Raw genomic sequence first — 71,879 nt, forward strand, 5'->3', positions numbered from 1 at the left:
CACTGCTCAACCCACTCATCTACACTTGGAGAAACAAGGATGTGAAGAGAGTGCGGAAAAGGATTCTACAACCTCAGAGTGAGGTAAAATCCTAAGAAGGATAGACGTCATAAAAAAGCCAGATAGTCTCTGCCTGTCTCCTGGGCCAACCCCATGCACAACTCAGTAAATACTGGCAGGTCTGTTTCCAAATGAGTGTCCATGAGCTCCAAGGAAAGAGTTCCCATCTGTCAACATCAACCAGCCTGATGTCTGGAGAAACTCTTCCAATTAGAAAGTGCTCTGTTCTGAAATCTCAAGTACAGCAACACTACTCCTTTTTAACACTTCCTAAATGTCTTGTTCTCAGTGGAAAGAATGAGTCTGCATATCTGTAGGAGGGTAAGTAACACCATCTTTTCAAATAGCTTTCTTTCTCTTAATGCTTATTTGTTTTGAGAGAGAATATGTGTGAGTGAGCGAGGAAGAGGTAGAGAGAGGGGGAGAGAGAGAGGATCCCAAGCAGGCTCCATGCTGTCAGCACAAAGTCTGACTCAGGGCTCTACCTCACAAACCATGAGAGCGTGAACTGAGCTGAAATCAAGAGTCAGATGCTTAACCAGCTCAGCCACCCAGGCGCCTCTCAAATCACTTTCTATAACAGCTCCCCTTTACCAGATAGCATACAAGAAAATTTGGTGGAAAACTTTTGTAGAGATCCCAACAAGAGTTTTAAATAATACTTCATTGGATTCATTACATCTCATTCACAAACCTATGTTTATTTACTTGAGAGAGAGAGAGAGAGTGTGTGTGTGTGTGTGTGTGTGTGTGTGTGTGCCTGAGCAGATCAGGGGCAGAGAGAGAGAGAGAGAGGGAGAGAGAGAGAATCCCAAGCACATTCTGAGCTGTTAGCACAGAGCCCAATATAGGGCTCGAACTCACAATTTGTGAGTTCATGACCTGAGCCGAAATCAAGACTTAGAGGCTTAACCCACTGAGCTACCCAGGTACCCCATCATACTCAAATTATTATGATCTCTCCAGTCTCTGAGTGTCTCAGTTGCTCTCTCCTTTCTCAAACACCTTATCACCCTAAAATTTATCATATTCTTACCTCAGCAATGCCCTCACATCTGTATTCAATTATTCATTAATAAAACAATTTCAGGGGCACTTGCCTGGCTCAGTTGGTGGAGCATCTGGCTGTAGATCTCGGGGTTGTGAGTTCCAGCCTCATGCTTGGTGTAGAGATTATTTAAAAATAAAATCCTTAAAAGAAATAAAATAAAATAATTTCAACCTCCCCATAACACATTTCTTTCACTTATCTCAATTAATTCATGACAAATATGAATCAATATGCTTTTATATTTCTTATACATGTATGAACCAACTCCATTTGTTTAATTTCACTATCTCACTATATGCTTTGGAAGGTTAGAGGCAACCTTCTTTGAAGTTATATAGAAAAGAAAATTTTTCTATCAAATCTGATTCAAATGAACTGATGAAGTTCTGAACAGGGTACCATCCTAGACTGTCTTCTGTGACCTGGGGAAGTTCAGAGAAAGTTAAGTGTTTCAAAGATGCTTCCCCATAAGCAAAGCTTTTGTTTCCATTTCCAAAATGTTGGGCTGAGAAGTTAGTTTCTGCTCAAATACATAAAACAAAGAAGGCATATTGGAAAGGAGGAACTTAAATTTAGTTTAGGAAATATCTATTTTCAAATAATATGGAAAGAGAATAAAGTAGCAGTATAAAACTGTTTCAAGTCTGTTAGTTAACTGGAATCCACGCCTCTTTATTACAAAAGATCAAAAGTAGGCATCACTAGACAAAAAAGAAGTTATCTATGGCTTTGGTAGATGTCTAAAACAAACTCTATAGGGGACATTATGTATTTTGGATCGGCAGTGAGGATCATCTTTGTACTTAACTCTTAGTGCAAATTTTTGTTCAATCCTGGCTCTGTTTAGATGTATCTTGGGCATTTAGAGCCTAATATTTATTGATCAATATACAATAGAAGAAGGTCTCTAACCTTCCAAAGCATATAGTGAAGCTCACTTTCCACACACACACACAGACACACCCCAAAATTCTGAAATGTGACAAGTTCCATTTGTTATAACTTTTTATACTTATCTTTCTGGGGAAAAGTTATGAAAAATATCAGTAAATCAGTAAAATCAGTCATCAGTAAATTAATTTCCTGTCACAGTTTAGTTTTTGATATTAACCCTAACTTTTTTTTTCTGAGAAAAGGATAAAATATTCATGTTAATCATCAAGGAAACTCAAAAACTTTCAGGGGAAAGTGAACAATAGCTTTCAGAGGATACTCAGGAGGCCCCTGACAAAAATGGAGGTTTATTTCTATGAAGGAATTTTTGGACCACACTTAGTATTGATTTACAATGGGAAATATCAAAGAGTAAAAGCAACTGGTTGTTCAGAGAACTGGAAGAAGATTATTGGGAATACACTTACACCTTGAATATAAACCAGAAACTCATATATGAATGGTATGCAACACATTTTTCCTTTAATTTTTATTTTTAATTAATTTATTTAAAATCACATTAGTTAACATACAATGTAGTAGTGGTTTAAAGAGTAAAACCCAGGGATCCTGGGAAGATGGTGGTGTAGGAGGATGCTGGGCTCACCCCACATCCTGCTGATCACTTAGATTCCACCTATACCTGTCTAAATAACCCAGAAAACCGCCAGAAGACTAGCAGAATGGAGTCTCTGGAGCCAAGCGCAGATGAGAGAACCATTGAAGAGGGTAGGAAGGGTGGTGAGGCGGTGCATGATACATGGACTGACAGGAGGGAGCTGGGACGGAGAGGCATCCAGCTGGCAAAGCAGAGCCCCAAAGTCTGGCTTGCAAAAGCAGAGGGGCCAGATGGAGTGTGTTGGGACAGCAAGCGGGACTTGACATCTGGAAGGTTATAAGCTAACAGCTCTGCTCGGAGAGTGGGAAGCCTGGAGGACAACAGGAGGGAGAGTTGTTGAGCCCTGGACCACAGAGCTCAGCTTGGTGGGGAAAAAAGGCGCTCGCCAGCGCCATCTCCCTTGCCCATCCCCCAGCCAAAATCCCAAAGGGAACCGGTTCCTGACGGGGAAATTGCTTGCACCACGCAAACTCCCAACGCTGTTCTTCTGTGGATCCATCTGAGGAGCAGGTCTGACTCCCTCCCGGTGCTGTAGGGGCCCTCCCAAAGCAGATCTCCAAAGGAAAAGCGAGCTGAGCCTGCCCCTCCTGCCCCTGTGCACCTTGCTGATCTACCCCAGCTAATACACCAGTTCCCCAACACCACAAGCCTGGCAATGTGCAAGTAACCCAGAAAGGACATGCCACCCCACAGTGAATCCCGCCCCTAGGAGAGGGAAGAGAAGGCACACACCAGTCTGACTGTGGCCCCAGAGGTGGGCTGGGGGCAGACATCGGGTCTGACTGCAGCCCCACCCACCAACTAAAGTTATTCAAGACAGCACAGGGGAAGTGCCCGGCAGTTCCGCACCACTCCAGGGACTATCCAAAATGATGAAACGGAAGAATTCCCCTCAGAAAAATGTCCAGGAAATAACAACAGCTAACGAACTGATCAAAAATGATTTAAACAATATAACAGAAAGTGAATTTAGAATAATAGTCATAAAATTAATTGCTGGGCTTGAAAACAGTATAGAGGACAGAAGAGAATCTATTGCTACAGAGATCAAGGGACTAAGGAACAGCCAGGAGGAGTTAAAATTGCTATCAATGAGCTGCAAAATAAAATGGAGACAACCACGGGACGGATTGAAGAGGCAGAGGAGAGAATAGGTGAACGAGAAGATAAATTATGGGAAAATAAGAAGATGAGAAAAGAGAGAGATAAAAAAAATCCAGGAGTATGAGAGGAAAAGTAGAGAACTAAGTGATTCACTAAAAAGAAATAATCTACACATAATTGGTATTCCAGAGGAGGAAGAGAGAGGGAAAGGTGCTGAAGGTGTACTTGAAGAAATAATAGCTGAGAACTTCCCTGATCTGGGGAAGGAAAAAGGCATTGAAATCCAAGAGGCACAGAGAACTGCCTTCAGACGTAACTTGAATCGATCTTCTGCACGACATATCATAGTGACACTGGCAAAATACAAGGATAAAGAGAGAATTCTGAAAGCAGCTAGAGATAACATGCTCTAACATATAAAGGGAGATCTATAAGACTCGTGACCAATCTCTCTATTGAAACTTGGCAGGCCAGAAAGGAATGGCAGAAGATCTTCAATGTGCTGAACAAAAAAATATGCAGCCGAGAATCCTTTATCCAGCAAGTCTGTCATTTAGAATAGAAGGAGAAATAAAGGTTTCCCACACAAACAAAAAAAGAAGGAATTCGTCACCACTAAACCAGCCCTACAAGAGATCTGAAGAGGGATCCTGTGAGACAAAGTACCAGAGACATCACTACAAGCATGCAACCTACGGACATCACAATGACTCTAAACCCATATCTTTCTATAATAACACTGAATATAAATGGACTAAATGCGCTAACCAAAAGACATAGGGTACCAGAATGGACAAAAAAAAGACCCATCTATTTGCTGTCTACAAGAGACTCATTTTAGACGTGAGGAAACTTTCAGATTGAGAGTGAGGGGATGGAGAACTATTTGTCATGCTACTGGAAGTCAAAAGAAAGCTGGAGTAGCCATACTTAGACAAACTAGACTTTAAGTTAAAGGCTGTAACAAGAGATGGAGAAGGGCATTATATAATAATCACAGGGTCTATCCATCAGGAAGAGCGAACGATTATAAATGTCTATGTGCCAAATACAGGAGCCCCCAAATATATAAAACAAGTACTCACAAACATAAGCAACCTTATTGATAAGAATGTGGTAATTGCAGGGGACTTTAACACCCCACTTACAGAAATGGATAGATCATCTAGACACACGGTCAATAAAGAAACAAGGGCCCTGAATGATACATTGGATCAGATGGACTTGACAGATATATTTAGAACTGTGCATCCCAAAGCAACAGAATATACTTTCTTCTCGAGTGCACATGGATCATTATCCAAGATAGATCACATACTGGGTCACAAAACAGCCCTTCATAAATATACAAGAATTGAGATCATACCATGCATACTTCAGACCACAATGCTATGAAGCTTGAAATCAACCACAGGAAAAAGTCTGGAAAACCTCCAAAAGCATGGAGGTTAAAGAACACCCTACTAAAGAATGAATGGGTCAACCAAGCAATTAGAGAGGAAATTAAAAATATATGGAAACAAACGAAAATGAAACTACAATGATCCAAACGCTTTGGGATGCAGTGAAGGCAGTCCTGAGAGGAAAATACATTGCAATCCAGGCCTATCTCAAGAAACGAGAACAATCCCAAATACAAAATCTAACAGCACACCTAAAGGAAGTAGAAGCAGAACGGCAAAGACAGCCTAAACCCACCAGAAGAAGAGAAATAAAAAAAAATCAGAGCAGAAGTAAACAATATAGAATCTAAAGAAACTGTAGAGCAGATCAACGAAACCAAGAGTTGGTTTTTTGAAAAAATAAACAAAATTGACAAAACTCTAGCCAGACTTCTCAAAAAGAAAAGGGAGATGACCCAAATAGATAAAATCATGAATGAAAATGGAATTATTACAACCAATCCCTCAGAGATACAGGCAATTATCAGGGAATACTATGAAAAATTATATGCCAACAAACTTGACAACCTGGAAGCAATGGACCAATTCCTAAACACCCACACCCTTGCAAAACTCAATCAGGAGGAAATAGAAAGCTTGAACAGACCCATAACCAGCGAAGAAATTGAATCAGTTATCAACAATGTCCCAACAAATAAGAGTCCAGGACCAGATGGCTTCCCAGGGGAGTTCTACCAGACGTTTAAAGCAGAGATAATACCGATCCTTCTCAAGCTATGCCAAAAAATAGAAAGGGGAACACTTCCAGACTGATTCTATGAAGCCAGTATTACTTTGATTCCTAAACCAGACAGAGACCCAGAAAAAAAGAGAGCTACAGGCCAATATCCCTGATGAATATGGATGCAAAAATTCTCAATAAGATACTAGCAAATCGAATTCAACAGCATATAAAAGGAATTATTCACCATGATCAAGTGGGATTCCTTCCTGGGATGCAGGGCTGGTTCAACATTTGCAAACCAATCAATGTGATACATCACATTAATAAAAGAAAAGATAAGAACCATATGATCCTGTCAATCGATGCAGAAAAAGCCTTTGACAAAATTCAGCACCCTTTCCTAATAAAAACCCTCAAGAAAGTCAGGATAGAAGGAACATACTTAAAGATCATCAAAGCCATTTATGAAAAGCCCACAGCTAACATCATCCTCCATGGGGAAAAACTGAGAGCTTTTTCCCTGAGATCAGGAACACGACAGGGATGTCCACTCTCACCACTGTTGTTTAACATAGTGTTGGAAGTTCTAGCATCAGCAATCAGACAACAAAAAGAAATCAAAGGCATCCACATTGGCAAAGATGAAGTCAGGCTTTCACTTTTTGCAGATGACATGATATTATACATGGAAAACCCGATAGACTCCACCAAATGTCTGCTAGAACTGATACATGAATTCAGCAAAGTTGCAGGATACAAAATCAATGAACAGAAATCAGTTACATTCTTATACACTAATAATGAAGCAACAGAAAGACAAGTAAAGAAACTGACCCCATTCACAATTGCACCAAGAAGCATAAAATACCTAGGAATAAGCCTAACCAAAGATGTAAAAGATCTATATGCTGAAAACTATAGAAAGCTTATGAAGGAAATTGAAGAAGATATAAAGAAATGGAAAAACATTCCATGCTCAGGGATTGGAAAAATAAATAATGTCAAAATGTCAATACTACCCAAAGCTATCTACACATTCAATGCAATCCCAATCAAAATTGCACCAGCATTCTTCTCAAAACTAGAACAAGGAATCCTAAAATTCATATGGAACCACAAAAGGCCCTGAATAGCCAAAGTAATTTTGAAGACCAAAGCAGGAATCATTACAATCCCAGACTTGAGCCTCTACTACAAAGCTGTAATCATCAAGACACCATGGTATTGGCACAAAAACAGACACATAGACCAATGGGATAGAATAGAAACCCCAGAACTAGACCCACAAACGTATGGCCAACTCATCTTTGACAAAGTAGGAAAGAACATCCAATGGAAAAAAGACAGTCTCTTTAACAAATGGTGCTGGGAGAACTGGACAGCAACATGCAGAAGGTTGAAACTAGACCACTTTCTCACATCATTCACAAAAATAAACTCAAAATGGATAAAGGACCTGAATGTGAGACAGGAAACCATCAAAACCCTAGAGGAGAAAGCAGGAAAAGACCTCTCTGACCTCAGCCGCAGCAATTTCTTACTTGACACATCCCCAAAGGCAAGGGAATCAAAAGCAAAAATGAACTACTGGGACCTTATGAAGATAAAAACCTTCTGCACAGCAAAGGAAACAACCAACAAAAAACTAAAAGGCAGCCAATGGAGTGGGAAAAGATATTTGCAAATGAGATATTGGACAAAGGGCTAGTATCCAAAATCTATAAAGAACTCACCAAACTCCACACCCAAAAAACAAATAACCCAGTGAAGAAATGGGCAGAAAACGTGAATAGACACTTTTCTAAAGAAGACATCCGGATGGCCAACAGGCACATGAAAAGATGCTCAACGTCGCTCCTCATCAGGGAAATACAAATCAAAACCACACTCAGATATCACCTCACGCTAGTCAGAGTGGCCAAAATGAACAAATCAGGAGACTATAGATGCTGGAGAGGATGTGGAGAAACGGGAACCCTCTTGCCCTGTTGGTGGGAATGCAAACTGGTGCAGTCACTCTGGAAAACAGTGTGGAGGTTCCTCAAAAAATTAAAAATAGGCCTACCCTATGACCCAGCAATAGCACTGCTAGGAATTTACCCAAGGGATACAGGAGTACTGATGCAGAGGGGTACTTGTCCCCCAATGTTTGTAGCAGCACTTTCAACAATAGCCAAATTATGGAAAAAGCCTACATGTCCATCAACTGATGAATGGATAAAGAAATTGTGGTTTATATACACAATGGAGTACTATGTGGCAATGAGAAAGAATGAAATATGGCTCTTTGCAGCAACATGGATGGAACTGGAGAGTGTTATGCTAAGTGAAATAAGCCATACAGAGAAAGACAGATACCGTATGTTTTCATTCTTATGTGGATCCTGAGAAACTTAATAGAAACCCATGGGGGAGGGGAAGAAAAAAAAATAGGTTAGAGTGGAAGACAGCCAAAGCATAAGAGACTCTTAAAAACTGAGAACAAACTGAGGGTTGATGGGGGGTGGGAGGGAGGGGAGGGTGGGTGATGGGTATTGAAGAGGTCACCTTTTGGGATGAGCACTGGGTGTTGTATGGAAACTAATTTGACAATAAACTTCATATATTGGAAAAAAAAGAAAAGAGTAAAACCCAGTGGTGGCGCCTGGGTGGCTCAGTAAGTTAAGCATCCGACTTCGGATTGGGTCACGATCTCATGGTCCATGGGTTCAAACCCTGCATCGGGCTCTGTGCTGACAGCTCAGAGCCTGGAGCCTGCTTCTGTCTCTCCCTCTCTCTCTTCCTCTTCCCCTCCCCCACTTACAGTTTGCCTCCCTCTCCTCAAAAAAATAAACATTAAAAAATGAAAATAAAGAGTAAAACCCAGCAATTCATCACTTACATATAACACCCAGTGCTCATCCGAACAAGGGCCCTCCTTAATGTCCATTGTTCATTTAGCCCATCTCCCCAACCACCTCCTTTCCAGAAACATTCAGTTTGTTCTCTGTATTTAAGAGTCTCTTATGCCTCCATCTCTCTTCTTATCTTATTTTTGCTTCCCTTTCCCTACATTCATCTGTTGTGTTTCTTAAATTCCACATATGAGTGAAAACATATGAGGGGCGCCTGGGTGGCGCAGTCGGTTAAGCGTCCGACTTCAGCCAGGTCACGATCTCGCGGTCTGGGAGTTCGAGCCCCGCGTCAGGCTCTGGGCTGATGGCTCGGAGCCTGGAGCCTGTTTCCAATTCTGTGTCTCCCTCTCTCTCTGCCCCTCCCCTGTTCATGCTCTGTCTCTCTCTGTCCCAAAAATAAAAAATAAACGTTGAAAAAAAAAATTTTTTTAATGTTTAAAAAAAAAAAAAACATATGATATCTGTCTTCCTCTGACTCACTTATTTCATTTAACATAGTACACTCTATTCCATCCGCATTGATGCAATTGGCAAGATTTCATTATTTTTTATTGCCAAGTAGTATTCCATTGTGTGTATATGTGTGTGTGTGTGTGCGTGTATACACACACACACACACACACACATACATATATACCACCTCTTCTTTATACATTCTTTAGTTGATGGACATTTGGGCTCTTTCCACAATTTGGCTATTGTTGATAGAGCTGCTATAAACATTGGGGTGCATGTGCCCCTCCAAATCAGAATTTTTGTAGCCTTTGAATAAATAATTAATATTTCAATTGCTGGCTTAGGGTAGTTCTATTTTTAATTTTTTGAGGAACCTCCATACTGTTTTCCAGCATGGCTACACCAGTTTGCATTCCCACCAACAGGACAAAGGGATTTCCCTTTCTCTCCATCATCACCAATATTTGTTGTTTCCTGTGTTGTTAATTTTAGCCATTCTGAGTGGTGTGAAGTGATATCTCATTGGGTTTTTATTTGTATTTCCCTGATGATGAGTGATGTTGAGCATCTTTTCATGTATCTTTTTGCCATCCAGATGTCTTCTTTGGAAAAGTGTCTATTCATGCCTTCTGTGTATTTCTTCAGGAATTATTTGTTTTTTTTTGGGTGTTGAGTTTGATGTCTTATATATTTTGGATAATAACCCTTTATCTGAGATGTCATTTGCAAATACCTTCTCCCATCCCCTCTGTGACTTCTAGTTTTGTTGATTGTTTCCTTCACTGTACAGAAGATTTTATTTTGACGAGGTCCCAATTGTTCATTTTGTTTTTATTTCTCTTGCCTCCAGAGACACATCTAGTAAGAAGTTGCTATAGACTAAGTCAAAGAGGTTGCTGCGTGTTTTCTCCTGTAAGATTTTGATGGTTTTCTATCTCACATTTAAGTCGTTCATCATTTTGAATTTATTTTTGTGTATGGTCTAAGAAAGGGGCCCAGTTTCATTCTTCTGCATGTCACTGTCCAATTTTGTCAACACCATTTGCTAAAGAGACTTTTTTTTCCCTTTGACACTCTTTCCTGCTCTGTCAAATATTAGTCGGCCATACATTTGTGGGTCCATTTCTGGTTCTCTATTCTGTTCCATTGATGTATATGTCTGTTTTTGTGCCAGTACCATACTGTCTTGATGATTATAGCTTTGTAATACACCTTAAAATCTGGAATTGTGATGCCTCCAGGCTTGATTTTCTTTTTCAACATTACTTTAGCTATTCAGGGTCTTTTCTGGTTCCATACAAATTTTAGGATTGTTTCTTCTCATTCTGTGAAGAATTCTGGTGTTATTTTAAAGATTTCATTGAATGTGTAGATTGTTTTAGGTAGTATCAACATTTTAACAATATTTGTTCTTCCAATCCATGATCATGGAATGTTTTTTTTTTCCTTTTTTGTGTGTCTTCTTAAGGTTCTTTCATAATCATTCTATAGTTTTCAGCATACAGGTACTTTACCTCCTTGGTTATGTTTATTCCTAGATGTCTTATAGGTGTCTTATGGGTTTTGGTGCTATTGTAAATGAAATCAATTCCTTGATTTCTCTTTCTGATGCTTCACTGGTGTTTAGAAATACAACCAATTTCTATATGTTAATTTTATATCCTGCTACTTTGTTGAATTCATGTATTAGTTATAGCAGTTTTTTGATAGAGCGTTTTGGGAATTTTATATTGGGCATCACATCATCTGTGAAAAGTGAAAGTTTGACTTGTTCTTTAACAATTTGTATGCCTTTTATTTACTTTTATTGTCTGATTGCTGAAGCTAGGACTTCCAACAAAATGTTCAACAACAGTAGTGAGAGTGGACATCCCTGTAATGTTCTCGATCATAGGGGAAAGCTCTCAGTTTTTCCTCATTGAGGATAATATTGAGATGTTGAGGTACATTCCTTCTATCCCTGCTCTTTAAGGCTTTTTATCATAAAGATAAAAGTGCTTTTTCTGCATCTATTGAAGAGTAACATGGTTCTTATCCTTTCTTTGATTCGTCTGGTGTATCACATTGATTGATTTGTGAATATTAAGTCGCTCCTGAAGCCCCCGAATAAATCCTACTTTAAATTTACTGTTGAATTCAATTTTCCAGTATTCTGTTGAAAATTTTGCCTTCATAAGAGAAAAAAAAAGATGGAGAAAAAAAGAGAAGAAAATGGGGCGCCTGGGTGGCTCAGTCAGTTGAGCGTCTGACTTCAGCTCATGTCATGATCTCACAGTTCATGAGTTCAAGCCCCACACTGAGTTCTCTGCTATCAGTACAGAGCCCACCTCAGATCCTTTGTCCCCCTCTTTCTATGCCCCTCACTCACTCATGCTCTCTCTCTCTCTCTATCTCTCTCAAAAATGAATAAAACAAAACTGGCACACCACTGTGGAAAACAATATGGAGTTTCCTCAAAAAAATTAAAAATAGAACTGCCTTATGACCAAGCAATTGCACTAGTAGATATTTATCAAAAGGATACAGGAATGCTATTTTTTTAATATTAAATTTATTATGAAATTGGTTTCCATACAATGCCCAGTGTTCATCCCAACAGGAGCCCTCCTCAATGCCCATCACCCACTTTCCCCTCCCTCCCACCCCCCTTCAACCCTCAGTTTGTTCTCAGTTTTTAAGAGTCTCTTATGGTTTGCCACCTTCCCTCTCTGTAACTTTTTTTCCCTTCCCCTCCCCCATGGGTTTCTGTTAAGTTGCTCAAGATCCACATAAAAGTGAAACCATATGGTATCTGTCTTTCTCTGTATGACTTATTTCACTTAACATAACACTCTCCAGTTCCATCCACGTTGCTACAAAAGGCCATATTTCATTCTTTCTCATTGCCACGTAGTATTCCATTGTGTATATAAACCACAATTTCTTTATCCATTCATCAGTTGATGGACATTTAGGCTCTTTCCATAATTTGGCTATTGTTGAAACTTCTGCTATAAACATTACAGGAGTGCTATTTTGAAGGGGTACATGCACATGAATGTTTATAGCAGCACTATCAGCAATAGCCAAAATATAGAAAGAGCTCAAATGTCCATCAACTGATGAATGGATAAAGAAATTATCCACACACACACACCCAATGGAATATTACTCAGTGATCAAAAAGGATGAAATCTCGGGCCACCTGGGTGGAGCAGTCAGTTGAGCATCCGACTTCAGCTCAAGTCATGATCTCACAGTTCATGGGTTCAATACCTGCGTAGGGCTCTCTCCTGACAGCTCAGAGCCTGGAACCTGCTTTGGGTTCTGTGTCTCCCTCTCTCCATACCTCTCCCCTGCTTGTGTTCTCTCTCTCTCTCTCTCTCTCTCTCTCTCTCTCTCTCAAAGATAAACATTAATTAAAAAAAAATAAAATCTTGCCATTTGCAAGTACTTGTATGGAACTAGAGGGATTATGCTAAGCAAAGTTATTCAGTCAGTGAAAGGCAAACATCATTTGACTTCACTCATATGTGGAATTTAAGATACAAAACATATTAGCGTAAGGGAAGGGAAGCAAAAATAATTTAAAAACAGGAAGGGGGCAAACCATAAGAGACACTTAAATACAGAGAACAAACTGAGGGTTGCTAGAGCATTTTGGGTGGGGGGATTGGTGAAATGGGCAAGGAGCATTAAGGAGGACCCTTGTTGGGATAATCACCAGGTGTTATATGTAAATGAAGAATCACTAAATTCTATTCCTGAAATCATTATTATACTATATGTTAAGTAACTTGGATTTGAATTTTAAAAAATAATTTAAGTAGAATAAAATCTTATAAAATAAAAAAAATGAACAATACATTTTAAAACAAAGAGAGGAAAAAAGTTTTATCTGTTGGTACCTAGGGGGTGATAGCTATGATGGTCTGAAAGAGAGGCTGGCTGTGTAGGCTGAGTCAGTCTTGCTCCAGTAAATAAGTAGCTGTCAGGCAAGGTTTGGTGTAAGCGGGTCCTACCTTCACTGGGGGCTCCTGTGCCTCTCTCTGAAGTCCCACTGTGTTGGTGTTGGGGGATAAAAAGGAACCACCCCAATCTCTCATCACGGACCATGGATCTCATCCCCCACTCTTCAGGCATCCCTCACAGAATACTAAGAGTGTCAGCTTGCCCTGAGCCACAACTCTCCTGTGCTTTCTCCTTGACACACACAGCTAGGATTCAAAACCCAAGGTCTTAAAGATTGACACAGTGCGGATCAGCTCCCCTTCTCTGGGATAGGCCCTCTCTACCCTGTGGGTGAAAGGCCTTTTCCTAGCACCTGCATGATCTTTTGTCTTTGGGGAGGCAATAAACCCTCTTCCAAAAGTATTCCTAGAAGAGGATTGTTCTCTCCCAGTTCATCCTGAAGATTTCTACATCACACAATGCACTCCCTCCTTCTTCCCAGGAGTGCACTCTTCAACTTAGCTCTGGAGAAAGTCACACACTTCCAGAACCTCCGAGTTTGGACTCCACCACTGTTTGCAAAAACTGGGATACCCAGTACTTCTTTCTACCCAGTTTGTGGTCCAGAGAGGTTTTCCTCTTGTGCTAACTCAATGCCTCACTATCTCAACCCCTGTTTCTTTCTCTCCCCTTTGTCTCTCCACAGAAGGGGTTACCTCCCCTCCACAGGTCTGTCACTTTCTCTCCCACAGCTCACATCTGCACACCTCACTCCTGCCATGCTGTCTTCCTCCAACTGTGGAGATCCTTCTGCCACTCTGCAGATCAGCTTCCTGGGTGTTCTGAGTAATATGACCTCAATACAGCTGTCTTTGAGCCCAGGATACCCTGACTTCTCTGCCGTCTTAACTCCCCTCTATGCAACACTTTTTAAAAACCCACAAGAGATGTGCTCTTATAGAAAAAAAAAGAATCAGGAAAGGTAACAGAAGATTAGAGTATAATCCTTATGCCCATGAGCTAATGCTTTCTCTGCCTTTGCAAAGTCTCCCTGGAATTTCAAACATCCTTAGTCCAGAAGGAATCAGCAGAGCCTCAGTTGATATCACCACCTTCTGTAAGAGTCTTATTCATTCACCTACATCCATCTCCACCGTAAGAGCATTTCTGTTGTATAATGAGAGTTCAGGATTCTACACTTAGACTCATTAGATGCATTTCTTTGGCTGCTACTCTGCTATAAAAAAGCCTATGATTCTTTTCTTAGCTTTCTTTGCTTAGTCTCTAGGTAAAAAGGTTTCTACCAGGCACTTTGCTTGGTCTTGATAATGAAAATATGCTTATAAATCATAGTTAAAATAGATTACATCTGCCCATAACTCATCTCAGATGTTAGACAACTTTTCTAGAATGACTTTCAGAGGATGAGGTTGTCTTCACATTATCTGAAAAGTCTTAGAGTGATTTACCATGGCTTCCTGCTATGGCCTAAATGTTTATGTTGAAACTCTAACCCCAAATATTATGGCACTGAGAGATGGGGCTTTTGGGAGGTAATTCAGTCATGAGAATGGAGCCCTCATGGTGGGGTTAGTGCTCTTATAAGAAGAGACATGAGAGAGACTATATCTCTCTCTCTGTCAATATCTCTCAATGTTGTTGCTGTGTGAGCATACAGTGAGAAGGCCGCCATCAGTTATCCTGGCCAGACTGGATCTTGGACTCCCCAGCCTCTAGAGCCATGAGAAATAAATGATTGTGAAGCTACCCAGTCTACAGTATTTGTATTTGTTGCCCAAGCAGACTAAGACACTCCCTATACAAACACTATAACAGCCTGTCTCCCATGTGGCTGGGACACAGTCTGGTATATCCTGAGATATGAGGGGCCCAGAGGATCAGTCTAACACCAGAGTAAGGAGATATATATCTCCCATCCAAGATAAAAGGAAGTTTCAGGAGGTAAAACATGAAGTCTTACAATAAACCAGTGGGAACTGAGCAGTGCCTCAGACTATACTGTGACACCACACTGCAAGAAAGAAATGAGAAGATAGGCATGTGTAACAAGTCACTTGGTGTCTTAGTGACCAACAGAAACTAAAGTGACCTGCAATGATCTTCATTTTGATATGTTTATATGTTTATGCATTTTTTTAAGAAAATATCTTATTTGGGTGTGTGAAATCTTTACAGAGGTGCCTGCCCTCTAGGAAATTACTGCCTCATACTGTACATACTTAGAGGCTAGAAAACCCCCAAATAATATTAATAAAGTCAGCCTCCACAGCAATCCCAAAATTGTTTTATTTTATTTTATTTTTAATATGAAATTTATTGGGGCGCCTGGGTGGCTCAGTTGGTTAAGCGGCCGACTTCGGCTAGGGTCATGATTTCGCGGTCCGTGAGTTCGAGCCCTTTGTCGGGCTCTGTGCTGACAGGTCAGAGCCTGGAGCCTGTTTCAGATTCTGTGTCTCCCTCTCTCTGACCCTCCCCCATTCATGCTCTGTCTCTCTCTGTCTCAAAAATAAATAAACGTTAAAAAAATTTTAAAAAGACAGAAATTTATTGTCAAATTGGTTTCCATACAGCACCCAGTGCTCATCCCAACAGGTGCCCTCCTCAATGCCCATCACACACTTTCCCCTCCCTCAGTTTATTCTCAGTTTTTAAGTCTCTTGTGGTTTGGCTCCCTCTGTCTCTAACCATTTTTTTTTCCTTCCCCGCCCCCATGGTCTTCTGTTAAGTTTCTTGGGATCCACATAAGAGTGAAAACATATATATTTTTTTATTTTTTAAGTTTATTTTGAGAGAGAGAAATAGTGAGTGGGGGATGGGCAGAGAGGGGGAGAGAGAGACAATACCAAGCAGGCTCCACACTGTCAATGCAGAGTCCAATGTGAGGCGGCTGAACTCACGAACCCTGAGATCATGACCTGAGCCGAAGTCGTATTCTTAAACGACTGAGGCCCCCCGGCGCCCCAGAAACACAATTTTAAACATGTAAGATGGGTATAAAATTTGCCAAAGGTAATTGAGTTTATTCTTAAAGGGGAAAAAAAAGGATTTCTGTTACTGCTGTTGCACAAAGTCTAAATCACTATTGATTGAAACCTAGCAGCTGTGGAGTTCAGTACAGCCATAAAGACTAAATCCACTGCAGATGTAAATGTTGCGTGTTTCAGTCCTCCACCACCTTGCATTGTGGGCAGCACATGTCTGCATTGTCTGAAAGACTTCCGTAGACACTGCAGCTAAATGATTGTCTGATTGCTTTTGCATTTAACACACTAGCATGAGGATTTTTACATCTAAATGCTAGTTGATAGACAATTTCAGCTAGCCGCATATTGTATGTGTGAGGTGCATAAAGACTTTTCAATCATTCATTTCCACTTATCAACTAAAATTGTGTTTAGTATGTGAATGTTTTTGAATGTATAGCAATAGGATGTTGCACTGGGGGCAATTCATCATGCAATATAATAAAATTAATTTTTACCTTCCCCCTCCCCCACAAAAGAAAGAGTCTCACTATATGCACAACACACAAGAATAGGTTTCCAAAGCTTTTCTGGCAGAGTGATACTTTTGAAAGAGTACCTGAAAAGCACACATCCTATCCTGTTTTCTTCTTGAGTGTTTCTCGCACTTTCCCATAGTGTACTCATAAAAGCAGAGAGAAGTGAATGATGGGAAACTTATCATAATATACAGCAGTGCAAAGCATGCAAATTAATTGAAGTCTTGGGTTTCATTACAAAATTTTGTCTATGTTTTTCTATCTATTATGCCGGTTTATCATAATGGAAACATGCTTTCATTTAATTATCAGTTGAATTATTTAAGTATTTTCTCCTAAAACATCTAATACTATTGACACTTCTGGGAAATTCACCATGTTCATCTTGTGGTTTTACAGAACTGTGATACTGAAAATTCTATGGGTCCTCAGTAGAGGACCTACCTGCCTGCCATATGATCCCCATATTTAGTGGCTTATATTAACAACCATTTCATTATACGTGACTATTTTGTGGGTTAGGACCTTGAGCAGAGCTCAGTTAGGAGATTATTCTGCTCTATGTTGTGTCTACCGAGGTCACTAGGTGGGAAAGTCTGGTCAGGTGGGTCTAGGATAGATAGCTCCACTTAGGAATGGAGAACTGGCTGGAAGCCTGACAGAGGTAGAGCTGTAGACGACAGCATCCATCCACAGTCTCCTTAACATGGCTATCTTAGGATAGTTAGCCTTTTCACCTGGTGACTTACAGACACAGAAAGAATGTTAATTAGCTGGAAGCTGCTGGATTTCTTATCATCTTGCCTTAGAAGATCTAAAATATCACTTTTGCTCATTCTAATAGTCTTCATATATCACTGCACGGAAGAGAAAATATTTTTAAAATTTTTAATGTTTATTTCTTTTTGAGAGAGAGAGGCAGTGTGCTAGTGGGTGAGGGGCAGAAAGAGAGGGAAACACAGAATCTGAAGCAGGCTCCAGGTTCTGAGCCATCAGCACGGAGCCCAATGCAGAGCTTGAACTTATGAACCGCGAGATCATGACCTGAGCCAAAGTTGGACATTCAACTGACTGAGCCCCCCGGGCACCCCAGAAATAGAAAATACTTTGAGATATCTTTAATCTAGCACCTCTGTTTTGAGAAACACAGTCCTCAGTCCTCTCAAATGTGTTCTAAAATGAGGTTGGGTTGTGACATAGCTGTGTGTATGAATTGACCCTCTTCAGGGTCATGTCACATTGCTTTCACTGAATTGTGTCTGGACCTGTTCCATTAGGCAAAGTTAGAAGAGAAAGCTCTTATATATTATTATACATGCTCACGAAGTTAGTTCTTTTTATTTTTTTTTATTTCTATTTTTTATTTTTTTTTTGAAATTCACATCCAAATTAGCATATAGTGAAACAATGATTTCAGGAGTAGATTCCTTAATCTACAATAATCTAATCTAATCTACATGTGTAATGCCCCATTTAGCCCATCTCCCCTCCCACACCCCCTCCAGTAACCCTCTGTTTGTTCTCCATATTTATGAGTCTCTTATGTTTTGTCACCCTCCCTGTTTTTACATTACTTTTGTTTCCCTTCCCTTATGTTCATCTGTTTTGTCTCTTAAAGTCCTCATATGAGTGAAGTCATATGATTTTTGTCTTTCTCTGACTGACTAATTTCACTTGGCATAATACCCTCCAGTTCCATCCATGTAGTTGCAAATGGCAAGGTTTCATTCTTTTTGATTGCCGAGTAATACTCCATTGTATATATATACCACTTCTTTTTTATCCATTCATCCATTGATGGACATGTGGGCTCTTTCCATACTTTGGCTATTGTTGATAGTGCTGCTATAAACATGGGGGTGCATGTGTCCCTTCGAAACAGCACACCTGTATCCCTGGTATAAATGTCTACTAGTGCAACTGCTGAGTCGTAGGGTAGTTCTATTTTTAGTTTTTTGAGGAACCTCCATACTGTTTTCCAGAGTGGCTGCACCAGCTTGCATTCCCAATGAAGTTAGTTTTAAAGGGCTTTTAGCTGTTACCCAGTGGCTGCTCTATGGCAACCCAGGGAAAAATTTCTTTGTGGTTTTGGAAATAGGAATAGTCATGGTTCTTTCACAATTCTGAAATCAAATGCTGTAGCTCTGTGATTTATATTTTCTTATTGCCTTTACTCTCAGAAAGACTTCAATTTCCCTTTTGTCCTAATTGTCATACATTTATTATCATTATTATTATTATTAATTATTATTATTATTATTATTATTTATTGTTTCTGCTAGGTTATATTAGTATCTGACATGCTCATGGCAAGGAGGTAAAAATGAGTACATTAAATGTAATAAATACAAAAGGTGACAAAAATGCAAATATAGAGTCCTAGTATCATGACTCTGTTCTGCTAAAGGAGGCAGACAATATGGACTTTAGTGCTGGTCTCAGTTCCTAGAGTGGCCATGACCAAGTTATTGCAACCTCTCCAATAGTCCAGTTCTTATATGACAATGGAAAGTTATAAAAGAGCTCACATCATGGGAGTATATTAAATAAGATGGCATACACAAATACACTTAATCTAGTACCTACATCTTGGAAGGCTTCTACAAATATTACTTGTTACAATGACCTTGAAATTGTTAGTTAAAATTTTATTGTCCCTAACTTTGATTGTATCCATATCTTGTATTCTCAAGTCCAGCATTGGCTTTTTAGATAAGATATTATGCTATTTGACTCTAATATAGAGTCTTACACGTTCAAAATAAATATGCTTGCTTTCAGCCAATAGAGTGGAAAACTTTCTATAGAAGAAAACCTGAACTGTAGAAAAAACAACAACAAACACATCACGTAAGTCACAGGAAGAAGAAAGCAATCCCCTTAATTTTGGGAATTTTTTTAAATTTACATAAAATTTATGGAGATTTAAGTATATGGAGACAAACAAAATTATTATAAGTAATATAAGATTACATTTCAGGTTCATATTATGCACACTTAGGAGTAATGAAAAAGGAAGAGGGAAGATCAGAAAGAAACAAGTGGGAGGGAAAAAAGGGGGGCAAGAATTAGGAGAGTAGAAATTAAGTAATTTGACAAAAACTTACTGCACACCAATTGTGTTTAAATGATTCCTAAAAGTATATGGTGTCTTAGAACTAAAGACTATTGGGAGACGTGGGATTTTAGGCACCATGACCACACAGAAGGCAAAATGTTTTGACAGAGGACTTGAGGGGCTCCCAAATGTCTCTAAAAACTTAACTCTGGCTGTGGACTTCTTAATCACACAATACATTTTCCCAGGTTTCTGTAACCAATGGACATTGTCACATCTCAGAGCTTAATATGCAGAGCCTCCAGATCCTTGACAGGAGCTTTCTCAGGGCTCCCTTTACATCCTTGTTCCTCAGAGTGTAGATAAAAGGATTGAGGGTGGGGGTGATTATGGAATAGAAGAGGGAGATAAACTTGCCCTGTTCTTGGGAGTAGCTGGAAGAGGGTTGCAGGTACATGTAGATGGCTGGCAGGTAGAAAAGGGACACCACCACCAGGTGGGAGGAACAGGTCCCAAAAGCTTTGTGCCTTCCCCTGGAGGATTGGATCCTGAGCACTGCTCGGGCAATGAAGCCATAGGAGAAAAGGATGAGAGCTAGGGGAACCAGCACAAAGAAGGCTACCAGCACAGCCAGTGTGGTATCATTCATGGCTGTGTCAGCACATGACAACTTAATCATGGCTGGCACCTCACAGAAGAAGTTGTTCAGCACCTGCCGCCCACAGAAAGGCAGCTGCACTGTCAGCACTACCTGAACAAGGGAGTTGCCAAAGCCACTGAGCCAGGCCACAGCCACGAGCTGTTGACAGAGAGGACGATGCATGATAACGGCATACCGGAGAGGCTCACAGATGGCCACATAGCGGTCCAGCGCCATAGCAGCCAAGACAATGCACTCAGTGCATCCCAACCAGTGGAAAATTGCATACTGCATTGTGCAGCCACCATAGCTGATGGTCTTACTGGAGTTCCCCATGTTGACCAGCATCTGAGGGACTGTGGTGGTGGTATAGCAGAGGTCGAGGAAGGATAGGTGCCCGAGAAAGATGTACATGGGGCTGTGGAGCTGAGAATCCAGTCGAGACACCAGGATGATAGCAATGTTCCCCAACATGGCCAGAATGTAGGACACCAGGAGGATCACAAAGAGAGGGAGCTCCAGCCATGGCCTGTCAGAAACACCTAGAAGGATGAAGTCTTTAGGGGGTTCCCACAGAATGCTGTGGTTATGACCTCTCATGTTGAGGCATGTTTTTGGTGCCTGTGATGAGTCAAGAAAGTCAAAGTGAATAAAACCTGAGAGCATGAGATAACTGTCTTCCTCATGCCTGTGCCTGAGCTTTCCTACAGACGTTGCATCCTGTCATCTCCATAGAGACACTGAGACATGGGGAAGTCGGGATCAGGAGGCACAGCACATGCACATGGGTTTTGCTCTGCCTCCTATGCTCTGTGACCTTGATTATGCCATTTAATCTTTCTGAACTTTGATTTCTGCATCTGCGATGCAGGGAGAAAATACTTCCCTCAAATGCAAAGTTTTGGAGATGATAGATCAACATGATGTTTGTGAATGTACACCATAAATAACAATTTTCTTCCAATTTGGTCAAAGTCTGTCATATCTCCCATAACTATCAGAATGTTTGACCTCTCTCTGCAAACTCACTGACAGGCAATTGACTTCTTTCTTAGGTTTTCTTCCTTTGCCCTTTGGAAGTGTTGGTAGGAGGGAGGTGAGAAGTGGCATAAAGCAAGATAGGAACACACTTGACTCACCTACTAAGGCTTGCATCTGTCTCTGTTCATCATGAACAGGTGCTCTTTGGCTTTCTGCACATGCTGGTCTCTCTCCCATGGTCACCCACACATAGGCAGCACTATCACTCACTTTGCAGTAAAAAAAAAAACCTCAAAACAAGCAAAACACAACACAACACAACAAAACAAAACATAAAAACAAACAGAAAAAAATCACATACCAAGATCCTTCGAGACCCTGGAGTGAAGGAGTTAAGTCACTGCAGGGGTTGACTTGGTCCAGGCACCTAATAAGACCCCAGAGCATAGGGAGAAATATATTGCACCCTGTCAGGAACATAGCCCCTGGAGTTGGCTACTGAAGGTTCTGATTGCCTCCAGAGCCAACACTTATTGGGCAGTTTGAGTGACGTTTGGATCTCCCTGTACAACCTCTTTACCAAGCAGCTGTTTCCTCTCCTCGTTGGAGCACACAGTTGATTTGATGTCTGGATTCTGTATCTTTTAGAAAGCAACTGGATTTCCACCTGCTGATGCATGGGGCCTTTCCACTGAGCTTCATCAGGCCCAACCTCCTACACTCTTTGTAGGACTGTGCACTTTCCAGGATGCAGGGTGGTATAGTCCAGGATGAGACTGAAAAGAAGTTAAATCCTGTGTGTGAGTAATTTATGAAAGATTCATTTTTAGTCCTTTATTTGATACTTTATGCATAGACTATAATATTCATGGAGATCTATTCAGTGGTGCTGCAATAAACAAGTGCCCCCCTTCCCCTCCAAGTCTTGCATTCTTAAGAACCCTGGTGTTACTTTGGGGCACCTGGGTGGCTCAGTCAGTTAAGCACTTGACTTCGGCTCAGGTCATGATCTCATGGTTCATGAGTTTGAGTCCCACACTGGGTGAGCATGAGCCCCACTTCTCTCTCTCTCTCTCTCTCTCTGCTCCTTACTTGTACTCTCTCTCTCAAAAACAAAACAAAACAAAACAAACACCCCTGGTATTACTTGAAAACAACTCAAATTCTAGGATTTAAATGTTCTTGTGGAATACCCAATTATTACACTTCTTCCCACTGTTCTGTCGAAAGTACTTCTAAGGTGAATCTTACACAATGCAGTTATTTTATCTCTAATGGGAGCTCAGGGCACCATTTTTGATTTAGTGGGCTGCGCAGGGAAAATCAGGCTATCCCACCTTTTAAGATGAAAAGTGATCACACCATCTCCCTTTCTTCGATTTCTCATTCCAAGGTTTTTTTCTCAGAGTCTACACTGGACAAGAATGGGAAAAGTTATAAGGATGGTGAGGACAGATATAAAAGGATGGAAGAACCAAAGAAGATGGATGGGTAGGTATAGGTCATAGTTAGTAATTAATGCAAATTATTGGGCACTCACTATGAGCCAGGTGCTGTGATAACAACTTTATGTGATTATCTTACTTAGTGCTTTAACGGTTCGGTAAGGGAGATGTTTTTACCGCCATTTTGCTGTTGAACAGAGTGGCTTGGGGAAGATGACTGGTCTACTTTACATTACCTAAATAGCAGCAAGTGATAAAGCCAAGATTGAAAGCTAAGCTCTTGCTCATAATCATTATTCTCTTTGCTTTAAAAAAAAAGCCGCTGGTGACCTGGAAAGCAGCAACAGTATCCATGCACATGACTGAGATGAAGAGAATGACAGAAACAGGAGAGTAATGTCATCCAAGGGAAAGTGGTGAGGGGACTGAAGAGGAGGCGCTTCCTCTAACTTCTGGTTCAGTGCACCAGGCACCCATGGGCACACACACAGCTGGTGGCCTGCAAAGCTAGACATCAGCCCAACCTGACCCTTCTCTGAATTTGATGGCTTGTGGTCCAGCCCTTTCCATTTAGAACCCTGCTTTGGATCCAGTCTCTGGACCCCCTTGACCTCCTTCTATCTTCCTATCACCCTTATAGAAGTGTTCTCCAAGGCACTGCCTCGCTTCCCTGGATAAACACAATAATTTCCACATCTGTCACAATTACCCTCAGAGTCCTTCCAGATCTGTGTCTCTAGCTGTCACTTCTTCACTGATATCTAATCTCCCTTTTGACATTGTTTTTTTTTTTAAGTTGATATATTTATTTTGAGAGAGAGATAGAGAGTGCGCAGGAGAGTGTCAGAGAGAGAAGTGGAGAGGGAGAATCCCAAGCAGTCTCCATGCTGTCAGCACAGAGCTTGACACAGGGCCTAATCTCATGAACTATGAGATCATGACCTGGGCCAAAATCAAGAGCCAGACGCTCAACCGACTGAGCCACCCGGATGCCCCTCCTTTCTGACATTGTCAACTGGTGCATCCCAAACTTAACCTGTCAGTTGTTCCTCTAACTTCAGTCCAGCACCTTCATTCTCATTCTTGATTGCCTCTGCATCAGTTACCCTGACTCAGAGTGTTCAGATTATTTCTGTTAATGTTCCTCATTGTCTACATTTTATCCACGGCATTCTTATTGACTTTACTAGTCTAAGGTTATAGTACAAGCTATCTGCATCCTTGCCACTGCCATCCTTGGCCAGGATGACCATCTGGACCCCACTTAGAGCCTGATAATTGTCTTCCCATAGGCAATTCCTTCCTTATCCAGCCCATTACTCCACTTACAAGGGAACCATCTTTCTAAGACACAGGTCTTAAAAGCAAATATATCTCTAAGTGTTTCAATTACTTAAAAACTAAACAACCGTCTTCTTAAACAGTTGTGTGGTAAGAGTAGGGATTATATTCTTCTTTCACTCAATCCTCTGCAGTTTCTTCTGATCACTGTCACATCCCTATCTGTTAGCAGCTGCCCTGAGATATTTCAGTCACAGAACTTACCCGATACCTACTGGTAGGCCAGGGAGATTTTTGAACACATTGATAAAACCCTGTGATCTGTATCATTCTGTGTATGATATATAATCCTCATTATGCATCTATACCTATGTCTGTGTATATACATGCATGTATATAATACATAATCCTCATTGTGTATCTATATCTATACCTATATCTGTGTATATACATGTATGTGTATATACATACATACATACATACATACATCTTGTTTTCATGTATATATTATCATAATGCCTGGTGCTGGCTGTGGACTTCCCCTTGGAGATGAACAGAACATATTATCTACAACAGAAAAGAAAATCTGGAAATAAGCTTATGAGGTGGGAGAAGAAGGACTAGACCATGGGGTTTTATTGCCTATTAGTCCAAGAGATCCCTTTCTTCAATCTAACATTCAGCCTAAACTTTCCACCACCCAGATAACCAGGTGAAGGACCTATTTAACTGTCCAGGTCATAATCAGGATTAAACTGCAAGATATTGAGTCTTGGGGTAAGGCTTAATGATGGAAAACATTTCTCTTCACTGATACTAGCAGGTGCTCTTTCATCACACACACCAAAAGTACTTTTCTCAGGGTTTGTCTATGTTTCTGGTTCTTTCCCAATGACATGCTTATTTCTTGGGTAGAAGGTCAATTAGAATAAAATCAAGAAGTGAACTGGCCCAGTGAGGAAGAGTCTAAACGCATAACTTCAGCCCTGCCCTCTTCAGATTTGCTCTGCTATCATCCACCAGCCCCTTGCATATAATCAGTGGCCAGGTGTACCCACACGCTTGCTCATCCTGTCTAGACCTTTGCTTATTGTGGGTCCTCCTACCAGGAATGCTGTCTCACATCACATAGTACAACTCAGCTTCTGCCTCTTTCCAAAACCATCTTCACTGATTACTCACTGGATCATCTGTAAGCTCCCATGTACAAAGGGGTTTGAGGGGCATTGATAACCATATCCACACGAGGGGGCTGAGGTATAACTTTTCAAAATGCTTTAGTTCTAGAGATTAGACAAGTATTTCACAACAAGAAGTAAAAGTAGATGGGAGATAACTCAGCAATGAGTGAGCACCCGTCACCTCTCAATCTGTATACCAAGAACTATGTATGCCATTTCATATCCTCCTTCAATAATGATGGGAAAACTGAGAAATCTACAAAGGTTAGGAACATCCTTTTCACTCAGGTCAGCACAACACTATGACTTCATGTAGAAAGATATTTAAGCCCCCTGTTGCTAGTTTATATGGAAGGAAGTTACCTCCCTCTAGACCCTCAAGATGTCTTAACCCTGGATGCATGATACCTGCTTTCAAAGTATCAACAGTCCTGTTTCATATCGTGACTTTTTGTTAAACACCCCTCTTGCACACACCTGCTTCCCCACCCGCATTCCACTGCCTATTTTTGTTCTTTAACTATTTCAATTTGCTGCTAAAATTCACCTCAAAGCTTTCTTTCTCTGGGGGCTGGTAATATTTGGCTTTCTCACTCTATTCCTCTCTGTATAAGGCCATGCTTGGCTTAATATTGTTTTTGTGACTATAACTCAGCTTTGTCGAAAATATTGAACAGCAGTAGAAATGAGCCTCAGGGCCCTCATCACTGTGAACAACATTCACGCTTCTGATGAGTACTGGACAACTGGTATACCTACAGGCAGGAGCAGCCTGTTCTGTTCCTGACTGTCTTTTCTAGCTTGAAGTACACCATTTTACATATGCTGCTTAATGTGTGGCCGCTACTCACTGACTCACCTGTCCTCCATCTCATGTCCCCGTGGTCTCCAACATAGACCAGCATTCATGCTGAGGACTAATCACTCATATCCATGGTTCTCTGGCTTCTACAGAGGGCTTGGTTAAGGACATGAGGCTTTATTAGCTTCTGGTGGTCTTGTCTGAAGAGGAACATTTACGGATGAAGTCATTGGAAAAGCTTTTTGTATTTCAGAAAGACAAAACGTGTCTTCTCTTATAAGGCTCCTGGGACTTTGCCCTTTCTTGAGTTTTACCCTCTGAGCAAGTGTGGAGAGATTATTCTCAGTCCAGAAGAAGAGTCTGCTCACTGGGAAAACTCAGTGCTTTCTGGTCTTTATCCAAGTAACAAATGAGATTAGCAGATATGCTCTAGCTATGGTCCCCTGGCCACAGAAGAGCTAGCTTATACGTTTATGTGGCAGAGGTTACTTCCAAAGAGAAGTTTCTTAGGTGACAAGCCATCCCCGTGTCCTGCTCCCTGCTCTTTTCAAAATAACCATCAGGATAAACTTAACCTCATTCTTTCCATTTATTTCTATAAAGACTCTGTTCTTTCTCCCAAGACACTTAGAGTAAAACCTTGCCCTCCTCTGCTGAGAAGTTATCCCTGATGTTTTGTTTAATTAGTGTCTGAGGGGTTAGCTGGTAATTGATGTATTGTGCGAGCATGAAATACTCGCAATTAAGGGTAAATCTTCGAATACCAGAAGACCAGAGGAAATAGACCAATAACGGGAAATGAGGACTCTGGATTTTTAACTCCTTAGGGAAGGTGGGTGTTGCCATAAAGTCAGAGTGGAAGAGTAACTTGTATAGCATGTAATTCAATTAGAGTGTCGGCACTGCACAGACTTCAGCACCAAGGTCAGCCACTCACTGTGTGTCTTTGGACAGATTACATATCTTCTCTGGGCAACATTCATGAGATCAGAAAAGTATAGGAAGCAATAGTACTGGCCTTCACACTCTGTTACAAGTGTAACATGAGTTGTCGTTTGTTTGTTTTTGTTTTGTTAAGCACTCAGGATAGTGAACGGCATAGGGTAATAACTTTGATTTTTTTCTGACTACTACATATGGCTCAGCCACCTATTCCATTCATCACATGGAAGGGATGGCCAGAAAGCCTGTTGGTAGATGATCAGCATGAAGTGGTGCACGTGTTAATTCACGTTAATTTATTCATGTGTATAAAAGCTAGTGCTAGAACCCATCATGGATAATGACACCTTTGGGCAGTCATTTCTCCTCTGTAGATTTTGACTTGATCATCTTTGGGTAGTTCTAGATGTTGGAGTGGGAATACGATGAGATCATGGCAGTGGTTTCATTTTTATGTTCTAGGAGTTTTAGGAAGCATTTTGTCTAACATTATAGGGAGAGGAACCCTGACTCAAAGGAAGACAAGGGACATTGTGCTTGGGGGATGAAGTGGGAAAATTCTCTGACAACATTGCTCTGCTGTGTTCTCTACCTGAAAGAGCAGGGTGTGAGATGTGGAATGTCTTGGGAATTGTCTTGATGTCCAGTTGGGATAACTTCCAGAAATTCTGAGGCTTAAACGTCTGTGAATTTGGGGGAAGAAAAAGAGATGAACTAGACAGTTTTATGCCATAAAGTGCGGCAATCGTGTAGATGGAAACTCTCGTGACTGAGATGAAAACAGGGTCCCTTTAGCATTATGTTGATCGTCACCTTCCTTACCTCCTTTCAGATATCTTGGCTTCTGCTTATTGTCCACAGTCCCTGTCACTCCAGGAGGCAAGATGCCCTGTGAAGGAATTGAATTTTCCAGTTTCCCTGATAGGGGAAGACAATAAGATGAATGAGATGCTGGGAAAGCTGGCAGAAGATACTTGTCCATCTTTCTTCATTTTCATACATGCAATGTAGACTTGATGGCTGGAGGCTTAGCAGTCATGGGTGACCTTGAAGCAAACTTGAAGGTGAGGGCTTTACACTAAGAATGATGGAGCATTGAGAGGAGTCAGGGCACCTGATCATCATGGATGTGCATTACCTGTTGACCCCCAGGTTTCCTGATGTGAGAGTGATAACCTTCAATCTTGTTTACAGCACTGATTTGGGTTTTATGTTTTAAGAGGCTGAAAGTAACCCTGACAGATCAAGAAGATTTCCTGAAATTTCGTTATTTTTTTAAATAATAATTTTCTTTACATCCAAATTAGTTAACATATAGTATAATAATAATTTCCTGTGTAGAATTTAGTGATTCATCACTTATATATGACACCTAGTGTTAATCACTACAAGTGCCCTCCTCAATGCCCGTCACCCATTTAACCCATCCACCCACCAACTCCCCTCCAGCAGCCATCAGTTTGTTCTCTGTATTTAGAAGTCTCTTATGGTTTGCCTACATCTCTTTCTCCCCCTTTCTCCTATGTTCGTCTGTTTTGTTTGTTGTATTCCACATATGAGTGATATCATATGATATTTGTCTTTTTCTGACTGATTTATTTTGCTTAGCAGAATACACTCTAGTTCCAACCACATTGTTGCAAATGGCAAGATTTCGTTCTTTTTCATCATCAAGTAGTATTCCAATATATATATATATATATATATATATATATATATATATATATCACATCTTTATCCATTCATCAGTCGATGGACATTGGGGCTCTCTCCATACTTTGGCTACTGTTGATAGTACTGCTATAAACACTGGTGTGCATGTGCCCCTTTGAAACAGCATTTTTGTATCCTTTGGCTAAATTTCAAGTAGTGCAATTTCTGGTTCATAGGGTAGTTTTATTTTTAATTTTTTAGAAATTCAATTTTTGGGAGCACCTGGGTGGTTCAGTTGGTTAAGCATCTGACTTTGGCTTAGGTCATGATCATGTAGTTCTTGAGTTCGAGCCATGCATTGGGCTCTGTCCTGACAGCTTGGAGCCTGGAGCTTGCTTTGGATTCTGTGTCTTCCTCCCTCTCTTTGCCCCTCCCCTGCTCACGTTTACTCTCTCTTTCTCAAAAAATAAACATGAAAATTTATTTTAAAAAAAGAAATTTATTTTTTTAAGTTTATGTATTTTTCAGAGAGAGTGAGTGGGGGAGGCGCAGAGAAAGAGAGGGCCAGAAGATCTGAAGTGGGCTTTGCAATGACAGCAAAGACCTTGAGGTGAGGTTTGAACACATGAACTGTGAGATCATGACCTGAGCCTAAGGCAGATGCTTAACCAACTGAGCCACCGAGGAGCCCACTATTTTTATTTTTTTAATATGAAATTTATTGTTAAATTGGTTTCCATACAACACCCAGTGCTCATCCCAACAGGTGCCCTCCCCAACACCCAACACCCACCCTCCCCTCTCTCCCACCCCCCATTAAACCTCAGTTTGTTCTCAGTTTTTAAGAGTCTCTTATGTTTTGGCTCCCTCCCTCTCTAACTTTTTCTTTTTTTCCTTCCCCTCCCCCATGGTCTTCTGTCAAGTTGCTCAAGATCCATATAGGAGTGAAAACATATGGTATCTGTCTTTCTCTGTATGGCTTATACACTTATAACACTCTCCACTTCCATGCATGTTGCTACAAAAGGCCATACTTCATTCTTTCTCATTGCCACATAGTATTCCATTGTGTATATAAACCACAATTTCTTTATCCATTCGTCAGTTGATGGACATTAAGGCTCTTTCCATAAATTGGCTATTGTTGAGAGTGCTGCTATAAACATTGGGGTACAAGTGCCCCTATGCATCAGCACTCCTGTATCCCTTGGGTAAATTCCTAGCAGTGCTATTGCTGGGTCATAGGGTGATCTATTTTTAATTTTTTGAGGAACTCCACACTGGTTTCCAGAACAGCTGCACCAGTTTGCATTCCCACCAACAGTGCAAGAGGGTTCCTGTTTCTCCACATCCTCACCAGCATCTATAGTCTCCTGATTTGTTCATTTTAGCCACTCTGACTGGCATGAGGTGGTATGTGAGTGTGGTTTTGGTTTATATTTCCCTGATGAGGAACGACGTTGAGCATCTTTTCATGTGCCTGTGGCCATCTGGATGTCTTCTTTACAAAAGGGTCTATTCATGTTTTCTGCCCATTTGTCCACTGGATTATTTGTTTATCAGGTGTGGAGTTTGGTGAGCTCTTTATAGATTTTGGATGCTAGTACTTTGTCCGATATGTCATTTGCAAATATCTTTTGCTATTCCGTCGGTTGCCTTTTAGTTTCATTGATTGTTTCCTTTGCAGTGCAGAAGCTTTTTATCTTCATGAGGTCCCAATCATTCACTTTTGCTTTTAATTCCCTTGCCTTTGGGGATGTGTCGAGTAAGAGATTGCTACGGCTGAGGTCAGAGAGGTCTTTTCCTGCTTTCTCCTCTAGGGTTTTGTTGGTTTCCTGTCTCACATTCAGGTCCTTTATCCATTTTGAGTTTGCTTTTGTGAATGGTGTAAGAAAGTGGTCTAGTTTCAACCTTCTACATGTTGCTGTCCAGTTCTCCCAGCACCATTTGTTAAAGAGACTGTCTTTTTTTCCATTGGATGTTTTTTCCTGCTTTGTCAAAGATTAGTTGGTCATACTTGTGTGTGTCTAGTTCTGGGGTTTCTATTCTATTCCATTGGTCTATGTGTCTGTTTTTGTGCCAATACCATGCTGTCTTGGTGATGACAGCTTTGTAGTAGAGGCTAAAATCTGGGATTGTGATGCCTCCTGCTTTGGTCTTCTTCTTCAAAATTGCCTTGGCTAATCAAGGCCTTTTGTTGTTCCATACAAATTTTAGGATTGCTTGTTCTAGCTTTTAGAAGAATGCTGGTGCAATTTTGACTGGGATTGCATTGAATGTGTAGATAGCTTTGGGTAGTATTGACATTTTGACAATACTTATTCTTCCAATCCATGAGCACGGGAAGTCTTTCCATTTCTTTGTATCTTCTTCAGTTTCCTTCCTAAGCTTTCTATAGTTTTCAGCATACAGATCTTTTACATCTTTGGTTAGATTTATCCCTAGGTATTTTATGCTTCTTGGTGCAATTGTGAATGGAATCAGTTTGTTTATTTCTTTTTGTTGCTTCATTATCAGTGTATAAAGGTACAACCAATTTCTGCACACTAATTTGGTACCCTGCGACTTTGCTGAGTTCATGTATCAGTTCTTGCAGACTTATGGTGGGGTCTGTTGGGTTTTCCGTGTCGAGTAATATGTCCTCTGCGAAAAGTGAAAGTTTTACTTCATCTTTGGCAATTTTCATGTCTTTGATTTCCTTTTGTTGTCTGATTGCTGGTGCTAGCACTTCCAACCTATGTTAAACAACATCGGTGAGAGTGGACATCCCTATCGTGTTCCTGATCTCAGGGAGAAAGCTCTCAGTTTTTCCCCATGGAGGATGATATTAGCTGTGGGATTTTCATAAATGGTTTTTATGATGTTTATTTTGTTCCTTCTATCCTGACTTTCTCGAGGGTTTTTATTAAGAAAGCATGCAGAATTTTGTCAAACGCTTTTTCTGCATCGATTGATAGGATCGTATGGTTCTTATCTTTTCTTTTATTAATGTCACGTTCATTGATTTGCAAATGTTGCAAATGTTGAACAAGCACTGCAGCCCAGGAATGAATCCCACTTGATCATGGTGAATAATTCTTGTTATATGCTGTTGAATTCAATTCGCTGGTATCTTATGGAGAATTTTTGCATCCATAGTCACCAGGGATAATGGCCTGTAGTTCTCTTTTTTTACTGAGTCTCTGTCTGGTTTAGGAATCAAAGTAATGCTGGCTTCATAGAATGAGTCTGGAAGTTTTCCTTCCCTTTCTATTTTTTGGAACAGCTTGAGAAGGATAGGTATTATCTCTGCTATAAATGTCTGGTAGAATTCCCCAGGGAAGCCGTCTGGTCCTGGACTCTTATTTGTTGGGAGATTTTTGATAACTGATTCAATTTCTTTGCTGGTTATGGGTCTGTTCAAGTTTTCTATTTCTTCTTGTTTGAGTTTTAGAAGTGTATGGGTGGTTAGGGATGTGTTCGTTTCTTCCAGGTTGTCCAGGTTTTGGCATATAATTTTTCATAGTATTCCCTGATAATTGCTTGTATTTCTGAGGGATTGGTTGTAATAATTCCATTTTCATTCATGATTTTATCTATTTGGGTCATCTCCCCTTTCTTTTTGAGAAGCCTGGCTAGAAGTTTATCAATTTTGTTTATTTTTTCAAAAAACCAACTCTTGGTTTCATTGATCTGCTCTGCAGTTTTTTTAGATTCTATATTGTTTACTTCTGCTCTGATCTTTATTATTTCTCTTCTTATGCTGGGTTTGGGGTATCTTTGCTGTTCTTCTTGTACTTCCTTTAGGTGTGCTGTTAGATTTTGTATTTGGGTTTTTTCTTGTTTCTGTAGATAGGCCTGGATTGCAATGTATTTTCCTCTCAGGACTGCCTTCGCTGCATCCCAAAGCTTTTGGATTGTTGTATTTTCATCTTCATTTGTTTCCATATACATATATTTTTAATTTCTTCTCTAATTGCTTGGTTGACCCATTCATTCTCTAGTAGGGTGTTCTTTAGCCTCCATGCCTTTGGAGGTTTTCCAGACTTTTTCCTGTGGTTGATTTCAAGATTCATAGCATTGTGGTCTGAAAGTGAGCATGGTATGATCTCAACTCTTGCATACTTATGAAGGGCTGTTTTGTGACCCAGTATGTGATCTCTCTTGGAGAAGGTTCCATGTGCACTCGAGAAGAAAGTATATTCTGTTGCTTTGGGATGCAGAGTTCTAAATATGTCTGTCAACTCCATCTGATCCAATGTATCATTCAGGGCCATTGTTTCTTTATTGATCCTGTGTCTAGATTACAACAATACCCCATTGTTGTAAGTGGGGTGTTAAAGTCCCCTGCAATTACCGCATTCTTATCAATAAGGTTGCTCATGTTTGTGATTGTTTTATATATTTGGGAGCTCCCATGTTCGGCATATAGACATTAATAATTGTTAGCTCTTCCTGATGGATAGGCCCTGTAATTATTCTATAATGCCCTTCTCCATCTCTTGTTACAACCTTTAATTTAAAGTCTAGTTTGTCTTGGGGCGCCTGGGTGGTGCAGTCGGTTAAGCGTCCGACTTCAGCCAGGTCACGATCTCGCGCTCCGTGAGTTCGAGCCCCGCGTCAGGCTCTGGGCTGATGGCTCAGAGCCTGGAGCCTGCTTCCGATTCTGTGTCTCCCTCTCTCTCTGCCCCTCCCCCGTTCATGCTCTGTCTCTCTCTGTCCCAAAAATAAATAAACGTTGAAAAAAAAATTTAAAAAAAAAATAAATAAATAAAGTCTAGTTTGTCTGATATAAGTATGGCTACTCCAGCTCTCTTTTGACTTCCAGTAGCATGATAAATAGTTATCCATCCCCTCACTCTCAATCTGAAGGTGTCCTCAGGTGTAAAATGAGTCTCTTGTAGACAGCAAATAGACGGGTCTTTTTTTATCCATTCTGACACCCTAAGTCTTTTGGTTGGAGCATTTAGCCCATTTACATTCAATGTTATTATAGAAAGATATGGGTTTAAAGTCATTGTGATGTCTGTAGGTTTCATGTTTGTAGTGATGTCTCTGGTACTTTGTGGTCCTTGCAATATTTCACTCACAGAATCCCCCCTTAGGATCTCTTGTAGGGCTGGTATAGTGGTGATGAATTCCTTCAGTTTTTGTTTGGGAAGACCTTTATCTGCCCTTCTATTCTGAATGACAGACTTGCTGGATAAAAGATTCTTGGCTGCATATTTTTTCTTTTCATCACATTGGAGATTTCCTGCCATTTCTTTCTGGCCTGCCAAGTTTCAGTAGATAGGTCTGCCAGTAGTCATATGGGTCTCCCTTTATAAGTTAGAGCCTGCTCATCCCTAGCTGCTTTCAGATTTTTCTCTTTATCCCTGTAATTTGCCAGTTTCACTGTGATATGTCATGCAGAAGATCGATTCAAGTTACATCTGAAGGGAGTTCTCTGTGCCTCTTGCATTTCAATTCCAGTTTCTTTCCTCTGATCAGGGATGTTCCCAGCTATGATTTGTTCACATACACCTTCAGCCACTTTCTCTCTCTCTTCCTCTTCTGGAATTCCTATCATAAGGATATGGTTCTGTTTGATTGCATCACTTAGTTCTCTAATTCTCCCCTCATACTCCTGGATTTTTTTATCTCTCTTTTTCTCAGCTTCTTCTTTTTCCATAATTTTATCTTCTAATTCACCTATCCTCTCCTCTGCCTCTTCAATCCAAGCTGTGATGGCCTCCATTTTATTTTGCAGCTCATTTATAGCATTTTTTAGCTCCTCATGACTATTTCTGAGTCCCTTGATCTCTGTAGCAATAGATTCTCTGCTGTCCTCTATGCTTTATTCAAGCTCAGCGATTAATTTTATGACTATTATTCTAAACTCTTGTTCCATTATATTGCTTAAATCGTTTTTGATCAATTCGTTAGCTGTTGCTACTTCCTGAAGTTTCTTTTGAGGCGAGTTCTTCCATTTCGTCATTTTGGGTAGTCCCTGGGGTGGCGCTGAACTTCAGGGAACTTCCCCTGTGCTGTCTGGAGTAACTTGTGTTGGTGGGCAGAGCCACAGTCACACCTGATGTCTGTCCCCAGCCCACCACTGGGGCCACAGTCAGACTGGTGTGTATCTTATCTTCCCCTCTCCCAGGGGCAGGACTCACTGTGGAGTGGTGTGGCCCCTGTCCAGGCTACTTGCACACAGCCAGGCTTGTGGTGCTGCTTTGCTGGGATCTGTCGTATTAGCTGGGGTAGATCTGCAAGGTGCACAGGGGTGGGAGGGGCGGGCTTAGCTCACTTTGCTGTGGGTGGTCCCCTGCAGGAGGGGCCCTGTGGCTCCAGAAGGGAGGCAGACCTGTCAGAGGGATGGATCCACAGAAGCACAGCATTGAGTGTGCGGTGCAAGCAAGTTTGGTGATGGGAACTGGTTCCCTTTGGGATTACAGCTGGAGGGATGGGAGAAGGAGGTGGCGCTTGCCAGTGCCTTTGTTCCCCGTTGAGCTGAGCGCTGTCTTCCCGAGGCTCAACAACTCTCCCTCCCGGTGTCCACTCACCCTCTGGCTCTCCAAGCAGAGCTGTTGACTTTTAACATTCCAGATGTTAAGTCCCGCTGGCTGTCAGAATTCACGGAGTCAGGCCCCTCCACTTTTGTAAGCCAGGCTTCAGGGGCTCTGCCTTGCTTGGGGAGCTGCCCCTCCACCACCCCAGCTCCCTCCCGCCAGTCCGTGTAGCATGCACCACCTCCTTGCCCTTCCTACCCTCTTCTGTGAGCCTCGCATCTATTCTTGGCTCTGGAGAGTCCATTCTGCTAGTCTTCTGGTGGTTTTCTGGGTTACTTAAGCAGGTGTGGGTGGAATCTAAGTGATCAGAAGGACGAGGTGAGCCCAGCGCCCTCCTTTGCCACCATCTTCCAATTTCTATGTTTAATTTTTTTGAGAAACTTCCATACTGTTTTCCAGAGTGTCTGTACCAATTTACATGCCCACCAGCAGTGTTTTCCTTTTTTCACCTCCTTGCCCACATCTGTCGTTTCTGGAGTTGTTAATTTTAGCCATTCTGACTGTTGTGAGCTGGTATCTCACTATGGTTTTGATTTGTATTTCCTTAGTGATGAGTGATGTTGAGCATCTTTTCACATGTCTGTTAGCCATCAGTGTCTCTTCTTTCAAAAGTGTTTGTTCATATCTTTTGTCCATTTCTTAACTGGATTATTTGTTTTTTTGAGTGTTGAGTTTGATAAATTTTTTATAGATTTTGGATACTAACTCTTTATCTAATATGTCATTTTCAAATATCTCCTCCCATTCTGTCAGTTGCTGGTTAGTTTTGTTGATTGTCTCCTTTGCTGTGCAGAAACTGTTTATCTTGATTAGGTCCCAGTGGTTCACTTTTACTTTTGTTTCCCTTCCCTCCTGAGACATGTCAAGAAGTTGCTGTGGCCAAGGTCAAAGAAGTTGCTACCTGTTTTCTCCTGTAGGATTTTGATGGTTTTCTGCCTCATATTTAGGTCTTTCATCCATTTTGAATTTATTTTTATGTATTGTATAAGAAAGTAGCCCAGGTTCATTCTTCTGCTGGTCACTGTCCAGTTTTCCTACAACCTAGCAATTGCGCTACTAAGTATTTATCCAAAGAATACAAACATTCTGATTCGAAGGGGCACATGCATTATAGCAGTGCTATCAACAGTAGCCAAATTATGGAAAGGTCCCAAATTCCCAAATGCCCCTTTTATCCCAAATGGATAAAGAAGATGTGAGATATATATATATATATATATATATATATATATATATCTCACATATTTATCTATATCTATATATACACTCCTTGGTGATGAAAATGGTGATACACACACACACACACACACACACACACACATATACATACACTACTTGGTGGTGAAAAAGAATGAAATCTTGCCATTTGCAACAATGTGGATGGAACCAGAGGGTATTATGTCAAGTGAAATAAATCAGTCAAAGAAATACAGATATTATTTCACTTGTATGTGGAATTAAAGAAGCAAAACAGATGAGCATAGGTGAAGGGAAGGAAAAATAAGATAAAATCAAAGAGGGAGGCAAACCATAAGAGACTCTTAACTGTAGAGAACAAATTGAAGATTGTTGGAGGGGAAGGGAGTGGAGGAATGGGCTAAATGAATGATGGGTATTAAAGAGTGCATTTGTTGTGATGAGTACTGGATGCTGTATATAAGTGATGAATAATGGGCTTCTACACCAAAAGGCAAGACTACACTGTATGTTAACTGAGTTGAATCTCAATTAAAAAAAAAAATTTGAGCCTCCATGGTGTTACTAGAGTGATACAGAAAAACCGACACTAATTATCACATGACTATAGAAATACAATTGTGAGAAGGATTAGAAAAGAAAGAAAAGAGCAAAAAGAATAGTTCAAACAGGACCTAAGCCTAAGCTGGAGAGGTGGTGGGCAGAATGGAATTTTGTTGCCCTTCAGTACCTTCAACCTGTTCCAAAGAATGGCAATACCCCCACATGGTATCTGTGTCATACAATTCATTGATTGATATGATTTCTGAAGTGTTACCTGCCCACTTTCCTGGATTTACAGGCAAGATATTTGTTCTGGAATAAACACAAGATTATTAGATTATAATTCAGTAGTTTCTATGATTTGGTTTCTTTGGAATCTATTCTAATCAATTAAAAGAAAAAATAAGCAAATCTGATGTGTCTCAGTAATAGCCACACAAGTAATAAGTCATCAGATACTATATGTGGATTAATATCCAATTTCAGGCTATTTTATGCCAATAACTTGGACATGAATAAGTGCCTATGCTGTCATTTCTGCAAGGTGGTATAGATGCATAAAGAAGTGTTTAGCTGTTTTCTTTTGCTTTGTTTTTCAATAAATGAAATTTATTGTCAAATTGGTTTCCATACAACACCCAGTGCTCATCCCAAAAGGTGCCTTCTTCAATACCCATCACCCACCCTCCCCTCCCTCCCACTCCCCATCAACCCTCAGTTTGTTCTCAGTTTTTAAGAGTCTCTTATGCTTTGGCTCTCTCCCACTCTAATCCCTTTTTTTTCCTTCACCTCCCCCATGGGTTTCTCTTAAGTTTCTCAGGATCCACATAAGAGTGAAAACATATGGTATGTCTTTCTCTGTATGGCTTTCCTTTTGTTGTCTGATTGCTGATGCTATAACTTCCAACACTATTTTAAACAACAGCAGTCAGAGTGGGCATCCCTGTCCTGTTCCTGATCTCAGGGGAAAAGTTCTCAGTTTTTCCCTATTAAGGATGATATTAGCTGTGGGTTTTTCATAAATTGCTTTTATTAAGTTTAAGTATTTTCCTTCTATCCCGAGTTTCTTGAGGGGTTTTATTAAGAAAAGATGCTGATATTTGTCAAATGCCTTTTCTGCATCGATTGACAGGATCATATGGTTCTTATTTTTTTCTTTTATTAATGTGATGTATCACGTTGATTGATTTGCGAATGTTGAACCAGCCCTGCATCCCAGGAATTAATCCCACTTGATCATGGTGAATAATTCTTTTTATATGCTGTTGAATTCGATTTGCTAGTATCTTATTGAGAATTTTTGCATCCATGTTCATCAGGGATATCGGCCTGTAGTTCTCTTTTTTACTGGGTCTCTGTCTGCTTTAGGAATCAAAGTAATGCTGGCTTCATAGAATGAGTCTGGAAGTTTTCCATCCTTTTCTATTTTTTGGAACAGCTTGAGAAGGATAGGTATTATCTCTGCTTTAAACGTCTGGTAGAACTCCACATGGGAAGCCATCTGGTCCTGGACTCATTTGTTGGGACATTTTTGGTGACTGATTCAATTTCTTTGATGGTTATGGGTCTGTACAAGCTTCCTATTTCCTCCTGATTGAGTTTTGGAAGTGTGTGGGTGGTTAGGAATGTATCCATTTCTTCCAGGTTGTCCAATTTGTTGGACATAATTTTTGGACATAATTCCATTTGTTGGAATAATTTTTCATAGTATTCCCTGATAGTTGTTTGTATTTCTGAGGGACTGGTTATAATAACTCCAATCTCATTCATGATTTTATCTACTTGGGTCATCTCCCTTTTCTTTTTGAGAAGCCTGGCTAGAGGTTTATCCATTTTTTTTTTTCAAAAAACCAATTCTTGGTTTCGTTGATCTGCTCTACAGTTTTTTTAGATTCTATATTGTTTATTTCTGCTCTGATCTTTATTATTTCTCTTCTTATGCTGGGTTTAGGCTGTCTTTGCTGTTCTGCTGCTATTTCCATTAGGTGTGTTGTTAGATTTTGTATTTGGGATTTTTCTTGTTTCTTGAGATAGGCCTGGATTGCAATGTATTTTCCTCTCAGGACTGCCTTCGCTGCATCCCAAAGCATTTGGATTCTTGTATTTTCATTTTCTTTTGTTTCCATATATTTTTTAATTTCTTCTCTACTTGCCTGGTTGACCCACTCATTCGTTAGTAGGGTGTTCTTTAACCTCCATGCTTTTGGAGGTTTTCCAGACTTTTTCCTGTGGTTGATTTCAAGCTTCGTAGCATTGTGGTCTGAATGTGTGCATGGTATGATCTCAATTCTTGTATATTTATGAAGGGCTGTTTTGTGACCCAGTATGTGATCTATCTTGGAGAATGTTCCATGTGCACTCGAGAAGAAAGTATATTCTGTTGCTTTGGGGTGCACAGTTCTAAATATATCTGTCAAGTCCATCTGATCCAATGTATCATTCAGGGCCCTTGTTTCTTTATTGACCGTCGGTATAGATGATCTATCCATTTCTGTAAGTGGGGTGTTAAAGTCCCCTGCAATTACCACATTCTTATCAATAAGGTTGCTTATGTTTGTGAGTACTTGTTTTATATATTTGGGGGCTCCTGTATTCGGCACATAGACATTTATAATTGTTAGCTCTTCCTGATGGATAGACCCTGTGATTATTATATAATGCCCTTTTTCATCTCTTGTTACAGCCTTTAATTTAAAGTCTAGTTTGTCTGATATAAGTATGGCTACTCCAGCTTTCTTTTGACTTCCAGTAGCATTATAAATACTTCTCCATCTCCTCACTCTCAATCTGAAGGTGTCCTCAGGTCTAAAATGAGTCTCTTGTAGACAGCAAATAGATGGGTCTTGTTTTTTTATCCATTCTGATACCCTATGTCTTTTGGGTGGTGCATTTAGTCCATTTACATTCAGAGTTATTATAGAAAGATATGGATTTAGAGTCATTTTGATGTCTGTAGGTTTCATGCTTGTAGCGATGTCTCTGGTACTTTGTCTCATGGGATCCCCCTTAGGATCTCTTGTAGGACTGGTTTAGTGGTGACGAATTCCTTCAGTTTTTGTTTGTTTGGGAAGACTTTTATCTCTCCTTCTATTCTAAATGACAGACTTGCTGGATAAAGGATTCTCGGCTGCATATTTTTTCTGTTCATCACATGAAAGATCTCCTGCCATTCCTTTCTGGCCTGCCAAGTTTCAGTAGAGAGATCGGTCACGAGTCTTATAGGTCTCCTTTATATGTTAGAGCGTGTTTATCCCTCGCTGCTTTCAGAATTGTCTCTTTATCCTTGTATTTTGCCAGTGTCACTATGATATGTCGTGCAGAAGATCGATTCAAGTTACGTCTGATGGGAGTTCTCTGTACATCTTGGATTTCAATGCCTTTTTCCTTCCCCAGATCAGGGATTTCTCCTGAATCATTTCTCAGCTATGATTTCTTCAAGTATACCTTCAGCACCTTTCCCTCTCTCTTCCTCCTCTGGAATATCAATTATGCGTATATTATTGCATTTTATCACATTACTTAATTCTCTAATTCTCCCCTCATACTCCTGGATTTTTTTATCTCTCTTTTTCTCAGCTTCCTCTTTTTCCATAATTTTATCTTCTAGTTCACCTATTCTCTCCTCTGCCTCTTTAATCAGAGCCGTGGTCATTTCCATTTTATTTTGCAGCTCATTGATAGCATTTTTAGCTTCTCCTGACTGTTCCTTAGTCCCTGTATCTCTGTAGCGATAGATTCTCTTCTGTCCTCTATATTGTTTTCAAGCCCAGCGATTAATTTTATGACTATTATTCTAAATTCACTTTCTGTTATATTGTTTAAATCCTTTTTGATCAGTTCATTAGCTGTTGTTATTTCCTGGAGATTCTTTTGAGGAGAATTCTTCTGTTTCATCATTTTGGAAAGAACTGCAGGGCGCTTCCCCTGTGCTGTCTTGAATAACTTGCGTTGGTGGGTGGGGCCGCAGTCAGACCTGATGTCTGCCCCCAGCCCACCACTGGGGCCACAGTCAGACTGGTGTGTACCTTCTCTTCCCCTTCTAGGGGCTGGATTCACTGTGGGGTGGGGTGGCCTCTCTGGGCTACTTGCACACTGCCAGGCTTGTGGTGCTGGGGATCTGGCATATTAGCTGGGGTGGATCAGCAAGGTGCACAGGGGCAAGAGGGGCAGGCTCAGCTCACTTATCCTTCAGTGATCCATTTCGGGAGGGGCCCTGCGGCACCGGGAGGGAGTCAGACCCATCGCCAGAGGGACGGATCCATAGAAGCACAGCGTCGGGTGTTTGCAGGGTGCAAGCAAGTTCCCTGGGAGGATCTGGTTCCCTTTGGGATTTTGTCTGGGGGATGGGTGAGGGAGATGGTGCTGGCAAGCGCCTTTGTTCCCCACTGAGCTGAGTTCTGTCGTCCAGGGCTCAACAACTCTCCCTCCTGTTGTCCTCCAGCCTTCCCGCTCTCCAAGCAGAGCTGTTAACTTATAACCTTCCAGATGTTAAGTCCTGCTTGCTGTCCAAACACACTCCATCTGGCCCCTCCACTTTTGCAAGCCAGACTCGGGGTCTCTGCTTGGCTGGTGGGCTGCACCTCCACCCCGGCTCCCTCCCCCCAGTCCATGTAGCGCACACCGCCTCTCCACCCTTCCTACTCTCTTCCGTGGGCCTCTTGTCTGTGCTTGGCTCCAGAGAATCCATTCTGCTAGTCTTCTGGCAGTTTTCTGGGTTATTTAGGCAGGTGTAGGTGGAATCTAAGTGTTCAGCAGGATGCGGTGAGCTTAGCGTCCTCCTATGCTGCCATCTTCCCCTCCATCTGGGCTGTTTAACTGTTAATGAAAGAAAAAAATGAAGGATTGCTTCAGAGGGAAAAGTGTCTCAAAAATTAAATTTGATTTATAAGGTCATTTTCAGGTTACCCAAACAGGAAAAACCAAATGGGGGAAAAATTAGAGTTTTATAACATAAGATTTGAGAATGAAGAAATATAAGCTAAAGAAATTTAAAGACTCAAGATTTTTAAAAGGACAAAAAGAGAGTAAGAGGCTAGTATAAAATCAAATAATGCTCTTTAAGAGAGACATATTGTGCCAGACAGATTGTGATGACAGATTTTCATTTATGTTTGTGAAACACTATATTTTTTATTTTTTAAATTTATTTTATTTTCTTTAAATGTTTATTTTTGAGAGAGAGAAAGAGAAAGTATACAAGCATGGGGGGAGAAAAGAAAGAGGGAGACAGAGGATCTAAAACAGGCTCTGGTGACATCAGGGCTCAAACCCATGAACTGTGAGATCATGACCTGGGCCAAAGTCAAACGCCACACACCACAAGGAAGATTTGCTCATCAAGTAGCTGTTTATCTTCCAGATAATGTTGTTTTCACAGTTCCTACGATTAGGACCACAAAGCTTCCATCCTGCCTCATCCCTCATTCTAAAGTTAAATGATTAAAATTCCCAAAGGCTGCATGAGTATTCCAAAGAAACTGAACGACCATGTTTGAGAGATACTGAGGGAGGTATGCTTCAACTTTCCAATGTTTTTTCCTCCAAAAGGCATCTGAAAGCTCAGAAGCCAAGTTAGGACTTTGAGAACAAAAATGATTTTGTCTGTCAGCTACTTCCTATAAACGCATCCAGTGGGAAGTATGCCAGTCACTCTGTGGGACTGGAGGACAGAGGACTTTCTCCACCTAGTTTCTCTGTTTCATCTGTGTCTCTAAGCTTCCTCAGCAGGGCTGCTTCACCTTGGCTGCAGCGACTGACTTCCATTTCCACACCTGCAGAACCAGCCTTTTCTACCCCTTAAGGACAGCACGAGCCACCCAGAACAGCGCTCCCTTCCCAGAGGCTAGGACTCAGCTCCCCAGGGGCCTCCTCCAAACATCCAAGTTCTAATAAAGCCAACTACCTGTTTGCTGCAGTCACTGTCCCCATGAAAGCTTTGTGTTGTTTTTCTCTTTTCAGAGAGCCAATCCCTAACATTTTTATGTTAAATTCCTTCCATTAAAACAGTATAGTTTCTGTCACATGGCTGTGTTCTTACTGATATACCTGTATGTTGTTTAGATGTTGATATCACTGCTCTGAAGTATCAAAAGGTACTACTCTTACCTGAACTCTTTAATTAGAATACGTAACATAGTTTCAGGTGCAGAAAGATGCTTAATGAAAATGAGTTCACAGTAACACAGACATTCTTGGACCTGAGGCATCAATAATAAAACAGTAAAACCGTGGATTGCAAGTATCTTATTCTGTGAGTGTTCCAGAAGATGAGCAAACATTGCTAATAAATTTTAACTTGATAAACAAGGAATGTCTTGCAATACAAACAGTACATGACACCGAATATCACAGGATCACAACGGAGCCAGTGGTTCTTGAAATTCGCTTTGATATACAAGTGCTTTGGATGACAAGCATGTTTCCAGAGCGAATTATGCTTGCAAGCCAAGGTTTTACCGTAATTCCTAAAATGAGGCTTGCGTGTCTGTTAAGGTAATTCCTGATACAGCTAAGCAACACATCATGAAGTTGAAAACAGGTACCTTCTGCCCATTTATGGTCACAGAACTAAGTTTTCTATCCTGGGAGGAAGGGTTCCAGGGACTCCATTCCAAAGTAAGTCCTCTAATCCACAGAGAATGCTATCCAGTAGAATGGAAACTGAAATTGAGCCTTTAACCCATGAACCTATTTCTGACACTTACCCCTCAAAGATGATGGAAGAAGAAAGAGAAGAAAATAGACTTCACTCTATCCTAGGCCTGCTCTGAATGCAACAGTAACCCTTTTAAATCTCAAAGTAGCAAAATGAGACAGATATAATTATTATCTGCATTTTTACATATAATGGAAATTTGAGTGACTTACTCGTGGTAAAACAGTGAGTGAAGCATTTGGGACCCTACATACTTGCTGGCCAATTGTTCACCCCCAATAATGTGTTCAATAATCCAGCCCAATGTTGACACTAACTCTGGAGTTACCACGGAGCCTGTAGGTGTAAGGGTCTCAGTCCCACAGGACGTCCCCCCACTTCAGATGCCAGCTGAGAGTCTCAGAGGCCACCCACAATTTTTGCATGATTTAGCTGTAAATTCTGGCTTTCCCACAACCCATCCTTAGGTTTGATGATTTGCTAAAAGAACTCACACAACCCACAGAAAAGTGTTATGCTTATGAGTACCATTTTCTTATAAAGGATACAACTCAGAAACGGCCAAACGGGAGAGACGCATAGAGCAAGGTTCAGCTTCAGGATGGAGGATGCAGACCCTCCATGTCCCATCCCTAAGGAGCAGGTGCATCACCTTCCCAGCACATCATGTGGGGACCTCTGCCAAGACTCAGTGTCCTGAGTCTGATGGGGAGTTGATCACATAGGCATGATTGATTAATCCACTGACTTGTGACTGGCTCTCCTCCAGCCCCTCACCCCTCTTCAGAGGTAGGGGATAAGGCAGAAAGTTTGGTCTAATCACATACTTATCTTTCTGGTAGGGCCAGCCCCTCCCTTAAAACTACACAAGGACCCACAGTAAGTTACATTAGCATAAACCCAGGTATGGTTGAAAGGGGTTTTTAATGAACAACAAAAGACACTCTTCTTAGGAAATCTGAAATGTTTTTGAAGTTCTGTGCCAAACACTAGAGATAAAGACTAAATATTTTTATTATACCACAGACCCTGACTACAGAAGGTTCCTCTTACACACTACAAGGTCTTGAAATAAAGAGGACCAGAAGGTATGAGAGGGGGCAAATCCAACCACAGGGAAGTAAAGAGCATCCCTATGGGACCCAACCTATACCTGCCTAGAGCATGAGAGATACACCTGGGACAAACTAGCACAGGTGCCAGAAACAGAGGGGAAGAAGAGACAGTCATCCATCCGTGGACTTCCAGGCCATGAGGCTCCAGTGAGTAGCATGTCACAATGTTCCTACTGAAGAAAATGTCAACACCTGAGCTGAGAGGCTTGGAGTAAATCCTAGGAGCTCAAAGGTCTCCAAGAAATAAATCTCTCACCCCTTTAGGCAGGGATTCACAGCTGTCTGTGGCTCGACTCCAACAATCCAGAAGACTCAAGGGCCTTGGTTGTTTCCATCCTGATGCTCAGCTCCCACTGGGCACGGACTGGCAAGAAATCTGTAATCCATTCTTTCTCCAGAGGTCCTGGCAGACCTGAGGTCTCAAGTGCCCACCTCGTGCTCAGGAGGTTTACACTCTGTGGCCACTCTGTTGCTCCAATTAGAAAGGTAACTAGGGGGCGCCTGGGGGGGGGGCTCAGTCAGCTGAGCATCCGACTTTAGCTCAAGTCATGACCTCATGGTTTGTGAGTTCGACCCTCATGTCAGGCTCTAGACTGACAGTTCAGAACATGGAGCCTGCTTCAGATTCTGTGTCTCCATCTCTCTCTGCCTCTCTCTCTGTCTCAAAAATGAATAAACATTAAAAAAAATTAAAGGTGAATGGAATTTGCAGAGAGGGAGGCTGAGGATACATATTGGGGCTGCCAACTTCCTGGATTTCCTCCCCTCCTCCCCCAGCTCCACCTGCCTGGGCTCTTCATGCCAGACTTGCAAGGCACCACCCTCTCCTCTCTTGAGATTATATTTTTTAAGTAAGCTCTACGTCCAACATGGGGCTTGAACTCATGTCCCCAAGATCAAGAGTTGCATGCTCTCCTGACCAAACAGACAGGAACCCCTAGATTGTAATTTTTAATGGTGAAAATAATAAAGTAGCGTCTCTTTAAAAAAAATAATAATAAAATGATACAATCAACTCCCACACTGACACTTTGTGCTGTTCTCAATTATTAGCAATTTTTTGCACTTGACAGATTTTTTTTTAATTTTTTAAATGTTTTTATTTATTTTGAAGGAGATAGAGAGAGCATGTGCGGGGAGGGGGGGTACAGAGAGACAGGGAGACACAGAATTCAAAGCAGGCTCCAGACTCTAAGCTGTCAGAACAGAGCCTGATGCAGGGCTTGAACTCACGAACCATGAGATCATGACCTGAGCTGAAGTCGGATGCTTAACTGACTGAGCCATGCAGGCACCCCAGAATTCTTTTTTAATTTTCAGAAATACATTAGCTGTATTGCTTTGTTTCAAATTTTTATTTAAATTCCATTTAGTTAACATACAGTGTATTATTATTTGCAGGAATAGAATTTAGTGATTCATCACTTACATATAACACCCAGTGCTCGTCCCAACATGTGTCTTCCTTAAGGTCCTTCATTCATATAGCCCATCCCCTGGCCACCTACCCTTCAGCAATCCTCAGTTTACTCTGCATTTAAGAGTCTCTTACAGTTTGAAGAAGTAGTGTTTTATAGAAGAACTTGAACTGGAAGAAAAATGGAGCAAGCTACCACCATCACTGCTGACATGTAGATTCTAGGAAGGTGAACTTCTATTAGAGTAAGAGGCAGGAGGGGCGCCTGGGTGGCGCAGTCGGTTAGGCGTCCGACTTCAGCCAGGTCACGATCTCGCGGTCCGTGAGTTCGAGCCCCGTGTCAGGCTCTGGGCTGATGGCTCAGAGCCCGGAGCCTGTTTCCGATTCTGTGTCTCCCTCTCTCTCTGCCCCTCCCCCGTTCATGCTCTGTCTCTCTCTCTGTCCCAAAAATAAATAAAAACGTTGAAAAAAAAATTTAGAGTAAGAGGCAGGAGAGCCAGGCCAGGTGTGGCCAGTGAGACCCACTCTCAGTGCAGGCACTGGACGCATGGAGTGTTCAGCTTCACTCTGGGATCAAACCACCACATGTCTGAGCATAATAACTGGGGGAACAGGCCTACTTGGACAGCCCTGACTTTATGCAAACTCCTAGTCTCTTTTACCCTCACCTGCTCTTCCTACACTTGATGTCAATTCTACTTCTGATCGCCCAGGTAATGAGGTTACTTTCTTGACCTCCTATTTGGTTTATTGGTTTATTCACACCCATTCACCAGGGTATTTCTATTTTTGCAACAATATCACCACGGTATTTTTTCTGGTTTTCTTGAAACGTAACTGACATATAACATTCATTGTATAACTTTAAGGTATATAACATAACAATTTAATATATGTATATATTCCAAAATTATTACAATAAGAATAATTAATAAGCAACACCACACATATTTATAATGTTTCCTTATGATGAGAACTTTTAAGATCTACTCTTAACCACTTTCATATATGCAATACAGTATCATTAACTGTAGTCCCCATATTGTATATTACATCCCTCAAACTGATCTATCTATACATGCAAGTTTGCACCTTGTGATCACTAGATTTTAATGGGTATGGCCTCATAAAAGTTGTAACATCTGGTATGGAAAATCTCCTTGGGTGTTTTTCCCTTTAAAGTGTCTCTACTTGGGGGTGACTGGGTGGTTCAGTTGGTTAGGCATCCAATTTCAGCTCAGGTCATAATCTTGTGATTTCTGAGTTTGAGCCCCACCTCAAGCTCTCTGCTGCCAGCTCAGAGCCGGGAGCCAGCTTTGGATTCTGTGTCTCCATTACCTCTTCCCCTCCCCTACTTGCACTCTGTCCCTATCTCAAAAAATGAACATTAAAAAAAATTTTAAAGTGTCTCTACCTGAATCCTTTCACATGTGTATGTATTTTAAAACATCAAGTTGTAAAAGGGAACCAGTTCACATCATGGAACTTGCTTGCACCGTGCAAACACCCAATACTGTGCTTCTGTGGATCCATCCCTCCAATGGGTCTGCCTCCCTCCCAGTGCTGAAGGGCACCTCCCGCAATGGACCACAGAAAGCAGAGAGCGGAGCCTGCCCCTCCCACCCTGTGCACCTTGCAGACCCACCCTGGTTAACATGCCAGATCCCATCAAAGCAGCACCACAAGAGTGGCAGTCTGCAAGTAGTCCAGACAGGGTCCACACCACCCCACAGTGAGTCCTGCCCCTGGGAGAGGGGAAGATAAGGTACACACCAGTCTGACAGTGGCCCCAACAGTGGGCTGGGGAGAGACATCAGGTCTGACTGCAGCCCCGCTCCCCAGCACAAGTTACTCCAGACAGCATGGGGGAAGAGCCCTGCAGTTCCCCGCCACTCCAGAGACTATCCAAAATAAAGAAATGGAAGAATTCTCCTCAAAAGAAACTCCAGGAAGTAGCGACAGCTAACGAACTGATCGAAACAATTTAACCAATGTAAAAGAAAATGAATTTAAAATAATAGTCATAAAATTAATCACTAGGTTTGAAAAAAGTATAGAAGACAGCAGAGAATCTATTACTACAGAGATCAAGGGACTAAGAAACAGTCAGGAGGAGCTAAAATATGCTACAAATGAGCTGCAAAATAAAATGGAGGCAACCACAGCTTGGATTGAAGAGGCAGAAGAGAGTATAGGTGAATTAGAAGATAAAATTATGGAAAAAGAAGAAGCTGAGAAAAAGAGAGATAAAAAAATCCAGGAGTATGAGGGGAGAATTAGAGAACTAAGTGACAATATTAAACGAAATAATATATGCATAATTGGGATTCCAGAGGAGGAAGAAGGAGGGAAAGGTGCTGAAGGTGTACTTGAAGAAATCATAGCTGAGAACTTCCCTGATCTGGGGAAGGAAAAAGGCATTGAAATCCAAGAAGTACAGAGAACTCCCTTCAGATGTAACTTGAATCGATCTTCTACACGACATGTCACAGTGAAACTGGCAAAATAAAAGGATAAAGAGAAAATTCAGAGAGCCGCTAGGGATAAACATGCTCTAACATAAAAAGAGAGACCGATAAGACTAGTGACAGATCTATCTACTGAAACTTGGCAGGCCAGAAAGGAATAGCAGGAAATCTTCAATGTGATGAACAGAAAAAAATATGCAACCAAGGTCCTTTATCCAGCAAGTCTGTCATTCAAAATAGGACAGATAAAGGTCTTCCCAAACAAACAAAAACTGAAGGAATTCATCACCACTAAACCAGCCCTACAAGAGATCCTAAGGGGGATCCTGTGAGACAAAGTACAAGAGACATCACTGCAAGCATGAAACCTACATACATCACAAGGACTCTAAACCCATATCTTTCTATAATAACATTGAATGTAAATGCATTAAAAGTTCCAACCAAAAGACATAGCGTATCCGAATGGATAAAAAAATAAGACCCATCTATTTTCTGTCTACAAGAGACTCATTTTAGACCTGAGGAAACCTTCAGATTCAAAGTGAGGGGATGGAGAACTATCTATCATGCTACTGAAAGTCAAAAGAAAGCTGGAGTAGCCATAGTTATATCAGACAAACTAGACTTTATATTAAAGGTTGTAACAAGAGATGAAGAAGGGCATTATAGAATAATCACAGGGTCTAGCCATCAGGAAGAGCTAACAATTATAAACGTCTATGTGCCAAACACAGGAGCCCCCAAATATATAAAACAATTAATCACAAACATGAGTAACCTTATTGATAAGAATGCAGTAATTGCAGGGGACTTTAATACCCCACTTACAACAATGGATAGATCGTCTAGAAACACAATCAATAAAGACACAAGGGCCCTGAATGATGCATTGGATCAGATGGAGTTGACAGACATATTTAGAACTCTGCATCCCAAAGCAACAGAATATACTTTCTTCTCAAGTGCACATGGAACCTTCTCCAGGATAGATCACATACTGGGTCACAAAACAGCCCTTCATAAGTATGCAACAATTGAGATCATACCATGCACACATTCAGACCAAAATGCTATGAAGCTTGAAAAATAACCACAGGAAAAAGTCTGGAAAACCTCCAAAAGCATGGAAGTTAAAGAACACCCTACTAGAGAATGAGTGGGTCAACCAGGCAATTAGAGAAGAAATTCAGAAATATATGGAAACAAATGAAAATAAAAATACAACAATCCAAATGCTGTGGGATGCAGCAAAGTCAGTCCTGAGAGGAAAATACATTGCAATCCAGGCCTATCTCAAGAAACAAGAAAAATCCCAAATACAAAATCTAACAGCACACCTAAAGGAAATAAAAGCAGAACAGGAAAGACATCCCAAATCCACCAGAAGAAGAGAAATAGTAAAGATCAGAGCAGAAGTAAACACTATACAATCTAAAAAAAACTGTAGAGTAGATCAACGAAACCAAGAGTTGTTTTTTGAAAAAATAAACAAAATGGATAACCCTCTAGCCAGGCTTCTCAAAAAGAAAAGGGAGATGACCCAAATAGATAAAATCATGAATGAAAATGGAATTATTGCAACCAATCCCTCAGAGATACAAACAATTATCAGGGGATACTATAAAAAATTATATGCCAACAAACTGGACATCCTGGAAGAAACGGACACATTCCGAAACACCCGCACACTCCCAAAACTCAATCAGGAGGAAATATAAAGCTTGAACAGACCCATAACTAGCATAGAAATTGAATCAGTTATCAAAAATGTCCCAACAAATAAGAGTCCAGGATCAGATGGCTTCCCAGGGGAATTCTACCAGACATTTAAAGCAGAAATAATACCTATCCTTCTCAAGCTATTCCAAAAAATAGAGGGGAAGGAATAATTTCAGACGCATTCTATGAAGCCAGCATCACCTTGATTCTCAAACCAGACAGAGACCCAATAAAAAAAGAGAACTAAAGGGCAATATCCCTGATGAATATACATGCAAAATTCTCAATAAGATACTAGCAAATAAAATTCAACAGCATATAAAAAGAATTATTCACCATGATAAAATGGGATTCATTCCTGGGATGCAGGGCTGCCTTAACATTTGCAAAGCAATCAATGTGATACATCACATTAATAAAAGAAAGGATAAGAACCGTATGATCCTGTCAATTGATGCAGACAAAGCATTTGACAAAATTCAGCATCTTTTCTTAATAAAACCCCTCGAGAACGTCGGCATAGAAGGAACATACTTAAACTTAATAAAAGCCATTTATGAAAAGCCCACAGTTAATATCATCCTCCATGGGGAAAAACTGAGAGCTTTCCCCCTGAGATCAGGAACACGACAGGGATGTCCACTCTCACCGCTGTTGTTTAGCATAGTGTTGGAAGCACTAGCATCAGCAATCAGACAAGAAAAGGAAATCAATGGCATTAAAATTGACAAAGAAGTCAAGCTTTCGCTTTTTGCAGATGACATGATAGTATACATGGAAAACCTGATAGACTCCACCAAAGCCTGATAGAACTGATACATGAATTCAGCAAAGTTGCACGATACAAAATCTATGTACAGAAATCAGTTCCATTCTTATACACTAATAATGAAGCAACAGAAAGACAAATAAAGAAACTGACCCCATTCACAATTGTACCAAGAAGCATAAAATACCTAGGAATAAATCTAACCAAAGATGTAAAAGATCTGTATGCTGAAAACTATAGGAAGCTTAGGAAGGAAACTGAAGAAGATACAAAGAAATGGAAAAACATCCCATGCTCATGGATTGGAAGAATAAATAATGTCAAAATGTCAATACTACCCAAAGCTATCTACACATTCAATGCAATCCCAATCAAAATTGCACCAGCATTCTTCTAAAAGCTAGAACAAGCAATCCTAAAATTTGTATGGAACCACAAAAAGCCCCAAATAGCCAAAGTAATTTTGAAGAAGAAGACCAAAGCAGGAGGAATCACAATCCCAGACTTCAGCCTCTACTCCAAAGCTGTAATCATCAAGACAGCATGGTATTGGCACAAAAACAGACACATAGACCAATGGAATAGAATAGAAACCCCAGAACTAGACCCACAAAAGGATGGCCAACTAATCTTTGACAAAGCAGGAAAGAACATCCAATGGAAAAAAGACAGTCTCTTTAACAAATGGTGCTGGGAGAACTGGACAGCAACATGCAGAAGGTTGAAACTAGACCACTTTCTTACACCATTCACAAAAACAAACTCAAAATGGATCAAGGACCTGAATGTGAGACAGGAAACCATCAGAACCCTAGAGGATAAAGCAGTAAAAAACCTATCTGACCTCAGCCACAGCAATTTCTTACATGACACATCCCCAAAGGCAAGGGAATTAAAAGCAAAAATGAACTATTGGGACCTCATGAAGATAAAAAGCTTCTGCACTCCAAAAGAAACAATCAACAAAACTGAAAGGCAACTAACAGAATCAGAAAAGATATTTGCAAATGACATATCAAACAAAGGGCTAGTATCCAAAATCTATAAATAGCTCACCAAACTCCACACCTGAAAAACAAATAATCCAGTGAAGAAATGGGCAGAATACATGAATAGACCCTTCTGTAAAGAAGACATCCAGATGGCCAACAGGCACATGAAAAGATGCTCAATGTCGCTCCTCATCAGGGAAATACAAATCAAAACCACACTCAGATGTCACCTCACGCCAGTCAGAGTGGCTAAAATGAACAAAACAGGAGACTATAGATGCTGGCGAGGATGCAGAGAAACGGGAACCCTCTTGCACTGTTGGTTGGAATGCAAACTGGTGCAGCCACTCTGGAAAACAGTGTGGAGGTTCCTCAAAAAATTAAAAATAGACCTACCCTATGACCCAGCAATAGCACTGCTAGGAATTTACCCAAGGGATACAGGAGTACTGATGCATAGGGGTACTTGTACCCCAATGTTTATAGCAGCACTCTCAACAATAGCCAAATTATGGAAAGAGCCTAAATGTCCGTCAACTGACGAATGGATAAAGAAATTGTGGTTTATATACACAATGGAATACTACGTGGCAATGAGAAAGAATGAAATATGGCCTCTTGTAGCAACATGGAAGAAACTGGAGAGTGTTATGCTAAGTGAAATAAGTCATACAGAGAAAGACAGATACCAAATGTTTTCAGTCTTATGTGGATCCTGAGAAACTTAACAGAAGTCCATGGGGGAGGTGAAGGAAAAAAAAGGGATTAGAGTGGGAGAGAGCCAAAGCATAAGAGACTCTTAAAAACTGAGAACAAACTGAGGGTTGATGGGGAGTGGGAGGGAGGGGAGGGTGGGTGATGGGTATTGAAGAGGGCATCTTTTGGGATGAGCACTGGGTGTTGTATGGAAACCAATTTGACAATAAATTTCATATATTAATAAGTAAATAAATAAATAAATAAAACAGAGTCACTAGGTAAAAAAATAAAAAAATAATAAATAAATAAAAGGCAAAGTGATATTCTCAATTGCTAACAGACCTGAGATAAAACTTATAAAATAGTTTTATCTTTTTAAAAACACAGTGTTGCCCCACTAACATAATGTGGTTTTTGGTTGTTATCCTTTTTTTTTTTTTTTTGTCTTTGTGCTGATAAGGAGAAGATTGTAAAAACCCAAGGATTAATTTGTTCGCCTTAATGATTTCAAGTCTTCCATTTTCTCTCCACCTTTAGAAAAAACAATTAAGTAACTGATTAATTTACAAAATCTATATATTTCAGTTTCCATGTGACCTTAAGAACACACATAAAACCATGACAGTGACTATTTCAGGGACATACTACATATACAACTTAGTATTACAAATTTTCTTCTATAAGCACATATAAAATTTAGAATAAATAACCTATGGGGAGCCTGAGTGACTCAGTCAGTTAAGCATCTGACTCTTGGTTTAGGCTCAGGTCATGATCTCATGGTTCATGGGACTGAGACCACATTGGGCTCTGCACTGACAGTGCAGAACTTGCATGGAGTTCTTTCCCTCTATCTCTCTGCCCCTCCCCCACTCTGTCTTTCTCAAAGATACATGAATAAACATTAAAAAAAAAGAATAGGTAACATATTTTAAAAAATCCTTTCCTCTGGATCTCAAAGTCTTTTCTGAGCATCTTTGTCTTTTGTCCATGAGGAAAAAAAACCACTGCATTCTGAATCCAAACAGCTCATCAGAGGAAAGCATGAGAATGGGAACCAGACTGAGCAGAAGACTTCAAAGACCAATAGGATTTATTGAGCCTTCCATTGACAGAATTAGATTATGAACAAAAAAAGTCTAATTTAGGCAGACTGAAAGACAGGAGAGAAATCCTTCGTGGTGTGCCCCCATGGGTCCGCCATCTCTAATGGCTCAGAGCAGTTGCAGGTAAGTGCTGAGGTGACTGAGAACTCACCACAGAAGACATTCAGATGAAAGGCTAATTTCCATCTGAGATGAGGTCCCAGTGCCCTTATTAGTCTTAGCAAGCTGAGTCTTTCTGGGATAGGCAGGACATTTCCAGGGCACTGGTTACTGTGATCTCTCCATGATTCTGTGCACCAAGATGTTAATAAAAGCAGGTCTTTAAATCTAAGCCCTTTTCAACAACTATGGTATTCTGGAGGTAAGTCATTTACCCCACTGATCAAGTTGTAATCAAGCCTGGACTGAGAAACCATACCATAAAATCCTATGAAAAAAGGCAGTGGGAACCTCACGGATGTCTTTGGGAATGGATATGACTGAGAGACTGAGAGGGAAAGGAATATATTCCAAGCACAAACTCAAAAGAGACTGAGATTAGTGTGTGTGTTCTCCCTAGTCAATGGTTCTCTGGAATTTCAGAAACTTCAGAAATCCACATCTTCAGATAAGGGTAGAGTACTTTGGTATTTGCATTGAGTTTCCAATGCCAGGCACTCGCCACAGTGGCTCAACATCTAGCTGAGCCATTTGTAAGAGAATATAGATAACTGTCACATGCGAATGAAAATGGGATTAGGCATGAAATTAGATAAATACAACTGAAAAAGTAAGATTCATTTATTTCATTAATAGTTAATATCAATTTAATTAATATACTAATTTAATTAATATATTACTGATTTTAAATATTAGCAAAAACAGAAAAAAACTTCAGCAGGAATGCATTGGTGATACAAACTGAAAATTGTTGACAATTCAAGTATTTAGGTGCAGATGGGGAGAGAAATGTTAACTGTATTAAATGATTATGTAGCAGCCGAAAGAATATTTTCCTAAATTCCAGGTTGCTGGTGTAAAACTAATTTCTGTAAAACCTTGCAGGTAGCAGATGCCATGATGTTCGGATCATCAGAATTGCTGGAGGCAGTGGGGGGGATGTGGGAGCCAATGTATGTGCATGTGGACAGGCCCAATGAGGTCAGCAAAGGAAAACCAGGGAACTGTCAGAAATTAGAGAACAACCAAAGATCTCTGTGCAGGGTGCAATGGGGGACCTAGTTTTATCATGAATTCATAATATCCAACACAGAAACACTTCTTAGTCCCCCAGAATGTGCACAAAGTCCAGGTGACACATTGTTCTTTCCTCAGTGGGTACTCCTTTTGTTGTTACTCTGCTCTGTTTTAGATTTGTCTGTCTTGCCCAAATGTATGCCTAGATTCTCCAGTGTTCATCACCATCTGTAACCACAACTTTCTTTAGGCTCTGTCTGGTGTTTTACATGAATTATCAAGACTGGACAGGTAAGACAGATGGGTCAGGAAAGGCAAGTGTAGGGACCAGTCTCCTGAGGAGGAACCACAGAGCCATTGCCTTGGGGTATTGGCAGAGTTGAGGTCCAGAGCACAGACTGTGGGACCACACAGTGCTGGTTGCATAGGAAGGACTTGCAATGAATGGAGAGAGTGTCCGTAGCCTACTCTAACACAGCTTGCACAAACAACATCAGTAGCATAAATTCCAGTAGGGATAATATCTCATATGAGCACAGATTGTCACACAGGGTCACACAACACCAAAGGAAGTGACATAGTCAGCAGTGTTTTATAAGCAGTTTGAAAATGTCCCTGGGACACTTTTGATATTTAATCACACAAGAAGTCGAGATGTGTAGACATGTATTATTAGGAAAAACCACAGCCAACTTATGGAGTGAGGGCCAAATGAGACAAATATGTATGCTAAATTAATATGCTTTAAGTTCAACTGGTCTAGGCTTTTCCAGATGTGGGAAGAGAGCTGCTAAGTGGCTGTTTGTTTCTGCCCTCTATCACAAAAAGGAGAACACTGAGCATGCAACGTCATAAAATATATCATTAGCTCTCAAATGTATGGTGGTTTCATCAGTGATCAATGAAAATATCACTTAATGACACATTAGATGTCAAATTCTGCTCTAGAAAAAGGCAGATGTGACTCAGGATAAGTACAGAAGTGGACTTTTGGGTTTTTTTTTTCCAGAGAGAAAACATAAATTTCAACCTAAAACAACTTAAGCAGAAACTCAACTTGATTCTAAAAACAAAAGGGTAGAAAAATCAAACGATGCTAGTGTCAAAAGAATAACAAAGATAGGTGGGGTTTTGTCCAGTTTATTAAGATATAATTGATATAAATCACAGTATAAATTTTAACTGTACAGCATAATGGTTTGACTCACATATATTATGAAATCATTATGTCCCTTACTGAGATAGATACAATTAAAAGCAAAAAAAGAAAAAGAAAAAAAAATGTTTTCCTTTTGATGAGAACCCTTAGGGTCTACTCTCTTAGCAAAGTTCATATACATTATACAGCAGTGTTATCTATAGGCATCATTTATATATTACATCCTTTATTTACTTATTTTATAACTGGAAGTGGGTAACTTTTGACCACCTTCCTGCAGTTCACCTTACCCCCTACCACAAACCTGTTGTAATCACAAATCTGATCCCTCCCCCCCCGATTCTGCTTTTAATTAATTCTGAAACAGAGAGTGTCATAGAAATCTGAACACTAAAATTACGCTAGATTTTTTGTGTGTATTATGCACAAGATTATTTTGAGTTCTAATTTCCTCATTTACATGGGGGTGTAACAATAAAGCTCAAGAACTAGATTTTAAGGAAATTCATTTCCAGCTCTAGGTCTCCACTCCAAATAACATGATTTCAATACTGCTTTTTATCTTTTTTAAATTTTCTTAATGTTTAGTTATTTTTGACAGAGAGAGACAGAGCATGAGTTCGGGAGGGGCAGAGAGAGAGGGAGACACAGAATCTGAAACAGGCTCCAGGCTCAGAGCTGTCAGCACAGAGCCTGACGCGGGGTTCCAACTCAGGGACAGTGAGATCATGACCTGAGCCAAAGTCAGACGCTCAACCAACTGAGCCAACCAGGAGCCCCTCAATACTGCTTTTTAAAAAATAAAAGTGCATATTTAAAAAAACTTCCTTTTCAAATTTAAATCTTGTACTTTGAACAGTATATCACTAAGGCAATCATTTCCTTTAACATGAAATGACATATCCTACATTCGTAGGGTAATTCTATTTTTAATTTGGGGGGAAACCTCCATACTATTTTCCAGAGTGGCTGCACCAGTCTGCATTCCACCAACAGTGCAAAACATTTCCCCTTTCTCTGCACCCTCACTACCATTTATAGTTTCCTGAGTTGTTAATTTGAGCCATTCTGACAGCGGTGAGATGGTATCTCATTGTGGTTTTGATTTCTATTTCCCTGACGATGAGTGATGTTGAGCATCTTTTTATGTCTCTATTAGCCATCTCTATGTATTCTTTGGAAAAGTATCTATTCATGTCTTTTGTCCCTTTCTTCACTGGATTATTTGTTTTTTAGGTGTTGAGTTTGATAAGTTCTTTATAGATTAAGGATATTAACCCGTTATCTAATATTTCATTTGCAAATATCTTTTCCCATTCTGTCAGTTGCCTTTTAGTTTTGTTGATTGTTTATTTTGCTGTATTGCAGCATTATTTATAATAGCCAACATATTGGAGAAATCCAAATGTCCATTGATAAGTGAATGGGTAAGAAAGATGTTATACTTATACAATAGAATATCATCCCGTCATCTTAAAAAGATGAGATAGTGCCATTTGTGACAACATGGATGGACCTAGAGTGTGTTATGCTAAGTGAAATAAGTCAGACTGAGAAAGACAAATACCAATGATTTCATTCATGTATGGAATATAAAAAGGAAAAAAAAAGAAAAAATAAACAAAAAGCAGAATCAGATATATATGTACACAGAACAAGCTGATGGATGCTAAAAGGGAAGAGGGTGGGAGGATAGGTAAAATGGGTAAAAGAGAGTGGAAAATACAGGCTTCCAGTTATGGAATGAAGAAGTCATGAACATAAAAAGCACAGGGAACATAGTCAATGATATTGTAATAGTGATGTATGGAGACAGATAGTGGTTACAATTGTTCTGAGCATTGCATAATGTATAAACCTGTTGAATTATTCTGTTGTACACCTGAAACTAATGTGACTATACTCAACAATGTCAATGATACTCAGACTTTTTAAGGAGTTTTCATCATTAACAGATACTTAATTTCTTCAAGTATTTATTCCACATTTATTGAAATAATAATATACTTTTTTTCTTTTATTGTATTTATGTTGTATGTATTAATTGAGTTGCATATATTGAACCATCCTTGCATCCCAAGGATAAGTCCCACATTGATCGTGGGGCATGATGCTTTTAATGGGCTGCTGAATTCAGTGTGCTAGCATTTTACTGAGAATGTTTGCACCTATATTCATCAGGGATATTGGTCTGCAGTTTTCTTTTCTGCTGGTGTCCTTATCTGGATTTTGTATTAAGGTAATACTGCCCTTTTTAAATGAGTTTGGTAGTGTTCCTTCCTCTGATTTTTTTGGAAGAGTTTGAGGTTTGGTGTTATTTCTTTTAAATATTTGGTAAAATTCACCAGTGAAGACATCTGGTCCTAGGCTTTTCTTTATTGGGAGGTTTTTTTTATTACTGATTCAGTCTGTATAATAGTAATTGATCTATTCAGATTTTCTATGTCTTCCTGATTCAGTTTTGGTAGTTTGTATGTTTCTCAAATTTTTCTCCATTATATCTAGGCTGTGCAGTTTGTTGCCATAAGTTGTTCATAGTGGCAAAGGTTAGTTTTATCTTTTTAAGTTGATTTATTTATTTTGAAAGAGAGCATGAGCAGAGGACAGGCAGAGGGAGAAGGAAAGAGAAAGAATCCCAAGAAGGCTCCATGCTCAGTGCAGAGCCCTACACAGGGCTCAATCTCCTGAAACTGTGAGATCATGACCTAAGCCAAAATCAATAGACACTTAACCAACTGAACCACTCAGGCACACTGGCAAGGGTTAGTTTAAAAGAATGACCTACCACAATCTCATGTTCTAGGAGTTTGCTAGAATCATCCACCTTTGAAGAAATTAACAGATGAAAATGTCCAAAAAGGGACAGAGATGAAAGAACAGCCAGTAAAAGTTTACAGAAAATATTAATAGAGAAAGGGTGACGTTCTAAAATCAAATATCACCTTTCTCTACCTCTTTTAGGTGGTGTTCTAACTGATGTGTTGTTCCTTGTAGATTCAGGTGGGCGCTGGATAGACATGCTAATGGCACTGTCCCAGATGGCTTCATTCTCTTGGGCTTCTCGGATAACCCTAGGCTAGAAATGACCCTATTTATGGCAGTTTCTGTCTTTTACACAGTCACACTAGTTGGCAACACCACCATCATACTCCTGTCTCACCTGGACCCCCACCTCCACACCCCCATGTACTTCTTCCTCACCCACCTCTCCATCCTGGACCTCTGCTTTACCACCAGCTGCATCCCTCAGATGCTCGTGAATTTCTGGAGTTCGGACAAGACCATCAGCTATTTGGGGTGTGCAGTCCAGCTCTACATCTTCCTGGGACTCGGAGCTTCAGAATGTGTTCTGCTGCTGGTCATGGCCTTCGACCGCTACGTGGCAGTGTGCCGGCCCCTGCACTATGCAGTAATCATGCACCCACCCCTGTGTCACAAGTTGGCTTTCCTGGTCTGGGTAAGTGGGGTTTTTGGCACATTGGTGCAGTCTCCCACTACCATGAAACTCTCCTTTTGCCATCACCACCAGGTTGACGACTTTGTCTGTGAGGTCCCTGCACTGATCCGCCTGGCTTGTGGAGACACACATGTCAATGAGCTTCAGATCTCAGTGATTGGTGCCATCTTCCTGCTGGGGCCCCTCCTGCTCATCCTTGTCTCCTATGGCCGTATCACCCAGGCAGTGCTGGCCATCCAGTCCCAGAATGGAAGGATTAAGGCCTTCCATACCTGCTCCTCCCACCTGGCTGTTGTTTTTCTCTTCTACTGCAGTGTCACCGCTGTCTATATCCAACCCCGGAGTCATTTTTCCCAGAAGGGAGGGAAATTTCTAACTCTCTTCTACACTGTGGTGACCCCCACTCTCAACCCCCTCATCTATACTTTAAGGAACAAGGACATGAAGCGAGCTTTCAGGAGACTCCTAGGGAAAGACAGAATGTCCAGTGAAGAGTGAGGAGGGGCTCAGACTCAAGGGGAAGTCAGCTTTTGTCCAGTTCATTTGCTGATTTGCATGCATGAGGACTCTCAATCATCAACTCTAAAGAAGATAGGGGCCAATTGCGTGCTTTGTACAGACAGTGGACTAATGAAAAGTAAACGTGATGCAGCTGGCAATGTTATTCTTAAACTTAAATGTAGGAGAAACATTGCTCTGAGTCAAGCTACCATCAGGAAGTAGACACCATTTTCATTATTATAAAAAGACAGCATGGGGTACTGGGTGGCTCAGTCAGTTAAGCATCTGACTTCAGCTCACGTCATAACCTCGTGGGTTCAAGCCCTGAGTTGGGATCTGTGCTGACAGCTCAGAGCTTGGAGCCTGCTTCAGATTCTGTGTCTCCCTCTCTCTCTGCTCCTCTCTGTCTCTGTCTCTCTCAAAAATAAACAAACTTAAAAATGTTTAGTAAAAATAAATAAAAAATAAAAATAAAAAAAGAGCATTTGCTACAAGGAATTATTAGCTAGATAGATATTAAAGGAGACAAAGTGCACAAAGGAGCAGCCTCTAGCACTAGGAGAACACAAGGAAAGAACAGGAATGTTTTAAACGGATGGCCTAGAGAAGAGACCCCTGGGAGCATAAATTTTCTGACCTCCTACTTGTGAGTCAGGGGTATTGCTAGCTGGGCTGATGTCACTGAGGAAATGCTGGTTTTGCTCACCACCCAGTGGAGAATGCTGATTCAACCACTTTTACCTAATCTACTGCAGATTAAACGAACAAGAAAGACACCAAAGAAGCAAAGAGGAAAGAGCGAGTCTCCTTCCCAACATCGGCCTGCAGCCCACCTGCCTGTATCACCCCATATGCATGAGGCCTAAAAAGAAATGAGCAAGTGAAACAAACATATGACATGAACACTCCCAGCACCAGCCTCACAATGAGGCTGAGTGATTCAAGTGTGGGTTAGAGTTGTAAGACTCTGGCATCTCACAATTCTTAACTCTACAAGAGGAATCCAGAATACAAATCTAATCAAGAGGAAGGCACAGCTGTGGTCATTTTATGGATTATGGTCAGTATAATTCCCACACATCACTTTTTGTGAAGTAAGGACTCCATGTCTGACCAGAATAATGACAAGAAGCAAGTATATGACTTCTCATTCATGAGGTACCCTAAAGAAAACAATAACATCAAAATTGTTACAATCTTATGGCTAAATGCATCTTCACTCTGCCTGGTACATTGGCTTTAATTTATGTTTTTATCAATTCAAATACTTTAATTCTCTCATTTAAACATCCAAGAATTTCTGTCTAAACCTATTTGATTCTAAAATTAAGAGTAAATTAACAACCTACCTGTCATTTCACCCTATTTCCTTTTGTACTTTAAAACCACTATCACCAGTACAGCCACAATCAATTAAAATAATATGAAAATAGTGGTGCCTGGGTGACTCAATTGGTTAAGCATCCAATTCTTTATTTCGGCTCAAGTCATGATCTCATGGTTGGTGAGTTCGAGCCCCCTGTCAGGGGTCCACTGTGAATGTGGAGCCTACATAGGATTCACTCTCTCCCTCTCTCTCTGCCCCTCCCCACTCTTGCTCACTCACCCACACAGGTGCGCTCTCTCTCTTTCTCTCTCTCTCAAAATAAATACAAATACTTTAAATAATAATAATTATATGAAAATAGGCTATGGAATATGTAAAATAGAATCAAATATGGAATGTGTACAGAAAATTTCCCTTAGTGGATGCTAATATTACAGCATTTGAAATATGTTTAGTCAAGTAAAGAAGCTACTTGTTGAAAAATGTGGTTTGAGATTAATATCTAATTTTTCACATGGATTTGGTAGAGTATAATTGTCCAAAAATTGCATAAAGATTGCATTCTTGAAATTGAGACAATTGTGGGGCACCTGAGTGGCTCAGTCAATTAGGCGTCTGGCTTCAGCTCAGGTCATGATCTCACAGTCTGTGAGTTCAAGCCCCGTGTCAGGCTCTGTGCTGACAGGTCAGAGCCTGGAGCCTGCTTCAGATTCTGTGCCTCCCTCTCTCTCTGCCCCTCCCCTGCTCATGCTCTGTCTCTCTCTGTCTCAGAAATAAATAAAAACATTAAAAAAATTAAAAAAAGAAATTGAGGCAATTGCCTCAGTATTATAAATGTTAGTTGGGTACAACACATTGATTTTCATTATATAGCTGCAAGATGTAGGCATGTTCTGCATATCCATTTAAAGCAGAGTTTGTGTTTAAAAGATGTCTTTGTGCCCTCTAAACACGTGTGTGATTCTAGATTTTTCATATGACTTCCTTAGAAAAATTGATAAGAATTGTTCCCAAGTGCCCAGACAAGCTAAGATAGGAATCAGAATTGTATGAGTAGGTCTGAATTTGTCTTTGTGGAAGACTTAATCTAAAAGTAGATTGGGAAAAGTTTCCTTATTTCTTAACCATAACACTGTATTTTTATTGAGATCGTCATTGAATAATGTAAGAATTAAACTATTAATTTGTGCAGTGACACTAAAGTTGAGTAGCCATCGTGTGTGGGTTCTTCCTATTGTTTACAAAGTCTTTATGTCTTTAATCTGTTTGGTGAACTCCTGGTCATCTTTCAAGTTCCAGGTTAAGTGGCACTTCCATGAAGTGTTCTCTCTGCCAGGCAGAGTTGGCTGCTCTTCCCCACTGGCCCCATTACTGCTCTGCATTATCTGTTCTGGATACAGATATCTGTTATAGCCATATCACAATGGATTATGAATGTTTGTATATCTTTTCTCCCTTTTCCCCAGCAGATAGTGAGTTTTTAATGGGCAGAAAGAATGCCTTACTTATTTCTTTAATATCAACTTCTTAAATAGGACTGAGTTTATTATAATGGGTTCTTTAGTTGGGAAAGTAAACAAACATAATTGCCTATATCTGCCTTTAGTTCATTTGTAATAACCTCTGCTGTTGGGCTTGGATTCAACTTAAATGATGTAAATAAAGCCAGTGTGTCTGTCAATTTTATATGGATGTTCTAGGTATAATAAAAAGACTGATTAAATATCCACCAAGTTAAATTAAATGTTGGTATACTCTCTACTGCACCAATAAGTTAACGTAAAAGGATTTTATTATGCTGTATTCTGAAAAGGCAATATCATGAATCCTGTTTTATTAATATCCAAATATGTTATATACCTTAATATAACCATTGATTGGTTTTGAGAGGTTTTATATGATGGACAGGATAGAGAAGGAATCAGATTGAAAAGAGATTTTAATCTTCTGTACTTTTCCCTGTGATTTTGCAAACATATATCCCATATATATGCCTATAACTCTATAACTTTAAAATAACTCTATACCTTTACTAAAGCTTCAATATCTTCACTTATATTCAGAGTGGTAGCAACATAAAATTGAAAGATATAAAGTTGTGAAAGATAGAAAGTCATGTTTTAATAAAGAAACTAAATTGCTCCTTCAAAGAGCCTATAAAAAACTGAAAAGCATTCATTATAAATGTAATAAAAACTTACAAGTCCCATTTTATTAAAACTACATTCTGTTTTCTGAAGGGAATGGATCATTTAGAGGTAAACCAGTGACATTTTATATCTAGCAACATTCTTTATGTGAGATAAGACATCTCCTGAAATGAAGTTGGTGGTTTTAACATGATCCCTAATGGAAATTCATTCATGTTAAAAGATTAGAATTTCTATTTTAGCAGTTTGAAGCTTCTGATGATACTTTACCTCAATCAGGTTAATCACAATAGTAAATTACTTACTTCTCTAAGTTCCTTCAAGAAACAGAACAATCATGAAAGATAAAGCTTATGCTTCTACTAATTGGTATGTTACATCATTCTAACATTCTGTAAACTTCTTACTGTAGTCAAATTATATTATTGCAGGATAATAACTTTCTAGTGATTACTATTAACTTTTTTTCCCCTTTCAGATACAGTAATATTTTTAGTGTGTTAAAGGAAAATCATTTCCTTTTAGTCTTTAATTGCTTTCAGTGTGTTTAAATATCTTGTACACCTTGGGTTTATTTTAAATGAAACATTGTATTTTGAGATAATTGTAGATGCATATGCAGCTGTAAGAATTAATAAAGGTAGCTCATAGACCTTTTACCCACTGCCCCCAGTGGTAAAAACTTGCAAAACTGTATTGCAATATAACAACAAGCATACTGATATTGATACCCACAGGATACAGAGTATTTCCATTCCCACAAGGATCCTTCATGTTGCCCTTCACAGCCACACCTGCTTCTCTCACAGCGCCATCACACCCTCTTAAATCTTGGCATGAACCCACCTATTCTGTGTTTCTACATTTTGGTCAATTCGAGAAGTTTATATGAATGGAATTATATAGAGAGGAACATTTCAAGATTGGCACTTCCCATTCAGGATAAATCTCTGGAAATTCATCCAGGCTGTTGTGCATATCAATAGTTTTTTTTTTTTCTCCCTTTTATTGCCAAATAGTTATTCCACTGTATTGATGTACCGGTTCATCAACTCCTTCACCCGCTGAAAGTTTCTGAGCTGTCTCCAGTTTGGGTCTACAGGAATAAAGCTCCTATGAACATTTATGAACAGGCTTTTGTGTGATCATTAGAATTGTGTTTCTCTGGGATAAATGTCTAAGAGTGCAATTTCTGAGTCATACAGTAAATATCTAATTTTGTAAAAAACTGACACAAGCTTTCCAGGACAGGAATACAGTTTACCATTCCCAACAACATATGAGCATTCTAGTTTCTCTGCATCCTTGCAAGCACTTGGTATTGTCACTATTTTTTTTTTCAATTTTACCCATTCTGGTAGATGTTTAATGATGTCTCACTATGATTTTACTTATTTCTCTAATGGCTATCAATGATGAACACTTTTCATCTTTCATCAGTGTATCTTCCTCAATGTATCTTGTTTGCCTGTTTTCTAGCTGTTTTCTGTTGTTGAATTTGAGATTTCCTAAATATTCTACACATAAGTTTGTTTTGTCAGACACATAGCTTGGAAATACGCCCCCCCCCCCCAAAATCTGTAGCTTGTTTTTCTCATAATTTTAACAAAGTCACAGAGCAAACATTTTAAATGTTGATGAATTCTTATTTGACAATTTCTTCCCTTTATGGGTCATGCATTTTGTGTCATCCCTAAAACCTCACCATGCCGTAGGTCCAGGCTGTAGAAACTTTCTCCTATGTTGTTTTTTAAAGTTTTATAGTTTTTTCATTTTACATAAAGCCCATGGTACATTTTTTTAAAGTTTTTATTATTTTTAAGTAATCTCTACACCCAACATGGGACTCGAGTTGATAATCCTGAGATTAAGACTCACATGCTACACCAAGTGAGCCAACCAGACACTGGTTTTTCAGTTAATTTTTACACAAAATGTAAGGTAGGGCCAAGGTTTGTTTGTTTATTTGGCTTGTGGATATCCAATTGCTGCAGCACCACTCATTGAAAAGAGATTCTTCAGCTCCATGTCTGGGATAGAGGAATTAAAAACAAACAAGCAAAGAGACACAAACCTAGGGCCCTCACCACAGTGTCATTCCCTGTGTCCTGAGGTCCCCATCTGGTCTCTTCTCTCTACTTTCAAAGTCTTCTTAATATATGTTCCACATGCAGTGTGATGGGTTTAAGTTGGAAAATTAGATCCATCTTCAAACAAGTGTCATTCCACAGGATTTTTTGAAGTAATGTTAATATAAATAAAGAAATCAACAAAAGCATAATCTGCTAATGCAGTCCCCTCTGTCCAGGAGGAAAATAAAACTACTTATTTGCCTGAGTACTGTGCAGTAGAAAATTGAAAGAAAACTAAATCTGAGGATTAAAAGGCAAAAACTGAAACAGAACATGCAGTTTTTGGAGAAAAATGTTGATGAAGTTACTTAGCTTCAAACATAAAAAAGCAGAATCTAAAGGTATCCAGTCAGAAAAGCAATGGAGAAGAATCAGAATAGGCTTCAATCTCAGCATAAAGGGGTGTGGTTTCTACACAGACCTGAGTTTCAAAGTGCCATCAAACCAGACTGTCACTGTACAAACCACAGGGAAATGTCACAGGTAAAAAGAACCATAAAGAAACTTTATACTGCATTTATTTACTGGCCTTGAATTTTGGCATTATTTTGTAACTATATACAGGATGGATGATAGATAGATAGATAGATAATAGACACATGATATGTAGATAGGTAGATAGATAGATGATAGATACATAGATGATATAGATAGATGATAGATAAAAAATTTGATGATAGATAATAGATGATAATTAGAGAGATGGGTAGATAGATAATTGACAGATGATAAATGTATAGAAAGATACATAGATACATGGATGATAGATGATAGAGAGAGATGATAGCTAGATAAAGTAAATATATAATGATGTCAATGTGCTTAGGAACCAAGATTTTATATCTAAAATAAAATAAAGATATAAAGCCAAGGAAGTTCACAAAGGAACACAAAGAGCCAAAGTAATATTGAAGAAGAAAACCAAAGTGGAAGGCATCACAATCCCAGACTTTAGCCTCTACTACAAAGCTGTAATCAAGACAGTATGGTATTGGCACAAAAACAGACACATAGACCAATGGAATAGAATAGAAACCCCAGAACTAGACCCACAAAAGGATGGCCAACTAATCTTTGACAAAGCAGGAAAGAATATCCAATTTACTCTGGAAAAAAGACAGTCTCTTTAATAAATGGTGCTGGGAGAACTGGACAGCAACATGCAGAAGAATGAAACTAGACCACTTTTTTCCACCATACACAAAAATAAAAATGGATGAAAGACCTAAATGTGAGACAGGAAACCACCAAAACCCTAGAGGAGAAAGCAGGAAAAAATCTCTCTGACCTCAGCCGCAGCAATTTCTTACTTGACACATCTCCAAAGGCAAGGGAATTAAAAGCAAAAATGAACTATTGGGACCTCATCAAGATAAAAAGCTGCTGCATTGCAAAGGAAACAGTCAACAAACCTAAAAGGCAACCGACGGAATGGCAAAAGATATTTGCAAATGACATATCGGACAAAGGGCTAGTATCCAAAATCTATAAAGAACACACCGAACTCCACACCCAAAAAACAAATAATCCAGTGAAGAAATGGGCAGAAGACATGAATAGACACTTCTCTGAAGACATCCAGATGGCCAACAGGCACATGAAAAGATGCTCAATGTCACTCTTCATCAGGGAAATACAAATCAAAACCACACTCAACACCTCACACCAGTCAGAGTGGCTAAAATGAACAAATCAGGAAACCAGCAATGCTGGCGAGGATGTGGACAAACGTGAATCCTCTTGCACTGTTGGTGGGAATGCAAACTGGGGCAGCCGCTCTGGAAATCAGTGCGGAAGTTCCTCAAAAAATTAAAAATAGATCTACCCTATGACCCAGCAATAGCACTGCTAGGAATTTACCCAAAGGATACAGGAGTGCTGATGCATAAGGGCACTTGTACCCCAATGTTTATAGTAGCACTTTCAACAATAGCCAAATTATGGAAAAAGCCTACATGTCCATCAACTGATGAATGGATAAAGAAGACGTGGTTTGTATATACAATGGAATACTACTTGGCAATGGGAAATAATGAAATCTGGCCTTTTGCAGCAACGTGGATGGAACTGGAGTGTATTATGCTAAGTGAAATAAGTCAGTCAGAGGAAGACAGATATCATGTGTTTTCACTCATATGAGTATCTTGAGAAACTTAACAGAACACCATGGGGGAAGGGAAGGGGAAAAAAAAGTTACAGGGAGGGAGTGAGGCAAACCCTAAGAGACTCTTAAATACAGAGAACAAACTGAGGGTTGATGGGGAGTGGGGGAAGAAGGGAAAATGAGTGATGGGCATTGAGGAAGGCACCTGTTGGGATGAGCACTTGGTGTTGTACATAAGCTATGAACCACAGGAATCTATCCCAAAAATCAGAGGAACACTTTACACACTTTATGTTAGCCAATTTGATACTAAATTACATTAAATAATAATAATAAAATAAATAAATAATGCCAAAGAAGTTAAGAACACTTTCGTCTTATTTTGAAACAGTAAATATCACTATGAAATACTGACTTGTTTATTAATAATAATAAACCCAGTAGTAGTCTAGGACCTAGAGTCCCAATTGTAACCACTATGCTAAGAAGCCAAGAATTTGTAAAAGAAGCCAAGAATTTTACTGTAAAAGAAGCCAAGAATTATGAATCTTAGATTGATTCCCATTAAACCTTGGAGCATGACAGAGATATTCACAACCACTCCCAGTAGCAAAAACTATGTAATGAACAAACTAAGGAGAAAAATAAGTTGTAAAAGAATGAGAAAGATTCAGAACTGTTATTTGAAAGGGTTACCTTATACAGAAAATAAGCAGATCCACTAGGTGGAGCCACTAGACAAAGTACTGAAACATTAAGACCTCTTAATCCAATTGTTTGGCACTAGATAAACAGTAAATATTTAAACCATACCTTACTTAAATAGCAGTTTATTTATATTTATAAATAGCTATACATATAATTTTCACATTCCAGCAATGACATTACCAAATCAACCTTTTTAGCTGAAGCCAGGAATAGAGGTATGGTATATGGAAAGATCTATGAAAGACCTACTTCTCTGATGGTTTGGATCCCTGTGAATTGCACAGGAGACCAACAACATTTTTGTGAATGTTTTATCCACAGAAACAAGACAGCTTGGAAGCTTAAGGCGACGGATACAGAATGAAATGAGGGAATGCTGTCCATGTAAGATTCTACAGGCAGGAAAAGGGCCAACAAAGCTATGTATCTGGAAATATACATTAACCTTCAAGAAAAGGAAAGAATAATCCCAAAGCTGGTTCAGAGTTGGACAAGACTGCCATGGCCATCAGGACCAGAAGGTACAGGCCCAGGGGTAGGATTGTGTCTTCCTCAGTTCCAGGGGCCAGACAAGGAGGGCAGAGCATAACCACAGAGGATTATTCTTAAGCCTTGAAATCTAATGAAATGTGTCCTGTCAGGTCACATACTTGCTTGGGACCAATGACTCCTATTTCCCTCCTGATTCTTCTCCCTTGGAATGGGGACATCTATCCTACATCTGCCCCACCACTGTATTTGGGAAGCACATGGTATGATGTCTGATTTTACACATTCAAGGCTGGAAAGGATGTATCTTCCCTCAAATCTCACCCAAATCTGATTTAGATGATATTTACCTGAAATTAGATGCTGGAATGAGTTAGGACTCTAGGGAACATTGAGAGATGGTGAATATATTTTACATGTGAAAAGAACATGAATTTGGGGAGAGGGTAGATTTATGAGTTGAATCGTGTTTCCCAGAATTCATATATTGAAACCCTAATGCCTCACACCTCAGAATATGACCTTATTTGAAAAAGCATAATTGCAGTTGTAATTAAATAAGATGAGGACATACATAGGGTGGACCTCCTTCATTTCCACAAGGATTTCTTCAAAGTCTGGTCACTGGGAAGGGTCCACTGAATGCCAGTGATAGCCTCAATTCTGAGAGTGAATGGTGCCATTTTAACCTGACTATACATTTTGCTGTTGTAGGCTATATTCATTTACTAGGGCTGCCACAGACTGTGTAGTTTGAATGATACAAATGTATCACCTCACAGTTGCGGAGGTTAGAAATATGCCAGCAGAGGTGGTTCCTTCAAAGGGCAATGAGGAAAAATCCATTCCATGCCTGTCTCCTAGCTTCTGGTTGTCTCCTGGAAATCCTTGGCATCACACGGCTTGTAGATCTCTGCCTTCACATGGTGTTTTCCCCGTATGCATATCTGTGTCCAAATTCCACTCCTTTATATCAGGTCACATTAGTTATAAATTAGGACTCATCCTAATCCACTATATTTCTACCTTTACTAATTACATCTGCGATGGCCCTATTTCCAAATAAGGTCACACTCTGAGGTACTGGGGGTTAGGATTTTAACATGTGAATTGGAATGGCCTGGGTGGGGTAAGGCGACACAGTAGGACCCATAGCAAAAGGAAAGTGAATGCCAGGGAAGCCTAATAAATTGGCCCCTACAACTAAATCCAGGGACTCAAACCCACCAAGGTCTTCAGAAGGGCTTGTAGAATGTTATCTCAGAAAGGAAGTAGGGGTCTTCATCATGGCCCCCACCCAGATGATCAAAGTCAGCTCCACAGGTCATTAGCTTTGTTGTCCTGGCAGATTGAGCCTGGGGCACGTCTGCAAGTGCCCTATGCACTGTCACAGAAGCTGCCAGGGTGAAAGGCAAAGAGATAAGCAGTCCACTGATGGGACATGCTGTCTGTCACATTGTATCTGTGTGCAGCTGGTGAGCACAATGATGGCTGGAGTAAAACGTGGACCCCAGCCCGGCACAGGAGGGCTTAAGATAGGGCTAAAATTCTAACTTTGCAACAATACTCAAAAATTTTACTTTTTAAAATAATTTAACTTGCCAACCTTTTGTCATTTTAAGTCTATTTCAAGAAACACATTAAGATTATATCTTACATATTTTGCTCTGTTTTCTTCTAACTGGTTTATACATTTATTTTTCTCCCCAAAGGAAACAATATGCTTTTATTATAACTTCATTCTGTTAGTTTGTTGATCTGTGTCTATATGCTTGCGTGTCATGCAATGCAATTTGTTGTTTTTTATCCAAATTTATTTATTTACATATATATAATATATAGTGTATAATGTGATGTTTTGAAATGAGTATACATTGTGAAATAATTACCACAATCAAGCTACTTAACATGTCCATCATTTCACATAGTCACCCTTTTACATTGTTGTGTATGTTCATGTGTGATGAGAACACTTAAGATCCACCTTCTTAGCAAATTTCAAGAATACAATATGGTATTGTTGACTATAGTCACATTACTGTACATTTAACTCCACTTTTAAAATGTATCTTTACAGGAAACCATTAAAATCCTAGAGGAGAAAACCGGCAACAACCTCTTTGACTGAGGCCGCAGCAACTTCTTACTTGACATGTCTCTGCAGGAAAAGGAAATAAAAGCAAAATGAACCATTGAGACCTCACCAAGATAAAAAAAAAAAAAAAATCTGCACAGTGAAGGAAACAACCAACAAAACTAAAGTCAGCCTACAGAATGGGAGGAGATGTTTGCAAATAACATATCAGATAAAGGGTTAGTATCCAAAATCTATAAAAAACGTACCAAACTCAACACCCCCCAAAAAAAAACAGAACCTAAAACTAAAACTAAAACAAATAATCTAGTTAAGAAATGAGCACAAGACATGAATAGACATTTTTCCAATGAAGACATCCAGATGGCTAACAGACACATGAAGAGACACTCAACATCACTCATCATCAGGGAAATACAAATCTAACCCACAGTGAAGGGAAGACTGGGTTATTCAGTCAGCTGAGTGATTTCAGGTCAGGTCATGATCCCAGGGTCATGGGGTGAAGACCCACATTGAGCTCCATGGTCAGTGTGGAGCCTATTTGAGATTCTCTCTCTCTCCCTCTGCCTCTCCTCCCCCACTCACTGTCTTAAAAATAATAACAATAAATAATAATAATGATGATGATGATAGTACTCTCCTTTTTAATAGAACTTCCTCATTTGGAGTTGATCTGTTATTTCCT

General features: G+C 40.1%; 3 protein-coding genes across 3 annotated transcripts in view; 2 read left to right on the forward strand and 1 right to left on the reverse strand.

Moving 5' to 3' along the window:
• LOC115513699 (olfactory receptor 2G3-like) overlaps positions 1-95 on the forward strand; it is a 936-nt gene extending 841 nt beyond the window's left edge. Inside the window, 1 exon segment of the mRNA XM_030315056.1 lies at positions 1-95. This exon segment is cut by the window's left edge and continues 841 nt beyond it. Coding sequence (XP_030170916.1) covers positions 1-95 — 95 coding nt within the window.
• A 19,931-nt stretch (positions 96-20,026) lies between these two features.
• LOC115513766 (olfactory receptor 2B11) lies at positions 20,027-20,995 on the reverse strand. The gene has a single exon (XM_030315188.1). It carries the CDS (start codon positions 20,993-20,995, stop codon positions 20,027-20,029), a length of 969 nt encoding a protein of 322 aa, XP_030171048.1.
• A 7,048-nt stretch (positions 20,996-28,043) lies between these two features.
• On the forward strand, positions 28,044-60,183 carry LOC115513824 (olfactory receptor 2H2-like). The gene is made up of 3 exons (XM_032593723.1): positions 28,044-28,091; positions 54,938-55,005; positions 59,223-60,183. Exons 1-3 carry the CDS (start codon positions 28,044-28,046, stop codon positions 60,181-60,183), a joined length of 1,077 nt encoding a protein of 358 aa, XP_032449614.1.
• The last annotated feature ends 11,696 nt before the right edge of the window (positions 60,184-71,879 follow it).

Source organism: Lynx canadensis, chromosome A1 (genome assembly GCF_007474595.2).
Source record: "Lynx canadensis isolate LIC74 chromosome A1, mLynCan4.pri.v2, whole genome shotgun sequence".
Classification (NCBI taxonomy): Eukaryota; Metazoa; Chordata; class Mammalia; order Carnivora; family Felidae; genus Lynx; species Lynx canadensis.

Bases quoted from the DNA above. Each gene is read 5' to 3' on its own strand.
- LOC115513766 (XM_030315188.1), bottom strand. From the start codon at position 20,995: ATGAGAGGTCATAACCACAGCATTCTGTGGGAACCCCCTAAAGACTTC.
- LOC115513824 (XM_032593723.1), top strand. From the start codon at position 28,044: ATGGCTGGAGGCTTAGCAGTCATGGGTGACCTTGAAGCAAACTTGAAG. The intron at 28,092-54,937 runs GTGAGGGCTTTA...AAAACCTTGCAG, and splicing joins ACCTTGAAGCAAACTTGAAG to GTAGCAGATGCCATGATGTT. The intron at 55,006-59,222 runs GTATGTGCATGT...TGTTCCTTGTAG, and splicing joins GGGGGGATGTGGGAGCCAAT to ATTCAGGTGGGCGCTGGATA.